This window comes from Scophthalmus maximus, chromosome 9 (assembly GCF_022379125.1).
Source record: "Scophthalmus maximus strain ysfricsl-2021 chromosome 9, ASM2237912v1, whole genome shotgun sequence".
Lineage (NCBI taxonomy): Eukaryota > Metazoa > Chordata > Actinopteri > Pleuronectiformes > Scophthalmidae > Scophthalmus > Scophthalmus maximus.
Window position 1 is genome coordinate 23,190,168 of NC_061523.1, and position 63,306 is coordinate 23,253,473.

Here is a 63,306-nt window from a genome sequence, read left to right on the forward strand (position 1 = left end):
CTAAGATAACTCAATATAATGTTGACTGTTAAAAAACAAGAAAACAGCATCTAACTACTATTATTCCAGAAATCTGCATTCTAAACTCTAAAATGTGACTTTCTGTACCTGGATTTAAACAGAAATATTATTGACATTTTTGGAGAAAAATTGTAAACCGTAGGGAAATAATTTCATTCAATTTGAACACTCAAATTGTGCCGTACAATAATTCACGTGGTCGGTTTAGACTTCGTGGTCAAACTGCAGTGGCTGGAAATAAAAAATCTACAACACCAAAACTTATGTCCAAACACTGATGAAATGTATGAACGCGCTGCCCCGGTGCATGCTGGGAGGTCTGCCGTTTGTTCGTTGACCCTGGTGTTTTAGTCTATCCATCTTTAGCGGGTTGGAGAAAATAAATAACGGATTAAGAAATTAGAAAAATGTAAAAAAAAAATGCAATAATTTGAAGCAGACTCTTTATTTTTCTACTCTTGAAGATGGGAAATACTGCTTGTTTTGTACCACACAAGCATATGATATATATAGATAATAATACAATATATAAGTGAGCATATAAGCCAGGTTGATCACAGACTGAAAAGCAGCGGGGCTCCGACACCTGAGGCCGGAGAGTTAAATGGACTCACCTGTATCCACTGGACAGAAAGCTTTCACCTTTGCCGACCTCTATGCACTGATCCCCAATCAGTTGTTCACCACCTCCTCTCGTCACTGAACCCTCTCTGATTTGTACCACCGTCCCCTCCTCTGTTTAGCATAAATGCCTCGGTTGAGGAGGCGGTCGAGAGATCCTAACGTCAATCGTGGTGGAACAGGGCAAGACGACACCTTGGGACTTCACGCGGTAACAGAGGCACAGGCTCATCTCTCGTTGATTGTTTCTTTTTTTACAGTGCTCATTGTTCACTTCCTATTGTAATCCCATTTGTAAGCAAAATACTCGTGTTGTTCTAGTAAATAAGGGCTAGAGAATAGAAAACCGTGTCATGTCAAGGGTCTGCGTCTGACTTGCGTTATGTTTTCCTTTATGTTTGTGTTCTCCTGTCTTATTTTTGTGTTACCCACCTCTCCTCTTGTTTCAGGTCTCCACTTCCTGCCTCTGTGATTGTCTGCCCCGCCCTAATGTGTCTCACCTGGTGCAACTATCTCCACCTTTGTGCGTAGTTTGTCCGTGTGCTCCCCCTGTCCTCGCAATTTCCGACCTCCAAATTGGAAATTGCAACTGGAACGCCCCTCCGAGTTGGAATTACGACTCTGGAGGTTGGAAAAAACCCGACATCCGGGTTCAGAGGAATACTGGACTGCGGCATGTTTTAAGATATTAAAACTGAAAAAACAAAAAAACAAGTAACTAGAATAAAACAAGATTACATTGGAAAAAAATGAAAATTACAATGGATTACTTAATTACAATTTGAAAATCTTAATTCAATTCAATTATTATTATCATTACTGTTTACATTACTCATCAGTGTACCACTGTGTACATTATTCCTCTAAGGTTGCCACATTTGTTCATGTTTTATTTTATTTTTCTATGCTTTATGGATAATGAAAATGCTTCTTTAGATTTTTTGGTTTTGTAAATACTGAATATGCTTAAATAATTTTATTTGCATTGAGAATGTTTTCGATCTTCGAGCAGGTCTTAACAATAATCAATATTTGCCCCAATGGAAAAACAAGTTGGTAATGAGAAAGTTAAAGGTGAGGCTGGGTATAGTACATGTAATCTGGATTATGTACTCAGATCACACAAATATAAATAACTATAATCCGACCAGATTATGTTTGAATTTTTTTTTTAATTAGATTAAAGTTACAATGTCAAGTTTTACTTAATATGGCAATTTTAATCGCGATTTAATTTCTTTTTATATTACTGTTTACATTACTCAACATATATTACTGTGTACATTACTTCTCTCAGGTTGCTAGATTTGTGAATGTTTTATTTTATATTTCTATGATTCTATTCTTTCTTAATTTTTTTTATAAATGCTGAAAAAATGCTAAATGCATTTTTTTTTGCATAGAGAATGTTTTTGATGTGTAAACAGTTTAGAAGATGAATTTGCGGAATTAAAAATGTTGCGGTTTCGTCCATTTTTTTGGTACAACGTGAAATATTTTTAACTCTGGATTTTTGAAGTAATCCAAAAGTATTAAGATTAAATTATACATTCTTTTTGTAATCCAATTAATTACATTACAGATTTTTTTTAAATTGCCGATACATTAAACAATTTAGTCTAGAGTAGATTTCACAAAGATAAAAACACCAGAGCTGTGTTAAACGTTGAACATGTATATTATTGTATAATATTGATTTTGGTCCGGGGGAACTAAGTACTCGGAGTCTCATCGACTCCTCGGTTGTACATTGCCCGGCGAGACGCGCGCTTCCGTTGTGAGCGGCCTTTCAACGAGACGCATGGCGTGGAGTCGATCATCGGGCGTGATGGAGTGGAGGTGGCGAACTCACAGCCCGGCACTCGGATTGCACGGGACTCGCCACGAGAGGGGTTTCCTCCTGCTCTGCGGAACTAGCTCTGTTTCACCGTGGGCGGGGGCCGGAGTGAGAAGGGGGCGGTTACATCAACGTTTTTCCCGCGGGAGGGGGGAAGCAACTTAGACACGTCCGACCGTTATGCTCATGTGACGGAAGATTGATTAAACTGCACGTGAGTGTTTGAGAGAGAGAGAGAGCTTGTACAGGAAAGCAGAAAAGAAAAAGATTTATTGCCTTACAAGAGAATAAAAGACCGGGGGGGGGGGGGGGATTAATCTGAGCAAAATGAGATGACCTTTAATATCAAGCTGAATCTGCTCTGATATATTGCTCTGATTGTGTTTGACATGTCTTCGCAGAGAGGCCCGACTTCAGGGGAATGAGTTTGATAGTTGATAAAAGAGGCGAGAAGACGAGCGCTCGTCGTCGCCGTCGTCGTCGTCGTCGTCGTCGTCGTCGTCGTCGTCGTCGTCGTCGTCGTCGTCGTCTCCTCAGATAAGATCTGCCGAAAGCCAAAGGAGGCGATCTGTCACCCACGTCTGCAGCTTGTATTTATTCATTTACACCTTTTGTTTTTCTGTTTCCAGAAGTGTGGTCTAATGACCTCGGTTTATTTTTTTCCACTGAACGTCATGTTTGGGGAGACTGAGTGACATGATGCTGCCGTGGCAACCAGGAACATGAGTTAAATCTCAATCCTCAGTTTAGAATTTTTTTGCAGAATCTCGAAAGGTTTTTCTTGCTACATTTGTGTTGTTGGTGTTTTTGTTTTTATTAATAACAACGATGCATTTAAAAAATGATGTAGCGGCGGTGAAGCCTACGTCTCCTGCATGGCGTCCCACAGGGGTCGGTATTGGGCCCGAAATTGTTTATCCCCTACCTGAATGGTATTTGTAAAGTATCTAATTTACTCAAATGTATTGTTTTTGCAGATGACACAAATATTTTTTTGTTACCGGGATGACTTACAGCAAAAAAGAAATGAACAAATTAAAACTTGGTTTGGTTCAAATGAGTTATCTTTCAACTTAAACAAAACTAAATTTGTGTTATTGGAAAGTCGCACAAAAAAATATATATGTTAAAATAGTAATTGATAATGAAATAATTGAAAGAGTGTTTTATCTTTGTATTCTTTATCTGATTTTATTTTGTTGTTTTTGTTTTCTAAAGGAATATATATGAATAAAAATAATAATATTTCCCAAGCATTTGAACATTTATTTTTGGCTATCTTAATAATAAATAATAATAACGATTAACGAAAAGCAGGCTCATCTGACTTCAGTTTGATTTCTGCTACATCCTCAGAAGACGATCAAGTTCATTTATCTGAGTGTGGCCCATTTTATAAATTATTGATTCATTCTGCGCAATGAAAGACCAGCTAACCCCCAAAAAAGTTTAAATGTGCTGGTGTTAATGTGAAATACACTTTGGAGAGAAGTGTCATACAGCAGAGGTCAGATTGATCATCAAGTGTGTGTGTGTGTGTGTGTGCGTGCTTCATTCTTCTGATTTATAGGCCACCCTAAAATCAAATTAAATTCCTTATGATCCATGGGGAAGCAGAGGCTGAAACTAATTCAGACTAATAAAACAAAACATGAGAATCATGAATAAATTCATTGTTCAATAATTCAGTTAAAAAGTTCTCTCTTATAATAACTTTCATGCACGTACGTGCAGAAACAGCGGGTCACTACAGGCGGACTTCCGTTTCAGGGAAGTGTTTAAAGCAAACAACCAAGATGGCTGCCGCCGATGAGCGAGCATTCGACCTAAAAGGACCCGATATTTTAACATTTCTCTCACAAAAAAAACGTCAACACCGGTTCACGGACGTCGTGCAATCGTCATCACAGACTCTCTGCTCTCGTCCGTCGCTCAACAGGCATCACGTGATTCCTTGTTCAAACTTCGTCTTTCATTACAGTCACGATAGTAAACGCAGAGGACTTGGAAAATCTTCGCAGATGTTTTTTTCTTTTGCGTCGGCAACCGCTAGAAATAGATCCGAATCACGTGGACAGCAGCCAGTGAACCCCCCGCAGAGATCTGATGCTGCGTCTGACGTTAATCTGCATCGAAGATTAGAAACGACCGCAATTAAAACTGGGCTCAGACGCACCACGCCGTCCCGCAGAAGAAGTGTATCGCCAGAAGGCCCTCAGAGCGAGGCGGACCAGCGCCGCGCTGCTCCGTGCAGGCCGACTGCGGCTCCATTAGGCCGCGTCCCGCTGCGGATTCATTTAACTGTGCGAGAGTCTGATCACATTAGCGATAAAGGAGGGAAAAAAGCACACTCGCTCCACTTTTCCCTTTGGAGAAATACGACGAGATAAGGTAAACTCCATAGACGCCCGAGGGGCGAGCGGCTCACAGCGGCAGCCGCCGTGAAGGAAACACACGTCAGTTCACCAAGGAATGATCTGAAGACGATAAGAACTGAAAAGACAATGAAGGATAGGATATGAAGGATGGCATTTTGTTTTAGGGTATAAATAAAGACGGCAATAGAGTGGAAAATATATTAAAGATCTTCCTGATATCTAATAACCAAGTGAATACACAGCGAGGGAGTTCATCTGAGGAGACAGAGAAAGTAACTGTTAGCGACTCGGGACTGGCAGGACCTTTTTTTCTTTTCTCTCCGGGACACCGACTCAGGTTTTCCTGACACTTAGTCAACAGGACACATCGTTTAGCCCCGAGGCACCGACTTCTGCTCATATTCTCACTGTCAGTGAGGCCGCGGGAACCGGAGTTCACACTGGGCACGGAAAGAATAATCTGCTTCTGTTTCCCAAATGTCCTTTTTTTATTTAAGAATTTATTTACAACCCATTAAGATGTAAGGGGGGGGGGGGGATATATATATATAGTTTTCATCCCTATATATATATGAACAGGACGTGTCTCCTATTTGTCACAGTGACTCATAAGTTCGGTTGAAGCCGAAGGGATCGATACGAGGATGTGAGGGATCATTGCAACGGGGGGACGAAGAGTGTGAAGCAACGGTAGAGCAAAACACTGTATAAAATTATTCAAATGCTTGAAATAAAGTGTCCTGGAGCCCGACCGATTATATCGGCCAACTGATTTGAGCCTGTAAATGTGCATTTATGTTTTACATTTTATGTAAAAATAAGTGTTTGTTAAAACTTCTATGTATTTAGTTGTATTTGTATTCCCAATTTATAGTTATTTAAGTTGTAAGTCATGGTTAAACTAAGATATCAAGCCTCGATTACATGTTGTTGTCATAAAGGTTTGATAACGTCTTAGGAATCATTGACAGATTAAAATAAATAAATAAATATATATATATCGGTCAAATGTATCGGTATCGGGAATCTTCTCCCAAATATTGGTGCAGGCATCGGCCCCCCAAAATCCATATCCGTCGGGCTCTAATAAGAACATGTATTAAACCCTTGTATAGATATCATGCATTAGGAGAAAAAATTATTGAAAAGACAACTGCGTCTAAGTGGAATGTTCTTAGTGTCTATGAAACTTAAACTTGGCAGCAGGTAAAGAAAAATGATGTGAAATTAGCATCACGGTTACATCGCTGTGGCGTGTTTTCAAATATCATATTTCAGGAGGAAAAGCACTTACTCAAGGTTCGCGACTGCACAGATTAAACAAGAAATCAGAAATGTCACCACTTCTTTTCTCTGTCCTCCTGCGGCTCTTTCACTTCTAGATGAAAAATGGCGTACTCCCACCGTACTCTGACTGAGTCTCATCAGCTCCCAGGCGTCGTCGGCCTCTTGTGAGGCATCATTCACTCCGTCCATTCTCTTCGGCCACTAAAGACAACACATTACATAAAGAAGCCTGCAGGTTTTTATTGTTTAACTTCTTACGCCTCTTCTCGGAATCACGAAAATGGGATTGATAATGATTTTCAGGATAAATATCGACTTGTAGGAAAGTAGGGAGCGGCCTGCAGCTCGTGCAGCCACTCTCTGTTTTCAATGCCTTCGCTAAAGGGTCTAAAAGCAGTTATCTGCAACCGTTTCATATCAATAAATGTCTGTTACATTGGACCTGTATGTAATTCATCTTGTGTGCATGTATTAGTATTCTGTATTCACTGTCTCGTTCCTCTTTCCTGTTTCCAATCTTTTGAAATAAATACGAGAATAAGCAGATATGAAGGTTAATCAACGATTGAAACAATTACCAATTAGCCCCATGTTATGATTATGTTCATGATATTAATGTTGGGTTATTACTTGAAAAGGTTCACATGCTCTTATGTTCATTGAACGCATCAGTATCCTGCAGCTCCTCTTTCACCGCCTCTTGGCCGGAACACTCGGTTTCAGCTCCTGGCTCTTTAAGGCCCCTCCCTCCCGATGAAGCCCCAGCCTGCTCTGATTGGCCGGCTGGCTGCACTCTGTTGTGATTGGTAGGAAGTCTCTCCGTCCACGCTACCGGGCCCCTAGGCGTGTAATATGGTGATGTCACCTTGTTGCGGAAGTATCGGCCGGGGGAGAGGAACTCCCTTCACCCTTCACCGTAGACTTTGGGTGTTTTAACTGAAGAATTAAAAAGCATAACACGTGTCCTTTAATCAACTGGGTCCAATAATAGAACATCTGGAAGAGTCTATTTCATCCCCTACGTGTGTGCAGGAAGTAAACCAGCTGGATTTTAGTAGGGAAGTCCACTTCTTTCTTTTATGTCCGTCCAGTCTTTCTCCTTCTTCATGTCTCGTCCCTGTGGGTTGATGAACTAAAACTGGGACCTATAAGTGAACATTTTTCTCTAAAGCAATGTTCGCCACTTTCCTGTGCCATTATCCATCCTCAGCTCCGGGGCCGCGTCTGTCTCTCGATCAATAATTAACGTTCACGCCGCACAAAGCTGGAAAACAACCGGAGCGCAGTCTGTTCCTCCCATTCGATTAGCCGCGAGCTAAATGTTTATGCATGAGAGAAAGATTTTGATGGAATGATTCTCGTGCTTCTCGTGACCTGGCCCACGTTTCACCCCCACCACCACACGACACACGGTAAACAAAAAAAAGTGAACACAGCATCCACCTGTGAGTTTTCATCTCATGAATCCATACATATCAATAAACACAGCACGGCACAATCTCTACACTACATCTTCTACAACCCAGAGTCACAAAGAAACAATCCTTGTTCCCAGTCTGGCCGGAAGACGGCTATTAGATTTAAAGTAATGTGGACGGTGTAGTGTGAGATCACATGGAACCAATCACTGTCTGCGGCCTCCCGGGCTGCGGCAGACAACTGTAGAAGATAACACCTCGCGACGCGGCGTGTTCGCTTTCTCCTCACGTCCTGCTGATTGGACGACGCGTTGAAGGTTCGGAGAGAGACCGACGGATGCTCACGCTCTGCTTCTTCCTCTTCTTCTTCTTCTTCCTCTTCTTCTTCTTCTTCACGCCGTACACAGTCTAGCCTGAGTGTGTGCGTGAGAGCGAGGGAAAACACTTGGATTCATGTGTCCACGCAATATCAAAATGATCCGTAAACCGCTATGAAGATGAGTTTTAAAGGTGCTGGTAGAGGAATGTTTTAATCTTTGTGTAGAGCAAAAGGATGGAGCTGTGTTTCCCTTCTTTCCTGTCTTTATGCTATGATAAACAAACAGGCTCTATCAGATTTACGGGTCAGATATTAATCTCCTCCTCTATCTTTTCTTTGGCAAGAAAACCAAGGACAAAATGTCAAACTATTCCTTTAAGCGGGCCAGTTAAGATGACAATCGTAACTTTCCAATTTAAAGCTACAGTTATATTTAGAGGAACTTATTCACAGAGATTGAATAAATTACTGTACGTGTTCATACATGTATAATCCACTGTGAATGAGTTAAATATAGTTCCATGAGGTGGACCCGACCTCCGTGCGAGTCTCCATGTTTCTACGTCGTGTTGAATATGGTTGTTGCACAAAACGGTCCAGAATACGTCCATAAAGCGTCCCCTGTCGGTTACTCGGTTGGTAGCGCTTTGCAACTTTACCACCAGATGCTGCCAGAAAAGTAGTCTTTCATCTATCATCACGTACATCCCTGGCAAATTATATATTCTATGAATAGATGATGCATAAAACATAATTTTTTCTTTTCCCACTGAAATTTAGGAAAGGAAAAACAGAAGATGCTATTTGTAATTACCTCTTCATTTTAGATTGCTGCTGTTAGTTACAGGTTAAACGCTGAAAGTCACTTCTCCACAAAGCAAAACTTCAAAGTTCTTCGGTGTCAAAAATAAGATCGCCAGTCATTCCACCTCGACAGACAGTAGTTATATATCTTATCACCGTCATGCGTCATGAATTTAAAAATGCAAATGCCGCCTGACTCCCATTATCAGACACTGACCTTTGCAATTACTTTCATTCCATTGTGGCACTCGGACACATTGCCACGGAGACAAAATGCCACCGAGAAAAAGTAATTTAAGACGGAGTGGGGCTATAGGACGGATGAGGACAGGCAGTGACATTTCAGACTTCTTGTTCCATTCCTGCAGTCGCCCACCCCCGTAGAGCTCACCAATGATTTCTGGCTCAATCCGACATTTGAAAAGGAACCGCATGCACGCCAGTCCTTTCGCCGTAGATGACAACGGCCCCGGGGCACATTGACAATCCGCGGACCATTATTTCAGCTTGAAGCCGTCTTCGTGCTGAGAGGTGCGACAGTGGAACAGTGAAAATAGCCTCAATCAGCAAAAAAAAGAATGAAATGTTGAGGACTCATTCATTTTCAAAGCCACCGGGGTCTCGGAGGCCAAGTGGACAGTTGACGTGTGCAGTATGCTGGCGTGATACAGAGAAGTCCAGGGTTCCTCGGGATGGTGGCGAGGGATATGAATTTGTACTGGAATATACAGTATTTAAGACCCCTCCACTCAAAAAAGTGTTGTTCTTCTGTTTCTGTTCTCTAAAGTGTCTGACATTGACTATAGCGGCTTATATCTGGTGTTTTCACATTCCTCTCCTGGAGGAGGAGATTTCTGTGTTTCACTTCTCTGCAATTTGAAATTCAAACGAATCCTGTTCAAGCTAGATTTGGCACGTCACAAATACAGAAAAAACAATCGCTGTCGAATATGCAAATGTGAGGCAAAGAAACCGGAAACTTCCGGAGTTGCAGAGGCATTGAATCATGAGAGGACGGCAGGTGTGTCAGCAGACAGATGGTGTTAGCATTAGCAGTTAGCATCCACGAGAGGACGGCAGCTGTGTCGACAGACAGGCCGCGTTAGCATTAGCAGTTAGCATCCACGAGAGGGCGGCAGGTGTGTCGACAGACAGATGGCTTTAGCATTAGGAGTTAGCATCCACGAGAGGGCGGCAGGTGTGTCGACAGACAGATGGCGTTAGCATTAGCAGTTAGCATCCACGAGAGGGCGGCAGGTGTGTCGACAGACAGATGGCATTAGCATTAGCAGTTAGCATCCACGAGAGGGCGGCAGGTGTGTCGACAGACAGGCGGCGTTAGCATTAGCAGTTAGCATCCGAGAGAGGGCGGCAGGTGTTTCAGCACAGTCGGTGTTAACATTAGCAGTTGGTGAAAGTTTTATTGCCGAATCTCAATGCCAATGTTGCCTCTAGCCATCTTGTCGCAACATTCTTCCTCCGTTCAACCTAGTGCAAGCAGCTGTGGTGGGCGGGGCCTCTGTTATTCGCATATAATGAATATTCATAGTCTCAGAATTCCTCAATGAGGGAGAGAGAGTGGAGCCACATTTCAGAGGATTTAAAAAAAAAGGTGACGGGGGGGGGGTGTTCTTTAAATAATTCAACATGTCTGTATTTTGCTTGAGACAGAACAAAACAGTACAAAACACTCATCCTCCTACGTATGTTGTTGAGGGTATCTGCCTCATGAAGTGTACTGTCATCATTGTTGGAGTCTTTATATTCCATCAACTAGCTTTGTTTCACTCCAATAGCAATATAATTAAACCACCACGGATGAATTTGCTCCTTTTATTGCTGAGTTCCCCCGTTTGCACTTGGCTGAAGCTCCGTTTGGTGCGCTGGGACCCCGCAGGGGAAGAACAACAAAAATGCCGAGGTAATCCTTAACAAAAGACCGACGGAGAAAATTGGACCTCCATATGTTGCCCCTCTCCCCCTCAAGAGCTCACCGCCCTTCTGCGGGGACCGGCAGAAGATGGATTTACTTATTATCGTGCCTGTGCATGCCAATAAGCGAGACTCGCGGGGAATCGATAACTCTCAAGGAGGAGGAGCGTGAGGGGCATACAGATGCACGGTCCAGCCAGGTTACAAGCGAGAGTATAAACAGAGAGAGAGAGACTTGAGTAGATATGTGCATTCCTTATGCTGTATAAATTACCAGACATTGCTAAGAAAATTACCACGTTAATTAACTGCAAATAGCGTTCCCTTTGTCTTCTGCGCTTTGCATAATAACCTCATTTCAACCTGCCAGAGTTTCCTACTGTGGGATTCTGGCGACAATTAGCTTCTAATTGTGAGCCCCAATACAATAATCAGAGCCTTTTATTTGTGGTTTCTGCCATTTCGGATTTCACAGTATCATATAAGGTAGCGTGCAGTTCAAGCAAGAAGGACAAACACGTCCACCTTCCACCAGCGGTCGAGCTGCTCAGTGACGGCTGAGATTGTTTTCTCGACCTTGTCTTCATGCCAAACATGCAATTGCGAATAGTCTCTGACGGATTTCATAGTTAAAATGTGATTGCTGCACTATTGTAGATGATACTCTTGAATCAATATGTCAATGACAAGTTTCTGCCTCAACACCGCCCCTAGCTGTCATGTGTGTGTATTGCATCTCGCTGACAAGGAGCGTTCAAGCTCGAAGATGGACGAAATACGAAATAGACGCAGGGTACGCAAGGCAGCCGTGCCTCGTACATGAACGCGTAGTCAAATGCAAGTATATCTCTGGCTCAAAGCTCTCGTTTTAATCCTTCACACATGTATTCAACTTTTTTCTGTAAAATAAAAATACATTGTCTTCGAGATGACACCGTCCTGAAGTTTGTGCGTTCTTCCCATTTGTTCGATTCACCTCCACAGGGACTAACACAAACCACGGTGTTCGTGTTGCTGTAGCCGGAGGAGGCTTGTGACCGGTCGGCCCCGAGGTTGACCGCTGGGAACTGTTACTTTGTTCTGAGGCCGAGAGGAGTTTCCTCAGCTTCCGCATGCGCGGTCGCCTCGAGAGGAGTCAGAAAACCTTTGGAACCATCGCTGCTCGTTCTCCCGCTTTGATTTCCAGTTCTACTTCTTTTAATGCGTCTTCAACAACTAAGCGCGGGCAGATATTTCACACCTCACAGCTTGCCATTGCCGCCAAAAGACTTTCTTTCACCCCCACTCCGTTTGAATAAAATCCTGGTATTTGGCCTGAATGTCCATTAAGCCCCTCCAGTGAAATATTTTGTTGGTTTTTTTTAAACCTGACACCTCAGATATCACGAGCGCTGGAGCGAGAAGAGATAGGCCGGTGTGAGGTGAGAAGAGAGAGTTGACCTCGCTGAAATCCATCCAGTCGTGTCAGCGCTTTGTGGTGGGTGTTTTTTTTTTCTTTCTTTTTCCGCCTCGGGAGCTTTTCAGCGAGGAGAGGCGGCAGCAGGGAAGTGATAGCTTCTATTTGCATTGTTGCAGGTATCGAATCGTGCCCCTGCCGCGTATCGCTCTCATCCAGACTTAGCGCACGTCGCTTTCGCGCGCGCGCTGCCTGGGTGCAGTCGCCTTTCACGGGCACGATTCCCCGTCTCCAGCTCGGCGCTTCGTCGCCCCGATGACCCCGCAATTCACGGAGCTCCGTTGCGAGCTGCGGCGGCGCGATAGAGCCCGACTCTGCGTCTTTGTGTGGGGTTCGTGTCGCCTCCTCTTCCTCTTCAGCGAACTGAATACAGTTCTTTAGAGACACAGTTGTTGGTCCTTATGGTCCCGTGTTTTTGTGTCAAGAAGGTTGAGGACATCAATGAAGGTTTCTCAACGAGTCCCCTTTGGCTTCTCTAATGCGTCCGTTCAGAATAATGGACGTGCCGATTGGACCGACTGCTCAGATCCGAGCTGCAAACAGCCTACAGGGGCAAATCCATCAAGATTTAATGCCTTACTACCACCAGCAGCACCACGATCACCAATACCTCTATCTCACCCTCACACACACACTCACACACACACACACACACACACACACACACGCCTTCCACCCACCGCCACTCGTTACTCGAGGGCCGGCTGACTGACTGACGGAGCAATCGGCCATTAGCGAGGAGCTGTGAGTAGCTCCTTAAATTAATGGGCCCTTGTTCACTGTGTTCAGCCGCCAGTCACACTCAAGGGCGAAGCTCTTAAAGAGACATAGACAAAGTGACGAGGCTCCGTCGTTTCGTTTGGCCGTTGTTTGGTCTGTGACGTATCCTGCCTCGCCTGGTTCCCGGAAACCTTGCGAAAAAAATGAGCAGTGTACGAAAAAGTGCGTAACCTTTAACCTTCCGGTGCGCCGTGTTGTTTAACAGATTTACCTGACGCACATTAAGGAAGCCAATCACGTTAAACCTACCTGGTATTTCTATTTCAGTGAAGCTGAGGACGCTCGGCTCCTCCAGGCTCGGCGAGAGACTCGCAACGGCGGCAGAAACGTTATGCTGTATTACTCCGAAATAATTTTATCTGAATATTTGCTCCCACTCTTGTGGCTTCAAGTAAACATTTTAATCCAAAATGATCAAACTATGATGATGTTGGAGTAATATGATAGTAATTCTGCAGGGTCGGGGGTACTCTCCAGATTTCCCTGTGCATGCATCGAAAGAGTCTGATGGATGTTTGAGTTTGTTTGCCTTCAAGTCCAACAATTCCCAGCTCTTGCTACAGTAACTCCCATCACCAGGAAACCATCACAACATGTGTGAAGCCCGGGGGGGAAACGGGGGTCATTGATTGGCCACGGAAAGTGTTTGACTTTGACACCAGAGACTGTGGTCTGTGGTGAAAACGGCTGCAGATTTGCGAAAGTGTCGTTTTTTCAGGGGGGTTTTTCTTCACTGACATGTGACATACTGTAGATCTGACACTTACAAACTCCACATCAATTAGCTGTTCCCTGTCACGATCTGGATCATGAATGAAGCTGTGGCACAGCATCTCGTCCGGAGTCGAGCCCTGACATGTGCTTTTATGTGTTTTCCTGTATCTGCGTCTCCGTGTTTGGGAACGAGCATCTCGGCAAATCTCAGGAAAGCCAGAGCATCTGATTCTAACAGCTCACCTGTAATCCCTTTATCCGACTAGACACCGCAAAGATGTTTTTATTACGTGTAACTTCTTCATATCTGGATTTATCCCGACTAAAATAAATAGTGACAACCAGGTTTATAAATAATGTGGGATTGTTGTCTAATGCCAGAACAGAAGTTGGAATCTTCCTCTTCTTCCTCTTCCACCTCCTCCTCGCCGCTTTGTCATCTATTGATTCATTTAATTTCCCATCGGCGCCGTGCTTTGATTTGTTATTATTGTCAGAGCTGCCTGTGAGTATTCAGAGTGGCCAAGTGGTCATTTCAGCTCAAGGCTTTTTAAACGGTTTCCATGAGAACACAAGAGAGTCGCGTGGTGGAGGTTGTGCCAGGACAGCAGAATTATCTGTAGTGCTTTGTGGAAATATGAAGCACATAAATGCCGTGGGTTATTGTTTTTTTTGCAGAATAATGGACAGGGCTCGGTTCATGAATGTCAGGGCTCTTTCTTTTTCTCATTTGTTTTTGCTCAAAACAACATTGCGGGAATCCAAAATGAGCATTAGTGATGTGACACCATGAATTCTAAAAATAGGTGGAAACACAATTGACGTGTGTCTGTTTCCCCTTCCAGAAAGAAAAGGCCAAGTTTCTTTGTGGTGGTAATGTGTTCTGATTATAATGGAAGGGGCTTTCGTTTATTACTGCCCACCATGACGGGCGTCTGGCATAAATTTTGAACTTTCTTTTGTTTTTCCTCAGCAAAAGGATGAAGTGATTATATTACAGCCTTTTGTGTCGCTGTCACTCTTCCAGCTTGGTGGTGGTGTCTCCCCTCGCTGGCCAACATTTCAGCCTCTGCTTTGTCCCGCCCGGAGACGGCGAAGTCATATTGACGTCTTTCTTTCTGCTCTTATGTTAATATATTCAGAACGACTGCGGCGTTATGGTATTGTATGAAATCACCGCCCCTCCCCTCCTCTCGTCCTCTCGTCCTCTCATCCTCTCGGATGCTCCCCCTCGTTGCTTCCCAGTGATTTTCTCCATCTGCACAGGCAAATGAAGCCAAGCGTCGTCTGCCAAATGCATTTCCAATGTGGACGGGGCTCAGAGTGGGGATTTGTGTCACGATTGCTGAAAAAGCAATCAAACCCCGGCCGTGGGACTGCCGACTGAAGTGGTGCTGCACCGAGCATCGTCATCATCATCGTAACCTTGAAAGACCTTCACTGGCAGAGAGCAAAAAGAGGGAGGGGAGTCAAGAGGGGGCTCTGAGCAATAGCTGTGCAGATAGCGCCCCCTGGTGATCGTCTTGGAGGACAACAAAAGAAAAAGAAAATCAGAGGAAATGGGGATTGCTGTGCAATTCCATATACTAATGAAAGATGAAAAGCTACACTATGCAAACATTTTGGGGGACAGACACCTGCTTGTGATTCAACCCTATAATAGGAGGCAAGAAAAAAATCTGTCTAATGAAACCTTTATTGACAAAATAGTTGTTCTAATGTATTTTCTTAGTGAACTAATTTCCAATTTGTCAATTTCAATCTTGGTGGTCCCTAGATTCAATTTTAAGAATAACTGATGCAATATTAACAGCAACAAAGCTGCACTCAATTACATCATTGCATGGGTGTTGCTTTTATGAATGTCCCCCTCAGTACATAATACATGTGTATATACAGTAATAAACTGCCCCCTGATTTGTCGTGGCATTTTCAGAGCTACAAACCTGTAACAAGAGATGAGATGCTGGGGGGGGGGGGGGGGGGTTCAGATTTAGTCGCCCATGTTGTTCAAAATACAGGTATGGTATTTGTTTATCAGACTTTATTTATACAGCACTTTTCATACAGAAAAATTGCAACACAAAGTGCTTCACATACAGTGAAAAGCAACACAAACAGATACCACCCTCCCTCCAATAGACACTGACACACACACACACACACACACACACGCTGACATTAACGCACAATCCAACATAAAATTCAAGGTTTAAAAGAGCAAAAACATAAAATAAAACATTTAATAAAAACATGAGAGGAATGTCAGGAAAACGCTGTCTCGCCTATTTGCAGTGAGGAAAACACTACAGGCAAAGAGTTAAACTCAGTAAAAAGCTCAGAAGTCTGAACTCTATATCATATGCAGACTATAATAATATCACCAACACATGCTCTGTCATCACTGCAAAAATAATGTTCTACCTTCACACAACAATGATTGTCAACCGAGTCTTTTATTTTGAAAATCCTCCGAATTCCCCCTCCCTCTACTTCCGTGTTTGCGTCGGTCCTGCGTGTCGCGGACTTTAGCTGCAGATTCGTCTCCTGGCCTGTGGTATAAAAAAAAGATAAATAATCATGTCTCTGGAGGTGGAATCCGCGGAGTGAGTAGCCCGGTTCATTGTTCTCGAAGCGGAGTCTGTTGTGGAATAAATTGTCAGATTACGAATCGCACGTTTTCTGTCCGCGGGGCCTACCTCATCCTGCGCTCGCGTTAGCCACCACAAGCTAAGTAGCGCTAAGCTAACGGACACTTGTCTCCGTCGCGATGTTGTTTTCTCTCTTTGTTTTTTTTGGGGGGGGGGGGGTTTGCCTCGCTTTGACTTTGAAATGTCGCTGCGTTATTAAAAATATTAATTTAGTTGTTGCCTCAGTGCTTCGCTGTGGATTAAACATAATTGATGAGAGTAGTCTGAGTAAGTTAGCATTAGCTAAGGATACGGCTATCAGTTGCTACGGATACTGGGTAGGGTCATATTTATTTTAAATAATGACTTAATTATTACTGACATACATTTGTTGTCATTCTACATGTGCCTCGTTCATTTCTTCAGTAGATCACACTGAACATAGCAAACTCTACTCATGTGCAGAGTTAATAAGGATGATTTCATTGTGTCATGAATAAAATTGAACTGTTAAAAAAGTGAATATTAAAGAGATTCCTCAACTAAAATTTCCTAGTTTTTAAAATGTTCCTCTGTGAAATATCCTCATTGCCGATGTGCCCTGGAGCAAGACTCTTCACTGACACAAGAACATCAGCAGGTTTATGAAGCTGATATCAATTCATATAAAACATAAATATACAGCAAACAATATATATGTAGAAGATTTGTACCGTGACTCTGTGATTCCCGGTTTGGAAAATTAACCTTTGTGAAGTTGGGTCAATAGTGACACGGTTTGTAAATCATAAAAAAAATTCTATAGTATATTTGTACTTTCTGCAGTTTTGTACTTCACGTGTAAAGGAAAAGTGAAGATGCTCTCAAAAATAATGCCACCATTGATTTTTTGTTTTTGTTTGTTTATAGAATAACTTGACTCAAAGTGCAGTAAACACTTTTAGAATAGCAAAACATTTTTTTATGTTTTTTGTTAGGAACCAAAGTTTGGCCGAAAATGGCAACAACAAAAAGGAGTTTAGTATTTTATTTTGTTCAAATATATTTATTTTAAGTAAAATTGTGCTTTGTCTGCTGGATGATGAATAAATAAATTCAGTGTAACATAAATTGTTCCCCTTGAAAATCATGACGAGAAAAAGTAAAAAGCACATTGGCAATTTATGCAATGGTGAAAAAATTCAGTCATTCAGTTTTCTTGAATGACTCTGGCTGAATGTTTGGGCTTGTTGTTCTGCTTCAGCATTAGTTAAGGACATTTTAAACACCTCCTCAGTGGAGCCATGGTGTAATAGAGAGGAAATCAGATAGTCTGAAAATCGACATTTTGTTTTAATATTTAAGACAAAACCATCTCTTGTGTTCCCCACACACAGCGTGATTCGTCTGATCATGCAGTACCTGAAGGAGAACAACCTGCACCGGACGCTGGTCACCCTGCAGGAGGAGACCACCGTGTCCCTGAACACCGTGGACAGCATCGAGAGCTTCGTGGCCGACATCAACAGCGGCCACTGGGACACGGTGCTGCAGGCCATCCAGTCTCTCAAGCTGCCGGACAAGACCCTGGTAGATCTGTACGAACAGGTGAGCGTTCGGTCCGCGGCGTGGTCTTCCTCGTCATGTCATGACTCATGTCAGCAGATCTTATTATTAAAAGAATGTAGTAGATCCCATCTGAAGTCTTTTTCATTTCTCCTAATCTGACTGTGTGTGTGTGTTTTCTTTCCATGACCAGGTTGTGTTGGAGCTGATAGAGCTGAGAGAGCTGGGCGCTGCTCGTTCGCTCCTCCGACAGACGGACCCCATGATCATGCTGAAACAAACCCAGCCAGAGAGATATATCCACCTGGAGAACCTGCTGGCTCGCTCCTACTTCGACCCCAGAGAGGTGAGAGTTTGAACCGACCAGTCCGTCAAGACCCTGCGGCTAGTTCATCATCATGGAGTCGTTTTGGGATTCTTTATCTTTTTATCAGAACAATAGGAAGAACCTCTGAAACATTGCATTGGTCTGGAGTAGAATTTTTATTAATGTTGTGTCTTTCTTGTGGTCCAGGCGTATCCAGACGGCAGCAGTAAGGAGAAGCGCCGGGCAGCCATCGCCCACGCCCTGGCTGGGGAGGTCAGCGTGGTGCCCCCCTCTCGTCTCATGGCTCTGCTGGGACAGGTCGGTGCAAGAGCCTCACTATAAAATAACTTAGTTATGTTACCATCCAGATGCCCTGATTTATTTTTCTCTCCCCCTCCACCTCCCTAAGTCACTGAAGTGGCAGCAGCATCAGGGTCTCCTGCCTCCTGGTATGACCATCGACTTGTTCAGGGGCAAAGCTGCGGTGAAGGACGTGGAGGAGGAGCGTTTCCCCACGCAGCTCAGCAGACACATCAAGGTACCGATGTCTTCCTCTAGTGTGGATGGTAGACTGTAACATAAATATAACTACGTACATTCTGTTTTCAATTACAAAAATGTCCTGTCAGTTTCATGCCTTAAACGCTTTCTCCCCCTCCGCAGTTCGGACAGAAGTCTCATGTGGAGTGTTCCCGCTTCTCCCCTGACGGTCAGTACCTGGTCACCGGCTCCGTGGACGGCTTCATCGAGGTCTGGAACTTCACCACGGGCAAAATCCGAAAGGTTAGCAGGACGCACAGGAAACGACAGACACAACACACACACACACACACACACACACACACACACACACACACACACACTTACTTCTGCTTCTGTCGACAGGATCTGAAGTACCAGGCTCAGGACAATTTCATGATGATGGACGATGCCGTGTTGTGTATGGGCTTCAGTCGGGACACGGAGATGTTGGCCACCGGAGCCCAGGACGGAAAGATCAAGGTAAGACAACAAATTCTACTTTACTCTCTCTCTCTCTCGTTGCTCTTTGGTGCTGTACGTACTTTTCAACTAGTGATGCACTAAATGTCCGGCAACCGAAATGATTCGGCCAAAAATAGACGAAAAAGTGAAAAGACTGAATATTTTTTACTGAACAATGTTTTTTGGTGACACGGATCAAATGGCAACCAGCATGGAATGATAAAAAAAATATTTATTTTAAGTTATTTTGTGCTCTGTTAGTATAATATCTGCTGGAAAGTTAAAAAATACAACGTTCTGTGTTAAATAAATATTTTTAAATTGTAGTTTTTTTAATTTGATTTTTCCTTGAATATCAAGACAAAAAAGTTCATTTAGGCCATTTGATTCTTGCAATGGTGAAAAATTTGGCTAAAATAATTTTGCTGCAGCTAACGATTATTTTCATAATCGAATAATCAGTCGATTATTTTCTCCATTAATCGATTAGTTGTTTGCTTCATAAATTGGTGAAAAATGTCGATCGTGTTTCCCAAAACCTCAACATGATGTTTTGTTTTGTCCACACACCAAAGATATTCAGTTTGCTGTCACAGAGAAGCAGAGAACCCAGAAAATATTCATATTTAAGAAGCTGAAATCAGAACAATTTGAATTTCTTCTTTCATAAAAACTTTTTGAACCGATTAATCGACTATCAAAATAGCTGGCGATTAATTAAGTAGTCGAATTCTAATCGATTAACTGTTGCATCAACTTAATGAACCAAAGTACTAATCGATTTATTAGAAAATAATCAAGGGATTAACCGATAATGGAAATAATTGTTAGGTGCCTCCCTACTTACAACCAGAAAAAAAAACGTATTTGTGCTCTGTTAGTTTGTCTTGCACCTGTTTCCAGTGCAGACATACGTTTTATTTTAGTCTTGAACATTGAAGTTCAATGTTTTTTGATTTTAGGTGTGGAAGATCCAGAGCGGTCAGTGTCTGAGGAGATTCGAACGTGCCCACAGTAAAGGTGTGACGTGCGTCAGCTTCTGTAAAGACAGCAGCCAGCTCCTCAGTGCCTCCTTCGACCAGACCATCAGGTAAGTTCCTGTCTCACCATGAAACCTTCAACCGCCTGGTTTCTTCAAGAAACAGAAATATACAAGTCCTGTGCTTCTGAGCATCGTCCCCTTGTGTGTGTGTGTGTGTTACCCGTCAAAAGAATCCACGGACTGAAGTCGGGCAAGACTCTGAAGGAGTTCCGAGGTCACTCGTCCTTCGTCAACGAGGCCACGTTCACTCCCGACGGCCACCACATCATCAGCGCCTCCTCTGACGGTACAGTGAAGGTAAGAGAAGCAGCTCCTGGGAAATAAATGATGTGTATGAGGTTTATGATCCATAACAACCTGTCTCCGTCTTTCTTTTCTCTCTGCCCGTGTTCCTTCCGCCCCATGCCTTCAGGTGTGGAACATGAAAACCACCGAGTGCTCGAACACCTTCAAACCTCTGGGCACGTCGGCCGGCACCGACATCACGGTCAACAACGTCATCCTGCTGCCCAAGAACCCCGAGCACTTTGTCGTGTGCAACCGCTCCAACACGGTGGTCATCATGAACATGCAGGGACAGGTCGGTGCACAGCGTCGTCACGGCTCGACTAGATTATAATATTTGGAGATTAAGTTGTTTTGTCACATTGTTTACATTTGATCCGGTTAGCTTTGGTTTCAACGTTGCCATTTTGCGAGACGCCCTGAAGAACATGACAAACCTACGTCCCGTCGTCATCACCTTCCCCTATTCCATTAACTTGACTCTGATTGGTTCGGTACTATCGAATATATATACTCTTAAAATCACATTTAAAAAATAATATACTATAATTAAATATTTACCGATCCAATATTATTTGCTTCAAACAACGTCACCTATGCCACATGCAGAAAGCCGTTTATTTTTTAGCTTTTTCAGTTCACACATTTGTTTCCTTGAAATTCTGCACAATGAAGTGCAAAAGGTAATGATTTCCAAATTGAATGTAGTTCTCAGTTTCTCAGTTGGTCTTTTGAAATTGTTTTTATTAGATGACCAGGATGTGTGTGTTTATGTGTGCGCAGATCGTGAGGAGCTTCAGCTCCGGTAAGAGGGAAGGCGGCGACTTCGTGTGCTGCACGCTGTCGCCCCGCGGCGAGTGGATCTACTGCGTGGGCGAGGACTTTGTGCTCTACTGCTTCAGCACAGTCACCGGAAAACTGGAGAGAACACTGACGGTATGTCACGGGAAACACCACGGCCGCGTTCGCTCCTCGGGCCTCTGCAACGAAAATAACACATCTCGCTGTCACGTTATGATCCGGGCGTTGAGCACCAGATAATAATTTGGCGAACATCAAATAGATACATAATATCGATAATAGAATGGCTGAGACAAAGCTGCGTGTTTTTCATGAGCAGCAAACAAACCTTATGGATTTTTGCTGTATTTTGTTTTCATCATTTAGCTTTTTATAAGTATAAATATGAAGTTTATAGATATTATATTGCAGTTTATGCATTTGTATATCCGTTTTTTTAATAGTTCACATGTTATTACAACCTTTATTCATATTTAATCTGTTTTTAAACCAGTGTGCATTTAAACGTTTTGTATATAAAAGTAGCTGTTAAATTAATTACCACGACCAGAAAATTATATTAACATATGAATTGTTTTAGTTTTGATGCCAAGCAGTTATTCATGTAGCGTAGTTTCTTCCTTTTTTTGCATTGATATGGTTCCATCCTGAATTTCAACATATCCTCGAACACGTTCTTGACCACATTATTTTGTTTTATTTTTACTATATATTATATATCACGTCTCGCCCCTCCTTCTCCAGGTGCACGAGAAGGACGTGATCGGCATCGGCCACCACCCGCACCAGAACCTCATCGGCACCTACAGCGAGGACGGCCTGCTGAAGCTCTGGAAGCCTTGACGTGTCGGGGAAAAAACCCCAACGGAGACCGGACGTTCTCACCGAGCAGCGGCTCTCCTCACTCGGGACGCTGACTTTCGTTTTAGTTTGTCTTTTTGCAGCTCTGGTGAATCACTCTCCCAGATCCACGTGGACTTACAGGTCTGGATGCACGCGTTGACGATCTCAACTCACGGCATCGGTTTCACACGTTTAGCTCCGTGTTTCAATGTGACACTAGTCGTGTGTGTGTGTGTAATGAATAAAAACTCAGTGTACAGGTATATTTTGTGTGAAAGTGTGTAGCTGAAGGTTTGACAGTTAAAGGTTTCACATCTACAAATTGTGTGCAAAATTTAATCAAAAAATTGACTGCGATTTTCTAAAATATTACACCTTCAGTCTATTTTTTATTTACTTCAGAAAGACTGGTGAGGAGTCCGATGTTCCGGGTTGAGATACCAAACAAATTCCATTTTTTTGTAAATATATTTTTTAATAACAATTTTTTTTTCAAGAAGACCTGGTTAAATAGTGGGTGTTGAGTCATTGAAGTCAAGGGGCCTCACTGCAAAAAAAAACAATATAGACATAAATGATCGTATTGTTACAAACAGCTGTTTCATCTGCAGAATACTACTTTTTTTTATAGACAGTCATCCTGTTTTTCTACTGTGTTAAATACATTTTATTTTGAAAGAGACTTTATACTTTTTCTTAATATTTTAATCCCCAAGGATTTTTTTTTAGAGCTGATATTCCCCTTCTGCAAAAAAATTTCAATTACTGTTAATTTCACATAAATCCCCGGTTCTGTAATTTACTGGATTTTCCAGATCTCCCGTGTGTTCATTTTTCTTGTCTGTGCCATTAAAGCTATTTAACCAGAACAATGAAACGAGCATGTTTTGTTTGTGGCGGAACCAGAATATTGAGTAAATCTCAATCATTGTGAGACTTTTGTGAGAAATAATGTCCAATTTAAAAAAGGTTTTGCAGGGAGTTTTAAATTAGACCTGTGTATGTCCAAAGTTCTCCAGCCACGCATGAGGCCTGGTGTGAGTTTATTTACTTCTGATTATGTGACTTGTTTTGCAAATTAAGTATAATTTCATTATACAATAAATACACAGAATTAATTATCTACTAGTATTTTAAAGAGTAATAGAGTTTTGTTTGTTTGTGTTGAACGTGAGTCAAAAAGCTGATGTCACAGATGATATTCTGACTGGAACCAACTTTTACTGAGCTATTTATTGTACGAAACAGTGGCTGTGAATTCTGACCCTTTGTTTCCTGACACACATCTGAAGACGATATGGCGAATATACACTGTGTTTTCTTTTAAGATATCTGAAAAGTTTTTTGTATTTGTTATTTAAATGTGAGATGATGAATCTGATGCCGGAGCTGCTCACAACCCGGAGACAAGTGAGTAATGAAACAGGTCCCGAGTCCTTTGAAAAATGCATTTTATTAATGTTTATGTTGTATGTAAATTCTTATCTAAAATGTAACCAGTAATTTCAGCTTTCAAAATAAACGCAGTGAGGTAAGTAAGTAAAATATATTTCTATCTGAAATTTAGTGAAGTATGAAGAGCAGAAAAAAGGAAATACTCAAGTAAGGTACAAGTATTTCTATTTTCTAAGTTAACCGTTAACGTACTTGTATTTAACCAAGTATTCTCCCTGCTACTTCCTGTCACTTTCTCATCAGCCTCACTACAGCCAATCGGCGCTCATTACCCTCTGACACCTCGACCAATCATCGCTGTCCACGAGGTTCAGCTCCGGGAGGGGGCGGGCACTGGCCGGTTCGACGGAGATTTCCCTCCGGCCAATCAGCACTTGACAGTCGACAGGAAACGTCAAAGATTCCCCTCTGCGGACCAATCGGCGACGTGGGGGCGGCGGTTTTCTGAACTCCCAATATCCCACGTGATCGTCCTCGGTAGTTCCCAGGCGGTCAGAGCGCAGAGCCGGAGGTGAGTGAAAAGGGCCGCCGCCAAATGTCACGTTATCCCGGGGAGATTCTGGGAGTTTTTCCCGGGCACCGATGCGTTATTAGTCGCTGACCACGGTGCGATTATTGCGACACTGTCAGATTATTTGCCGTTTTAACACAGAGCTCCGCGTCTGCGATCGGCTAACCGAGGCTAATTAAGCACAGGTGAACTCTGCTAGCATGTTAGCTCTGCGTTTGATTCACGCACACGTCAAATATGAGACTTTAATCTCCCGCCCACGTGAACGATGACAACAGAATAAACTGTTGGTCTCTCCTGTGTGGCGGCGGAGGAGGAGGAGGAGGAGGAGAAGTAGTGAACCGCTCTCAGCTTCTTCTCTGGCTGCTGTGTCGCAATAGCATCGCAGCTAAGCTAGGCTAGGCTAAGCTAGGCTATGCTAGGCTAGCTGATTCAGCCCCGTGTGTGTGACGGGGGGGGGGGGCTGGTGTCTCATCAGCTCACTGTAAAGAGATTAACGGCCTGATGAAGGAAATCAGTCACTGTTGAAATGTGGAGACGGTTCTTTGTGTTAATGATGTGTGTGCGTGTGTGTGCGCGTGTGTGTCTGAGACTTCAGCGTCCGTGACGTCTTCAAACGTCTCATCTCCTGCGATTGACAGTTAATAACTTGCAGATATGAAACAGAAGACCTCGGCGATTCAATTTTTTTCCTTTTTTTAACTTTTGAGTTTAATCTTTAACTGTAAATCGACAGATTGACTTGACTGTTTCCTTTGCAATGGAATAATTGTGGCCTTCTTCATTCACCAGGAACAAATTTGAATTCTAAAGTGGAGGCCCTTTAATTTAATTCATATTTCCTTGTTCACTCTCCATCAGTGTTTAATATAAGTTCAACGAATACGAGACCCAGTTCAGGTTGAAATATTCCAACTCCGAAGATTTAATGGGGATTTATTGAGATGTTTTTCCCATATTAAATTGTTTGTAATAAAGTAGTTACGAATGTTAATGTCTAATCTTAAATAAGTAAAATCTCCCGTTCAGAGGGAGACAGAGAAACGTCCGGAGGATTACGACCGGCAGCCAATCAATGATTTACTCATTGATCAGTGTGGGATTCAAACATTGCTGATATTAACCAGACTCAAGAGGTGATGTGTTCACTGACTCTGTCGTCCAGTCAGAGAAACGAGGGCAGAGAGTCGCACGAGACCCGTCGGCTCAGCTGATCATCGATCTTGTTCTGCCGGGGAACCTGGAGCGTTCTCTCGTTACCTGGAGAACATTTGGATGTTAAGGAAAGGTGCTTCAATGCTTCCTTTCCTATCTCATTTTAGCTTAGGGTACACTGGGGCTTCCTATGCGAAAGGAACGGGGGAATAGACCCAAAATTCATTGCGGCAGCCATATTTGACTTGATGGGCCGTGCACGAACGTAAACCATTACATCTGAAGTCAAATAGGGTGAGTTAATGTATGAATATGACCCAGAAGAGACGCAGGTCATCATGTAATTTACGGTTACATATGAATCATTTACATCTGATGCCACACGGTGGTAAAACACTGAAACATGCTGATGGCGTCGCTGAGGGTTTTTTGTAGTTCATATACAGAAATGTAGTTTCACCGCGGCAGACGCATCAATAACACCCACCGTCGCATAATGATGTAGTTTGGTGAAAGTGGAAAGTCTATCTCCTTCAAATCCTCCTTGACATCTTTACTAAGAAGGATTGCTAATGGTAGATAGGAAGGACGATTCAAATCCACCTCCCCCGGTCTCTCAGATGAAGCGCAGTGGCGACACGACCGGTTCAACCTGCTGGTTTCTGTCAGGATGACGCCGCCCGCTCTGATCTCTGCAGTCAGTCATCGCGCTCTTTAAAATTAATACGTTTAATTTCGCAATCACTGTGACGGCTGCAAAGTGAACACTGTCGTGATTAGGATCAATCATTATCAATAAGTCTGAAGAGGACATGGACATCAGCCTGATCGTGTATAAAAAAAAATAAACATTTTCTGCTTGAGTTGATCTAAATGCAAATAACACGAATCACACAGGATTTGTTCTGTTTCTCAACATTAAACGGTGAAATGCAGGAGTTCAATCAGTCAGTGTTAATATTAGACTCCTCCCACAGGAAGTGCTGTCCTGCCAGTTGGTGTCAGTTTGAACAGTAACCTGCTCGGTGACCAGTTAACTGACGTGAAGGCGTTTGCCCTCGTTAACTTATCTGATGAGACACAGTCGTGTCGCTCTGTTGGTTTAAGATCAGTCAGATTCTGTCGTCAAACAAAGTCTCAGATCAGTAATCGGATCAGAACCCGAACCAGTCGATCTATTAGACGACTGGGGGAAAACTATAAACAACATAAACTGACTGGACTCCGGCAACACCAGAAATTAGACAATGTTTCTGACATAGATTAAACACTGTTGACAGATCAGTGTTTTCATTTTTATTTTTTGAATGAATTTATTCACTTGGTAAATTTTAGATTTTAATCAGTAATTAATTTATTATTATAACTTTTAAATGAAAGTAATCAATTATTCACATTAAATTCTTAAATACTCATATTGTGTAACTTTAACTGTAAATGTCAGTTTCCAAAGATTCTGTTTATTAAAGAACGATTGATTATCAATACAGTTTGTTGATTGATCGATTAATAGTAGAGCACGGCCGTTATGGATCTTTGGGGACTGATAACGATATTAGGGAGTACAAGATTCCCAGTACCGATTTAAGCTTTGAATAAAATATATATGATTCAAACCTTTAAGACAAGGAAAATGTAATTGATGCTTGATATTTTAGTTTAACCATGAACTTTATCATAAAAAACAAATTAAAAAATGACAAATTCAACCAAATAAATAGAAGCTGAAAAAACATTTATTTAACCTAAAATGTAAAAACATAAATGCACAATTAAAGGCTCATGTCAGTTGACCGATAATATCAGGCTCTAATTTATAGATCGGTTTTCCTTTTGTCTCGCCCCCCTGCGGTTCTGTAGATAATTCCCTTAAACGCCACGTGGGCGCCGGGCGGACGGCTTCGATGCTAAGCTAATGGCTAATGTTGCTGGCTTGTCACTCTCATCAACACCCTGCGGGGCCTGTTAGCCAGGAAGGCTAATCCTGCTGCGGGTGTAATCTGATTATGGTGGCAGTCTGCTGCGAGAGAGGAGAACTGCAGCGTCAAGGTTTTGTGTTCACATGAAGTTTCTGTGAATCAGAAGAGAAGTGATGTACAGTACGAGTCATCACCAGGTTTAATCCACTGAGCATCTCAACCTGTTCTCTTCCAAAATCATTTTTCTTCAGATTAAAAAACGTATCGACAGATTTGCCTCCTGACCAGTTGCTGCTCGTCAAACTAAAAACATTTACTAAATGTTCTTGTCTTAGACTTGACAGATTCAGATTCTCATTATCAATTCATCTCTGTGATTTTCACCATCCGTTGATTTACTACATTACAAAGTCCACAACCAGAATATTTTCAGTTTATCATGTTTGACAAATGAAATCCTGGAGAAACATGAAGCTGCAGATTAGATTTCTGATCATGTGGATCTTTGTCTTTTCTTCTTCTGCCTGTTTTTAAACGTACATGTACAGTATCAGTCGTCATGCTGCCTCTTTTCTTAATTTACCTGTAAAGTGTGTGTGTGTGTGTGTGTGTGTGTGTGTGTGTGTGTGTGTGTGTGTGTGTGTGTGTGTGTGTGTGTGTGTGTGTGTGTGTGTGTGTGTGTGTGTGTGTGTGTGTGTGTGTGTGTGTGTGTGTGTGTGTGTGTGTGTGTGTGTGTGTGTGTGTGTGTGTGTGTGTGTGTGTGGCAGTAATCCTCTGGGATGTAATCTCATTAAGATGTGTGTGTGCGTCCTGTGGGTGCTGGTTGTGTTGGTCACCATGGTGATGGATGGATGCCAGGGACACAGGTCGTGTCTGTGTTTGCAGTTGTAGTTGTTTATAGAAAAATAAATGTTGAGATTTAAAATCTCTTTCACGCACAAAATGTTTTACACAAAATACAAGCGACGTGTGAAACGACGGAGAAAGACACAGAAACATGTCTTTAAGCTCATCGTCGTTCAGAAGCTGAACAGCTTTAATAACTAGTCCTGACTCAGGTATTGAATCAACTGTATTTCTAATTTTGTGTATGGCTGGGCAATATGGCCTATAAATAATATCGCAATATATTTGTTATATCGCTATGCACGATATATATCAAGATATTTTTTTTAAAATCTCCTCTAAAGCACAATATAACCCTTTGAAGCAGACAATCGCACCAGTTTGAGATTCTAGTCGTCCCTGTAATCTTAATTCTATTCATTAATGTTTCTATTGTCGTGTTGACGCTGCACGTTTTACCACGGCGCTCTCTTTTTGTGTGTTTGTGTGCGTGTGTGTCTGAGAGCGAGAGAACACAAATGCCGAAGCAAGCCTTATTCCGGCGGCTTAACAAAATTTTACGTGACAGAGTAGTCGGGGTATTCTCATCAGCTGATCGCAGCTCCTTTAACATGCGGAATCAGATCCTGGATCCGGACCTCCAGGTTCTGGATCTAGGGTTTGGATAAAAACGCAGATGTGTTCACACTCCTCCTCCTCCTCCTCCTCTCTACAGACTATGGATCAGAGGGTTGGGTTGTTGGTTCTTCTGGCGGCAGGCCTCCTCTGCCTCACTTTGGCCCCCGTCTCTCGGGCTCAGGACCTGGACGAGGCCGGTCTGGACGACGACGTGGACGTGGAGGACGATCTGGATCTGGGTTTGGCCGGAGCTGACGAGGGGGAGCTAGATGGCGAGGACGTGCAGGACGATGCTCCGTCCGCTCCCAAAACTCCTCCCACACCAAAGGTGAGAGGATTGGATGTAAAGAAAATAAATAAGTGTAGCAAACGTCAGGAAATATATTTTTGAATAATGTGTCTTTCCTGCTGGTGGCTGTTTCCCCTCAAATGTTTGTGTCTGAGAACTAAAAGTGGGATTGTTGTGACAGTCCCCCGTTTGCCTGATGATCTTGAACGCCCCTCAGCTGTTTTTAAATCACGGCTCAAATTAATTCATAAGACGATGTTGATCTAAAGAGTTTTACTGAGAAAGACGGAACAGAATAAACAATGAGTGATGATGATGAGACTAAAAACATTGATGATGAAGAGACACGGTCACTAAACTAACACGCGCGCACCTGCTGATTCTGCAGCTGAAATAACTCAGGAGTCAAGCTGTGGGAGGGCGAGCGTTTCAAAGACCTGGTCACGTGACACTCGGCCCTCGACACTGTGACCATTTGATGTGATGTAAGAAGAGCCGAGACCATTTGACACTAGTTAAAAAATCCATGTTCCGGGGCTCAGCCCTCTGTCCCTGTGTAAACTGTTAATTTATGCCCCGTTATAAAACAGCATCTTGGTATTTTTACGTTTCTGTCTCCGAGGGGCGGAAACACTGAAGCAGGTTTCTGTCACTGATTAACCAGCTGAAGGACGTGGGGTTTGATAACAAAGCAGTGAGGCGACCTGCTGATCCACTGACCCGCATTCAGACCAGAAAACTCAACAGACTCCAGCTTTAACACAAGCTGAGGCACATTTGTTGAAAATATTTATTACAGGAGCTCAACATACTGAGGAGATTTCTGGTTTGTCACACAGATCAACAAGTGGTCAGTGCATGGTCTCCCTGTGGGCGTATTTATCTCTCTTTAAGAATAATGTCGTCATCAAACAGACAGAATGCCTGTCTCCATGGTAACGCTCTGTCTCTGTCTTTACGACAAAACTCAACATTCGCAGTCAGGACAGAAACGTCCATAACAAATATTAGCCAACATATAAAAGTCACATTAACCAGAGTCATTAGTTCGTGAAGTTATAAATCAAGTAAGAAGTAGTCATTTTCTTGAGTCGCCCTCTGCTGGTCAGTACAGAGAATACAGGCTTCAGACACTTTGACCTGGTCACTACGTCCATCTTTATAAACAGTCTATGGATATGGAAATCTCTGACTTCACTTCTCTGTGTCCAGGTGACCTACAAGGCTCCTGAGGCGATGGGGGAACATTTCTTCGCTGAGTCTTTTGACCGTGGTACTCTTGACGGGTGAGCACACGTTTTTCCAGCCAACGACTGTTGTTTCTTGATGAATTGATTGATCACTTGGGCCTGTGAACTGTCAGATCTTATTGACCAGAGTCTTGTTTCTCTTGGATCTCCTCAGTTTGTTGTGGGTTTCTGACTTTATTAAATTGAGGTGTGTCTGTTGGTTTCAGCTGGGTCGTGTCCAACGCCAAGAAGGAGGACACCGATGAGGATATTGCCAAATACGACGGTAAGTTCAGAAACTGCTCCTCACTGACGTAGAGACTTACATCACACAGATCACCTCTTCACGTGAAGTCACGGAGCGGAGTGGACCGACTGCCTGATACTGTGTTTTACTGATACATACATATTCATTACACATTCAGGTCAAAGTGTTACTGTTTTTTCGTGCGTCCACAGGTAAATGGTCGGTGGAGGAGATGAAGGACAGTAAACTGCCCGGTGACCAAGGTCTGGTGCTGAAATCCAGAGCCAAGCATCACGCCATCTCCGCCCAGCTGCTGCGACCTTTCACCTTCGACACCCAGCCCCTTATCGTCCAGTAAGACCCGACCTAGCGCAACTTTGTTGACCCGTCGCCTTGTTTCTCCTCGTCCAGTTTCTGATGCCCCTTTTCTCTCCGTTCAGGTACGAGGTGAACTTCCAGTCGGGGATCGACTGTGGCGGCGCCTACGTCAAACTGCTGAGTCAGACTCCGGATCTCGACCTGGTCCGTGTGACACACACACGCGCACATAATCCTCTCAGCGATTAACAATTAGAACTTTGATGTAGCTAATCTGTTTGTGTTTGTTTCTTTCATCAGGACCAGTTTGTGGATAAAACTCCCTACACCATCATGTTTGGACCCGACAAATGCGGAGAAGATTACAAACTGCACTTCATCTTCAGACACAAAAACCCTAAGACAGGAGAGTACGAAGAGAAACACGCCAAGAAACCCGACTCCGACCTGAGGACGTACTACACCGACAAGAAGACACACCTCTACACACTGGGTACGACACACACACACACACACACCTCTACACACTGGGTACGACACACACACACACACACACACACCTCTACACACTCTCAGTCCAGGTATGAAACTCTCTCTATGCCCCGCCCCCTCAGTTTTGAACCCGGACAACACCTTTGAGGTTCTGGTGGATCAGACGCTCGTGAACAGCGGCAGTCTGCTGAAGGACATGACGCCCCCGGTGAACCCCGCCGCTGAGGTCGAGGACCCGGACGACTACAAGCCCGAGGACTGGGACGAGAGGCCCAAGATCCAGGACCCGGACGCCGTCAAGCCCGAGGACTGGTCAGTGCACGTCGTTGGTTACCATGGAAACACTGCACTTCATTGATGCGTATAAAAACGAGTGCTGACCCGTGAAGAGGAAATGACGACATAACTGAGTGCGTGTGTGTGTGTGCGCGCAGGGATGAGGACGCCCCCGCTCAGATGCCAGATGAAGATGCGGTGAAACCCGACGGCTGGTTGGACGACGAGGCCGAGTACATCGGCGATCCTGACGCCGTCAAGCCTGAGGACTGGTACGTTCACGTGCTCGCATGTCGTTTCTAAATCCCCCTGGGTTTGTTCCCCAGGTTCGTTCTGGTAACGGTCTCTTTTCCTCAGGGACGAGGACATGGATGGTGAATGGGAGGCTCCTCAGGTCCCTAACCCAGCCTGCGAGACGGCACCCGGCTGCGGCGCCTGGAAACGTCCGATGATCGATAACCCCAACTACAAGGGCAAGTGGAAGCCGCCAATGATCGACAACCCCAACTACCAGGTGAGTTTGTAAACCCCTCCCACACCTTGACCTCATCACTAGTTTATCGGTGATCCTGACATCTGACCCTTGACGTTCTCAGGGCGTCTGGAAGCCGAGGAAGATTCCCAACCCAGCGTTCTTCGAGGACCTGCACCCATTCAGGATGACGGCGTTCAGCGCCGTGGGTCTCGAGCTCTGGTCCATGACGTCCGACATATTCTTCGACAACTTCTTCATCACTAATGATCGCAACACGGCCGAACGCTGGGCCACCGATGGCTGGGGGCTGAAGAAGGCCGCAGAGGGCGCCGCTGACGTGAGTTCATGGTGACGGGTTTTCAGATTTTAAAAAACATCTGCGTGTTACTGGACAGAGATTCTGAAGGATGGACAAGTCGAGATGTTGCAGGAAAACAAATCCACTGGTTTAATACAAACTTTTTTTTAAACAAAATGAGTTTTGGTGAGAATAAAATAAGCTGAATTTTAGTGAAAAAATTGTCTGAAAGAATTAGACAAACTATATAAAGAATTTTAATAATATATATACAAAATATATATACAAAATAATAATATATATACAAAATATTTTGGACAAATTAAAATTTATCAAGATGAGAAATTCTTCTTTCTTATTTTATAGATATAAAAGTACAGTTGTAAAAAGTCTAAAATCATAAATTAATGAATTATAAATCAATAATACTCGCTAATTGTAATGATATATTACTGTCACTATGATCATGATTTTGTGCGTTCGTTGACATGTTTGTGTTGTTGCAGCCTGGTCTGGCCACTCAGATGATGAACGCTGCAGAGGAGCGACCCTGGCTCTGGGTTGTCTATGTCCTCACCGTGGCTCTGCCGCTCGTCCTCATCATCATCTTCTGCTGCACTGGCAAGGTAACGCACGCACGCTGCTGCAAGTCGCCGAGGAGACTTAGTCCTGTAAGTTCCACTGAATTTGTTTTGGTGAAACCCAGTTTACTCAAGTCCTGGAGGCAAACTAACTTTGGATGATCACAGCAGGAAGTCCTGTTTACTTCCTGTTTACACGATATGACACAACCCCAAGTTTCACCTTCCAGTCAACATGATAAATGTGACAATAACCCAAACACTTGTTCGGATCACCACCGTCTTCAGACCGTCTGTTCATCTGTTATCTGTCTTGAGCGTCGGACTCTGTGTTTGTCTGTGAAGTCAAACTGCACTGACCCATTGTTGTTGTTTGTTCTGCAGAAGAAGAGCGCAGCGACGCCGGCGGAGTACAAGAAGACAGACGAACCTCAGCCCGACGTGAAGGACGAGGAGGAAGAGGAGAAGGCAGAAGAGGCTGACGAGGCAGAGGAGAGCAGTCCAGGTTGGTGTGACGCTGATGTCAGAAAACATTCTCCAGTTGTCGGCCTCTGTTGGTCTGACTGATTTAACCTCCTTTCAGCTGCAGAGGAGAAGAGCGACCGAGACGAGAGTCCCGCGGAGAAAGATGAAGAGGAAGAGGACGAGGACGAAGAGCAGGAGGGCACAGCAGATGAGGTGTGGAGGGTTGATGAGCTGCAGTGACGAATGATCTTAGTTTTTATACTCGGAGTATGTGACGAGAGTATGTGACGAGAGTCTGTGACGAGAGTCTGTGAAGAAAGTTTGTCAGTCTGTGACCTGAGTTTTCTCTGAGGAAAGTAAACAACTGTTGTTGTTTCCTGTTCAGAAGTTGGAGGAGGACGTTCTGCGGAGATCTCCCAGGAACAAGAAGGTCAGAAGAGACTGATATCTCTGAATCCAAAGCCCTGACCTCCCCCTGCCTCCCCCCATCTCCCCTCAAACACCCCCACCCCCTCTCTGCTCCGAGGTGATGACGCCTGCATGGATCCAGTGGAAGCAGCCAAGCCGACAGGAACCTATTCAAGATATGGACACCTGATGATGAGTAGGAACAGGACTGAGTTAGTGATTAAAGAAGATTAACTGAGATTAACTAAAACTTCCTGCATCATTCCTTAACAACTACAGAGCAGACTCGAACCCCCGAGACCAACGTCTCACGTCCCATCTGCCGAGCCGCCGCCTGCCGCCACCCCAAGCTAGCAAATGCCCCGCCCACCCAACCGCCTGGTAAATACCCCGTGGACAGTTTCCTGGACCTCTGTTCAACGACCTGATCACAGCTAATTGATTAGCCAAACATCTATGGAAGTGCTAATGAAGCTAACGATAATCCGCCAACCAGGAGTCTTTGCATATTAGCCTTCAAGCTAATTAACCCACGTGAACTTGTCTTTTTAACTTGCCCACCACTGTTTAGCAGTTAGCTTGTTAGCAGCGCAGATGTAATCGGTGATATTCCTGACTTTTAGCCAACCAGCAGTCAGATTCTCCAACAGGAAGTAGCCATGAAGCCTGGTTGTGTTAGCCTGAGGGGCTAGTAAGTAGTGTTGGACATTGTGGCTACTTGTACCACAATTTAATGAAGCCTAGCATCAGGCTGCTAACTGCTAAAAAATAATTTAAATAATTTAAGTAACTTAACAACAACTAGCGACAGGCTAATCATACATTAGCCTGTTAGCATGCCACCCACTATTTTGTCAACTGGCTCCCGCATTCACATGCTAATGCTTCCTGAAGTGAAACGAGAACACTGGCTCACGTGAACTTTTCTTCCTCCTTCTTCGGTGGTGTTTCTGTTTTTATCGTGTGTTTTCTGTCCTGATGGCGGCAGAAAGAAAGGTCAAAGGTCGGTTTCTTGAGATGTTTGTGTTCAGGAAAAACTGATGTATCTCGTCCGACCGGTCCTCGCGCAGCAGATTAGCCTTCATACCCGCGTCTCCTCCTCCTCCTCCTCCTCCTCCACTCAGTCCAAACTAACACGACGGCAGATTCACTGCTCATGCCCTTCATGTTCGTCAAAACCTCTCGTCCTTTACCTCCGGGATCCGACTAATCAGGACGGTTTCAGACGACTGTCTTTTGAATTCTTTCACCTGGCGTCTTCAATGAGTCGCCTGTCGTGTTCGTTTGGGCTGAAGTCTGGTGTCGGCAGATGGACAGACTCCCCGTCGCTCGCTCACCAACCCCATATGAAAAAAAAAACTCAGGCGCTTAACCTAACACCCTATCCACCTGCTGCACCACATCACCTCCGCCGAAACCCAAAGTCCGAGTTCAGCCCCATGTTTAAAAGAGACGGCACTTGAGCGTGAAGTTTATTCGTAACCTTTGGTACATATGTGAGGTCAAGGTTCACTCACTCTTGCAGCCTCATCTCACTGCGTCTGTCGAAAGATTGCCAATTGTGCAAACTCCTCTGCGGATGAAGATGGTAAGATGAGGTTGAAGGCTCTTTAATAAAAACTAAGTGGACCTTGAGTTGAGAAATTTGAAAGGAAATAAATCATCTCAAATTATTATTATTTTTTATTTTTTTTTCCTGCTGTCGTTAAACGTGTCGCTAATCAGTTACGTTATTAAATGTCTATTGTTAACACACTTATAATCCGATTTTAAATGACACTATTTTTTCTCTTGGTCATAACTCTCGACAGGCGTTAATTGGAAATAAACAGCAGATTCATCGGTAGTGAAAATACTTGCGAGTTTGTCAATTCATCGGAATTCCTGCGTTGACTGCGAGAAACGGCTTCCTGACGGCCGCAGACGGAGAACCGGCTCGTGTTTGCTCGTCCAACATTTTGTCTTCAGCGTTTAGATATTTAGCAGCGTAATCGGTATTTAAACGTGTAATAAATGTCTTCAAAGTTTACAAATATGTAACATTCTAGTTTGTTCTCCGACCTCCTGACCTTTCCTCTAGCGCCACCATCAGGACATGAAGTAAAAACACATGAGTTTTTCTCGGGAGCTCAGACTCCTGAAGTGTGTTGTCGTTTGTTCGTGGTGAAATCAAAGGTTTGAAATGAAGGAGAAACCAGAAGAGCACACACAAGGTCACATGATCTCTGACCTTCTGACCTTCCGTGTGACCGAGGCAGAACTGAAGAATCTGGAATAAAATGTGTGGGGAAAAGAAAAGTCCGTTGTTCTCGTGTCTGTGACGTTTTTGTTCCTTCACTTCCACTTGTCTAATCGCGTCACGTCTTCCTTTCGGCTTCCTGTCGATTCGTCACGTTTGATTGGTTAAAGACGAGTGTGGCCGATGAGATTTAAAGAGTCTGTGGCGTTTTGCATTTCTGGTTGTTGCTCAGTTGGTGTTCGGGGCCTTGAGGTGAACCGTGTCCAGGTGACCTTTATTTGACCCCTACCTTCCTATTCCTCTGTGGGTGAACGTGCTGTAAACTCTGTTGCTCTGTTGTCTTTTTTTTTTTTAATTTTTCCCTCGACTGTGAATCCCGTGTTTTGGGGTTTTTAGGGATGAACCCGCTCCAGCGAGCAGCGTCGTCACATTCCCGTCAACAGCGTGGCGCATGTTCCAGCCTCACCATTCATCGTCCGCCCTCCTCCTACGCCTCCTCTTCTTCGTCCTGTAGTGTCTGACTCTTTGTTTTCTCTGCTCGTGTCCGGCTGAGGCTGCCTATAGCTAACAGACTGTATAGACTGAAACACTGTATCTGCTGGTGAGACTTAACGTGACTCTGTAACTATTAACTTTTTATTATTTTGGTGACTTTGTGTTAAACTAACTGTTCGGCCCAGCGACTCTGACGTGCACAGGAAGCTCCGGCCCCGGAATGGAAACGCTGTGGTGACGCCGGAGTGCGAGTGTGGACGTGCAGTCAACATTTGTTTTGATGAATAAAAAGGCCAAAATGGAAACAATGAAAAACTTGAGTGTCTTCTTCTTCAGTTTGTGTCTGCAGGTAGAAGCTGATCCGGACGGCTGAGTGGATTGTGATGGTTTCATTAATTTAATTTAATAATGAAAATAATTGATGCCAGTGTTCCGGCAAGATGTGTTTTAGCCTTTGAGGTGATAAAATGTAATTAAAAAGATTTGAAAAAACCCCACAAAAATCATTAATGGCAACTGCTCTGTGATTATCAAGATTAAAAATGTAAGATTTGGAAATCTGAGATTAATCCTATGACTATTAGTCCCACACTGGAGAAATTCACTTATTGCAGCAGAAAGAGTCAAAGGGCAGCAGGGAAGAGGTAGCTAATAGAATATAGGCAAAAATATACAACAATAAAAAAAATTGAGAAGAGCTACACAAAGGACAAAAAAAAGCTTTATATATTGTATACAAAGATCGCAAGTATTGTCTTGTGAATGGCTAAAATGTGCAGTGGTTTGGATTGAATATAAAGAAAAAGTGCAGTGTTGTGTGATGGTGCAGGTAAAATTTAAAAAAAAAAAAACCAATATAAGTATGTACATGTTTATACATGTATTGTACAGGATGTGAAAAAAAGAGTAGAGAAGTTTGTCACAATTTTCTGACATTTCATACAGTGAACAAAAGCAGTTTTTCAGATGATGCATTCAGAGTGGAGATATGACCTGACCACACAGTGACTGTACAGGATGCTGGACGGTTACTGTACCTGCTGCGGTATCCACCCAGAAAGCAGAACTTGACTGAGGAATCTTCAGGTTTCTTCCTTTTCCCCTCTGTCAGAGTGTGTCATTGGTCGTGGTCAAAACGGATAAATATACAAAACAAACAGCAGCTGCTGTGATCATGGTTCGGCAAACTTAATTCACCGAAATGGGAACAAAAATAGGCTTTAAAAAGAAAACCTTGAACGATACCCGGTGTAACTCTGTATCCATCGCAACAATATACAATATAATAATGATAATAATAATAATTTTATTTCTATAGCACCTTTGAGAAGTAGCTTCACAAAGTGCTTTCACAAAAACATGCAAATCACAGACAATTAAAATCAGCATTCCATCAATAATACGGTTTTCAGGTCACATATCGAAATAAAAAAAGATATAAAAAGACGATTTCAAATTAAAGCAAGTCTATAGAAATGGGTTTTTAAAAGTAACTTAAAAGAAGGATTGTAATATTAATATATATATATAGATATTAATGTTTCTTCATCTGTTACAGTCCGCGAAGACGTCCAAGTGTTCAATGTGACACAAACTCACGAGACTCCGTAGAAAGATAAATAATTAGAATGATATTTAAATGGAAACTGCAAATGTATGGCTACTTTCGTGACGTGTGGGCGGGTTTATAGGCTCCGATTGGTTCACTTTTTATGTGTCAACCGCTCGCGGCAGCTCTCTCATTGGCTGGTCACAGCTGTCGATCGTGAAGGGGGGCGGGCGCAGGGACATTCCTCCTGCCGCTGATGGAAAAAAGGAAGAAAAAAAGAAAAAGAGAAAGTTCCCAAGATGGCGGCGTGGACCTGCTCGTCCGCTGGAAAACAATAGAAGCGACTCAGAGGGACCGAGTTAGCTCCTCACGACCCCCGCCGCTCCGCAGCAGTACTCATCCCGACTCGGGCTCGGCCACGGGGGAGGGTAGAACCGCGCCGGCCGCCTCGGGAGAAATTAACTTAACAGTATGCTGCTGTGTTTAGATGTTTCACGCTAGCCTGCCTGCTAGTCGAGCTAGCGTTAGCAGCTAACAGCTAGCGGCTAACGGCTAACACGGAGGCGGAGGATCAGCTGTTAGACAGATGCTGTAGGAAGAGCGGACAGCTACGCTTTCACAGTAAGTGAATTTAAAAGAAAAACATCCCTGGGGCTCTGGTTGTGTGTGGGGAGTCCTGGTAGTTCCGATGTTCTCGTGTGGCGGTGAAACAAAAACAACGGATTGAAACGATGGTGTTTGTCGGCGAAGTGCCCGCTGCCAAGTTCGTGAAGAGGCGCTAGCCGCGTTAGCTCCTGCGGGCTAACCAGCAGCCGAGCTAAACGCCAGCGAACACTTGAGCCGGAAAAATAAAACAAAAAGTTTCAGACAAGTTGCGGAGGCTGACCGCGGAGGGCGAGAGCCGGGGGGAAGGCGAGGGGGCAGCCGGCCGCCAGACCGCCCGCCTGTCGCGGCAGCGCAGATCGCTCACTTGTTGTTGTTGTTCTTCTTCTTTTTCTTCCTAAATGGAAATTGTCGACGCTCCAACTTTGATTTGCGAGCGAGCGAGTGGAGGAATGTGCTAACTGAAGTGAGCCCGACGCGACGGAGCCGGACGATGGAGCGACAGTAACTCCGCCGCTCCATCGACGCACACCTTCAGAACTCGAATGTGATTGTTTTGTTTTAAACATTTGCACAGAAAGTCAGCGACTCTGGTGCTTTTCCCACCCCCGCGGCGTGGAACACGGGAGAGGTGTGTGTGTGTGTGTGTGTGTGTTCGGGGGGTTAAACTCAGGCGGACTGCGGCTCCTGGAGCTCCGCGCGGCGCGGCGCGGTCCAGTGATCGGCGGGGTTTTGAACTGGGGAGAGTCGGGAGGAACCGAATGGTCCTGCACCCGGGAACCTTCACTGCTCCTCCCCGGCGGCGAGCGAAGGCCATTAGCGAGACAAAGGTCGCCTCCATGGAGCCAGAGTCTTTGTAGAGGGCGAGGGAGGGGGTGGACAGACGCCCGCAGGCGCACCGAGCGAGAGGAACGAGCCCGAATTCAGCATTTTATGGACGAAACCTGAGTCGGGAAGTTCACCGCAGGTCTGTATTGATGATGGCGGATTTTGTTACACCGCGACACAGCGCGGTGATGGAGCGGCTCCGCCGGAGGATCGAGCTCTTCCGGCAGCATCACAACAGCTGCGAGAGCCGCTACGAGGGCGCGACGCTGGAGCGGCTGGAGCTGGAGCGGCAGCAGACCTTCGCCCTGCACCAGCGCTGCCTGCAGGCCAAGGCCAAGCGGTCCAACAAGCACCGGCAGAGCCAGCCCAGCGGCGAGCAGGCCGGCCAGAGGGCGGCGGGCGGAGGCGGCGGCGGCGGCGGCGGCGGCGCGGAGCCCGGGGATGGCGGAGGGGCGCCGGCGGCGGAGCAGAGCCGCAACAGCACGCTGATCGCGGTGAGTGAGCAGAGAGCACCGGCCGACAGCTGCAGGCCCTCACATGGTGTCTCACACAGACACACACACACACACACACACACACACACACACACACACACACACGACAACCACACACACACACACACACACACACACAACAACCACAACAAGTGTTCCTCGTGGTAGTGTAGCACAGAGATGATGGGCAACGTCAACAAATCATTGGTCCCAGCGTCTTAGTTGTCAGTGTCCTTCTCTGTCAACCTGTCGGACCTGGTGTCAACATCCGAGAGATCCAATAATCTCTGTTCACACCTGACATGTGATCACATCCCACCTCCCTCGTGTGTGTGTGTGTGTGTGTGTGTGTGTGTGTGTGTGTGTGTGTGTGTGTGTGTGTGTGTGTGTGTGTGTGTGTGTGTGTGTGTGTGTGTGTGTGTGTGTGTGTGTGTGTGTGTGTGTGTGTGTGTGTGTGTTAGAGATCACAACCATAAACTTGGATCGAGTCTGAGTTCACGTGTGTGTGTGTAGAGAGATAGAGATATACAAACAGTCAGCGAATCAGGAGGGAATCCATCAGTGTCGAGTTCACACACTTACACGATTTTAAGCCCGATTTTTTTTTTCCAGCTCGCCGACAAATCCTGTAGTTTCAGCAATTCGGAGGGAGTTTTCTGACTTGTCAACATCAGAGTATCCTGCAATATATTGATCTCAGTTTCTTTTTGGCGTCCATCGTGAAAGTGACAACAAACAATTCCTGTTTCGCTGCGAGTATCGCGTGTTTTCCCGTGTAACTTCTCGCGTGTGTTTTCGTGCTTTGGAGCCATTTTTTTGTCCTGGTGAAGGATCGTGTACTGTGTGAACTCCCCGTCGCTGATGAGTGATGTAGTGTGAACAACACAACGACTGAAAGCCTCCCGATTACAAGACAACACGTCCTGTAGTACGAATGCTACAGAGGTACGAGGACTTTGAAAATCGTGTAGTGTGTCCACGGCTTTGCTGTGGAGTAAAGGGAAAAAATGTGGCCTCGAAAAACAAATCACCGTACGGACGCTGGGAAGAGTAAACTCCCCTCTGGTTCATGATGAAACTGTAGCAAGTCAGAGGATGCCAGCTGAGTTGACCCGGGACACAGTCACCAAACACTGATGAAATAATGTGGCCACATGTAGGCGTCAGACAGATGACTTCATGTCGCGTCACGGTGGAACTCACCACTAGTTTATGGTTTGTTCCTCCGCGCGACAATGATGATCTGGGCCCAAAGCTTAAAATCCTCTTTCCGTCAGATCAGGTCGATCAAATCCCATCTGATCACAGTGTCACGTCCTAAGATCGTTTTTTAGTAGATGTGATCAGTTTACTTTGCGTGTGATCAAACACTGTAGGTGCAGTTTCAGTTCTAGTGTCCACTGTGTCCTCAGTGACTGACAGAGGAAGTGTTGTTTCCGCAGCGATGCCGTCGGGGGTCACATGATCTTCCCTTCCCTTCAGCCTCGAGTGGGAGTCGTCGCTAGGACAGACACAAACTAACTTGTTGGTCCAATCGAATCTTTCTGCTCAAGTGTCTCAGTCGGCTCTAGACTGACCTTTGACCTCCTCCCCCCTGGTTTCAGTGTTAATCGCTGTGTTCTGCTGCCGAAACAGAAAAAAACCCGATGTAAAGTTATTGATTTACAGGCGTCATATTCTACATTGATGAAAGTTGTGGCTTTTCTGTGTTTCGTCATTTTAAAGTTTAGGTTTTGTTCAAAGTGTTAAAAAATCAGAGTCACCAGAGTGAATCTATGGAATCTATCTAATAACAATTAATACAAGAAAACACACACCAGTTTTCAGTTTTTATTTTTTTAATTTAAAATCCCTAACCCTAATTTAATTCTTCAATTATGCTATTTCAGATTTTTTTTAAACTGCAGGAAAGCATCAAGTTGAAAGACCTGAAATCATAAAATAAAAATGTGAAAACTAAGTGGTACCTGCGGTTAAACGTCAATACTACAAATTGTACATCTCTAGACAGAGTTTGAGAAACGTAAAAGAAACTATAATTCACCTGATTCCTGGGCCAACACCGGCTGAGGGCATCAGGACTGTACGAACCTGTGCAGCTTGATTGTTTCACATGAAGGTAATCAGTCCAGCGAACCCACACCCAGACGTGGTTTACCGGGTTCTGTGGGACCTCTACCATGTTTAGAGGACGTCCAGGAGTTGCTGAGGTTCTCCTGACCGCTAAGGAGGTTCCGGTGGTTATTGTGTTTCTTTGGGTTCTTGAGAAGTTCTAGGGTTATTTTCCACAAGGTTCTAGTGTCCTATTAGGAGGTGCCGGGTCTTTCAAGCAAATCTGCTTGTGGCCTTTGAGGGCCTCTAAGAAGGATCCCGAGAACCTTTGAGCCTTAAGTAGTCGCTGAGGAGATTCTTTTGGTCCTTTTTAGGAGGTTCTGATGACCACTGAGAGGTTCTGCTAGTCACAGGAGGATTTGTGCTACTCGTCAAGAAGTTCTAGGGGTTCTTTTAAAAGGGTTGTGTCTCTTTAGAGGTCTCTTCTGAGAATCTGTTGGTCATTGAGTGTCCATTAGGGGTTTTGGTCTCACTTAAGAGGTTCTAGTGAAGGGCATTGCTGGGTCCTTACTGAGAATCCAAAGGTCAGCGTTGAATTCTGACCTAAGTGGACCTGCACCAACATCAGCCGGTTCCAACTTCTTTAGATATGCAGAGTTGTTGCTTTTTCCTTGTCGTGTAGTAAGGTGATGAAACCTGGGACGTGTTTTTGACAATTCACAAACCAAATGAATCAGGTAAATCAGGGAGTGAGGACAATAATCCGCATACTTTTATTGAATATCAAATATGTGGTGATGGAGAATTAAATCAGTATATCACCACCTCCACCAGTTATTTGGCTCATTTTCACTTTGTACACATATTTAACGCAAAAAATTGACATTTCATGAAAGCTTCACAATAAACTGTCAACTATGAAAGAAAATTCCAACTGATTGAAAGTCAGAAGACGATGCCAATAAGAAGGTAGATATCAAACCTGACATGTGACATCAGGAAACTAACTTGCTGATGAACCTGCTGCTTCCAGAGCCTGGTTGGTGGTCGCAGGCACAGAGAACGTCAATCACATGAAATGTTAAATATGTCGGTGCTGCACAGTCAGAATCTCGGTGGCCGTCGGACGGAGATAAACTGACATCAACACATGAGATGGTTGGGATTTTTGTGGCAGAGCTGGAGCCACACCAGGATGAGTCACTGAGAAGAAATCCAGGGGCCTTCGTTTGTCTGACTGGGCCTGAAAAGTTCAGATATGCGGAGAGTAAAACGTTCAGCGTCATCTGCACAGTCTCACCTTCACTCTGTTTTAATTCTGTCCTGTTGTTTCAGAGCGAAGGAGAAGAAACTCTGGGTCAGAGCTCAAACCGGCATTAACTGCACTGTGATATGAACTTATATAGTCATTATTTGTCATCATAGATTTTAAAATTGTTCAGATGTGGAGTGAAAAAAAAGTGTGTTTTTGTTCGTTCATCGATTTAAAAGTAACTTCATTTTACAAACTGTTCCTTTTAAAGTGGCGCCAAATCATCATCATCGCCCCCTGGTGTCTGGCTTCAGTATATGTCATAAGCCCCGCCCTCTCAATGTTAGCAGAAGGGACATGTGAGGTAGTTCTTATCACAACGATGTTTGTGCACGTGTTCTTGTTTCTGATCACTTTGCTTTTCGTTCGTTATTTGATGATATAAAAACTGGGGCTGAGACGTGATGATTGACAGCTGACACTGACTCGTGATAGGTCAAGAGCGTATGTGGGTGAGGCCTCGATACACTCCAAGATCACCACTGCACAGACTCTGACTCCACACATGTGCAAAGAGGAAGCGATGACGCGTCGTCCATCTTTATATACAGTCTATGGGTAGTCATAACAGCAATAGAAGTCATGGTGACAGTAGTACGTACTAGTAGAAATGGTAGTATTGTCTTACAGTGGTAAGAGTGAGTTACTGTTGTTGTTGTTGTTGTAGTAGTAGTATTAGTATTAGCAGTAGTTTAAGTTTAGTAGAAGTGGTAGTGGTATAAGTAATCGTAGTGACAGTAGTACCAGTATCAGTACTCTGACTACAGTCTCACCCTGATCTCTGAAGACTCAAATACCCAGAATCCCACTTGTCTGTTTGTTGGTGCAGAGGCTTTGTGGCTGTGGACACCCCCCCCCCCCCCCCCCCCCCAAAACAGATGGCAGTAGATCTTTTGTTGTAACCCCCTTGCTCCCACCCTGGGTCTGTAACCGCGGTAACCAGTGGGAGGAGTTGGACCAGTTTTTCAGGTTTGAGTTCAGTGAGTCACGTTTCCTTTTCCTTCAGGGCAAACACCCTGCTCTCTCTCTCTCTCTCTGTCCACCAGTGTCTCTTCGCCATCTTCTTTATTTCTTTATTTGCACCAAGCTCCAGAATATGCATTGATTTGATGATCAACTAGGCGATTGATTGATGAATCTTTGCAGGTTGTAGATCAGCGAGACACTGGAGTCACATCAGCCCCCTGACAGTTATTATACTGAACATATAGAAGAAAATCATTGAAGCAAACACAGAGCTGTTGTTCAGGGAGAGACATACACAGTCGGGACTAAAGGGTTCCGGCTGCTCGGAGAAAAACAAGTTTTGTTTCTCTGACGAGACTCTGAGCTGGAGCATAGTTCACTTCATGTTACTATGACTGTCCCCTGAGGGGAAACAGGCCCGACTCACCTGACGCTCAGTGACTGACAAACATCCGACTGTACTGAGTGAAATATGTAGCATGTCCCGTCTTTAATGTGCTGCTGGCTGGTGCCAAACACTGTAAATGAAAACGATCAGTGACTATATATGCAGACGATCAGCGACTGTATATGAAGACGATCAGCGACTGTACATGAAGTTGGACAATACATCTCCGCCTTCTCTCGTTGTAGAAAAATGAAGCTAAAATATCTGGGATACGCTCGTTGTCATCTTGTGCCAGTGACGTCATTTGGAGCCAGAGTCTCAAGGCTCTCGACCAATCACGAGTCAGTCTCAGCCCTTGATATTGGAATTTTCCTATTCCCCAATATCAATATTTTGTATCTACTGAAGTTGTTACTGGAGCACAAATTTCTTGACGTACTTGAGTAGATGTGATGATATTTATTCTCATATGTTTTAACACGAGGTCGACTTGACGTCACTGAGCTCTGTCAATGAACCTCTCAAACTAACGTGTGCGACAGGCTCTGACTCAGGAGGTTAAAGGCAGTGAAGCTGCCGACTGAACAGTCTGACCAAACGTGTTGATGCTGCCATTTTGGCTCCTAGTCAGGCTAATCAGGAAATTCTCAGCATATTTGTGGGAGGACGTCACGTTTGTCCAAACTGTGACGCCGCTCTGAAACCTTCTCTAACATTTTTCGTCTCTGGTGCTTTTCTCTGAGGAGCAGGATCAGTTTTTTCTCCTGCTGTCTGATTGATCTGATCAGATTCTGACCACTTGGAGGTTTATTATTGATCAGCTCTCTCTCACAGCAGAACGACGTTAGTTACAGATGTTCAATCTGACTTTGTAATCAGAGTCTGATATGGATCGTCATTGATTCCAGTTTTCAACCGAACAGACAAACTGACACGTTTCCAAAATATTCCCCTTACTCCTGTTTCCAGCCGAACAATCAGGATAATCTGGGGCAGATGATTAATCCAATATTAGGAATAGAGCCCGACCCATATAGATTTTTGTATAGATGTATGTATGTATGTACGTATGTATGTATGCATGATTCTAAGATGTCGTTATTAAACATTTATGTCAAATAAAGGCTTGATATTTTAGTTTAACTATAAACTTTATCATAAAAAAACAATAAAAACAACAATTACAATCAATACATAGAACTTGAATTAAGATAAAAACACTAAAATGTAAAACAAACGCAAAGGCTCATATCAATTGGCTGATAACATCGGTGGTGCTCTGAACATATCGGCTGATATTAGCCAAATTTGTATCGGCCGATATTATCGGTCGGGCTCTAATTAGGAAGTAAGACATTTCCAATGTGGTTATATTAGCTGATATGTAAAGATATTTTTAAAAATTGGCAACGACTACCAAGATGTTTGTCAAACCCTAATATCAAAAAACATAATTGAGTCATGATATTTCACAGTTTAACCATAAACCTTATGTAAATGACTATAAATAAAAAGAAAACTCAGTTACAACTATATATATATAACTTAAATTAAACTGTTCATTCTGTCCAATAAAATACAGACATTAATGGCCAAACAATAAATTAATCATGGCTCTAGTCCTGTTCACATTTTGATGATAACCTAGAAATAACAGAGATTTGTCCAAACCTTTAGATATTCAGTTCGTTTTCACGTTGGATAAATAAGAACAGGATGAAACGGCAGCTGCGTTCTAACAGTAGTAGTAGATGATGTTTCTGTTGCGTGACTATGATCGATTCGTCGCTGAAAACACAGTCGTGTCTGTTTTTGTTCTGAGAACTCTGGGTTTTTTTAAACTGGGAGGAGCGGCGGTTCTGCAGATGAAAACTTCCACATAGGGGATGTTTGTTTTTAAAAATTTGTTCCACTTTATTTTAAGGCTGAAAAAAAACCTTGGAAAATTAAATGGTTTATTTTGAGGGTGCGAAAGTTCCAATTATTCTATTTACTCGAGAGATAAACTTAGTTTGTTATCGAGACTGATATGGATTTCTGGGGTCTGATATCCGATCAGAGGTATCGGGTATCAACGACTGTATATAAAGACGATCAATGACTGTAAATAAAAATTATCAGTGAGTGTATATAAAAATGATAAGCGACTAAAGACGATCAGCGACTGTGTATAAAGACCGTCGGCGACTGTATATGAAGAAGATCGGCGACTGTATATAAAGACGATCAGAGACTGTATATGAATACGATCGGCGACTGTATATGAAGACGATCAATGACTGTGTGTGAAGACGATCAATGACTGTATGAAGACGATCACCGACTGTATATGAAGAAGATCAATGACTGTGTGTGAAGACGATCAATGACTGTGTGTAAAGACGAACAGCGACTGTATATGAAGACAATCAATGACTGTATGAAGACGATCACCGACTGTATATGAAGACAATCAATGACTGTGTATGAAGACGATCAGAGACTGTATATGAAGACGATCACCGACTGTATATGAAGACGATCAATGACTGCATAAAGACAATCAGCGCTTTGACTCTTGACCTCGGCATCTCTGACCTCATGGCTCTGGTCTGATTCACCTGGCGGCTCCAGGTGAGCAGTTGCCACGGTCACGCCGTGTGACGATCAGCCGATGCGCCGTGAGTCGGACAGCGGAGGAAGTTCGGCGTGTTCCCATCAGATCTGATCTGCTGACCGTTTCTGAGGAAGGTCTTTGTTATCTGCGTTATGTAAGACGGCCTGCAGCTGATTCTATTAACGGCAGCAGCTTCTCACCCCGACTACTGCCCCGCCCCCCCCAGCTCCCACAGCTCCAGCGCCCCCTGCAGCCGAACAGCCTCCTCCGCACACACTGAAATAGACGTTAGGTCATAATTCAACAGCTGACGTTGTTGGTCAGTGTCTCCGAATAACCTCATGACACCATGAGAAAATCTAAATCAAGTCACTGAACCACATTTGGAATTGATGCTCGATAAATTAATTGATTGATTGATTGGCTGAAAATGCAACTACTTTGAGATTCGGTTTTGTTTAAAACAGAAAGTGCCAAACAGTTTTTTGAGCTTCAATGGAAACTGAATTATTTTTTGAAGATGACAATATTATTAAGGGAAATGACTAACGATCGATGGAAAACCCATCCGCCTACTTATTGGTATTGAAGATAATTCAAAAAATTCCTGTAAATTTCTTTCTATTCTGCTATTTCTCCTATATTCTGTCCACTGTGCTGCTGTAACAACCAAATTTCCTCATTGTGGGACGAATAAAGGAATATCTCATCTTATCTTAATTGTTGATAAAACCCAAAAACCCAAACGGTTAAGTAAATTAAATCCTGAAACCTAAATTTGAACTGATGAAGTTTTTGCTGAAGTCCAGTGGTTAATCATGTCACTTCTTTTTTTAAATTAAAAAAAAAAAAAATTTTTGTGTTCGAATGCTTGTCGTCCCACAGTGTTTGTGTTTGTTCTGCTGATGATGTGATCTTTTTTATAAGTTCTGGTTGGTTCTGTTTGTTCCTCCAGCTGCAGGAGACGGTGAAGAGGAAGCTGGTGAGCGCCGGTTCTCCGCTGGGCAGAGACCAAGTCAACGGCTTCAGCGACGGTTTCCCGCCCAAAAAGAAGGCGTGTCTGGACAACGGCAACAGCAACGGCTCCCCGCTCGACTCCAAGCTGGGCATCTGCGACGCTCTGAACTCTAACGGGAACCACAGGTCGGCGGGGGAGTCGACGGACAGCGGCGCGGAGCCGGGTTTGGACTTCCACCGGAAGGAGATGAAGCAGGAGCCGGACGACATCCTGCCCATCATGCCGCCGTCGGGAGGAGGCAACAACAGCCTGTTCCCCGACCTCAACCTGAACGAGCAGGAGTGGACGGAGCTGATGGAGGAGCTGAACTGCGCCGTGGCCGACGAGGACATCCAGGACATTCTCAACGACGGCTTCGAGGATCGCAAGGACCCTCTGGAGCTGGCGCCGACTCCCAGTGGTGGGGGGACGGTGGGAGGGGGAGCAGGAGGTGGTGTGGGAGGCCAGTCGTCCCAGGGACTACTGCCTCCAGATCTGGCCAACGTCAAGTCGGAGTTCTCTCCGGCCTCGGCAGCTTTCGATCATCAGGACTCTCGCACCGGCTCCCCCCACGTCAGGTCCACCTCCTCTGGGCCGCCTCCTCACCCTAACAGCTCCCCCATCGCCGCCTCCTCCGCCTCTTCTCCGGCTCTGCCCCCATCCCAGCCTGCTCCAGCCCCCAGGCAGCTTCAGCCTCCCCCCAACCACCTCCTCCCTCCAGGGCCCCCAGTGCCTAAAGACCTGTCCCCCGCACAGCAGCTCCAGCAGCTGGCTGCCCAGCAGCAGAGGGCTCAGCACCTCCACGGCCAGATGCAGCACAAACAGCCACAGCCAGGGGCCAAGTTCCACAACCAGGGGCCTCATGCCCACCCCCCGCCTTGGCCGCAGATGGCCAACACCTCTCAGAGTCCACTAGGGGGCGCTTTTGGTATGGACAAGCCCACAAGCCCCTCATTGTACCCACAAGACTTCAACCCCAACGCCCAGAAGCAGCTGCTGATGCCCAACAAAGGCTCTCCCAAGGCGGGGCCAGGCAGCTACATGCCGGGGCCCGGCGGGCACCCCAATATGATGGGCCACTCGACTTCGGGACCTCCCCTCAGTCATCCACCGGCACCCGGAGCACAGGCCACTGCCGCCATGCTGAACTACAACAACACCAAACCCCTGACACACTTTGAGGCGGGACCCGGGCCCCCGCGGCCCCCCAACACCCAGAGCCAGAACAAGGCGGCACTGCTGGCGCTGCTCAGACAACAGCAGCAGATCAAACAGAAGAACAGCATGAACTTCCGCCAGCATATACCACACACACAGGTGAGAAACACACGCACACACGCACAACGCACACACGATAGTGACGTAAAATTGTTTACAACCAATGGGTGAGCTCTTTCCAGAACCAAACAGGAAGCAGAAAAAGCGTGTAGGGGAACACTACAGAACTGTCAGTCAACAGGTGTGTGTGTGTGTGTGTGTGTGTGTGTGTGTGTGTGTGTGTGTGTGTGTGTGTGTGTGTGTGTGTGTGTGTGTGTGTGTGTGTGTGTGTGTGTGTGTGTGTGTGTGTGTGTGTGTGTGTGTGTGTGTGTGTGTGTGTGTGTGTGTGTGTGTGTGCGCGCGCGTGCATCCTTGTCTCCATGTGTGTGTCTCTCTCTCTCTCTGTGCGTGCGTGCGTCTGACTGTGTGTGCTTGTGTGTGTGGCAGCTGGTTGCTAAGGCTCTCAGGGGGGTGGAGGGAGGCGATGACAAAGCAGCCTTTCATATTCTCTCTCTCTCTCCCTCTGAGTATTTAAATAAAGCTGTTGCTCTCGTGTGACTGTTCACTCTGCTCCTGTTGCTCTTCTCTCTCCTGTTGCTCTTCATTCTCCTGTTGCTCTTCTCTCTCCTGTTGCTCTTCTCTCTCCTGTTGCTCTTCTCTCTCCTGTTGCTCTTCTCTCTCCTGTTGCTCTTCTCTCTCCTGTTGCTCTTCTCTCTCCTGCTGCAGAACGTCCATCACTCTGCTCGACTCGCCAGCCTCAAACTTTACACTTTGACTTTCTGACATTATATAAGTTTGTCTGTTCTTTTGTGTTGCGGCTGTAAAGCTGCTCTCTGTCCTGTAGGAGGCACTACAATGTTTGATTCACAGTCTCCCTCCTATGACCGACTCTGGCTATATGAGGCACATACCAATATTTACTCACAGTTTTAATAAAGATATCAGAGAAATGAACATTTGCGATAAGCCATGACATGTTCTGAGCATGAATAAAAGTTATGCAATTGAAAAAAAGGTATATTTTTCACATTTTTTCAGTAGTTTCTTGTTACTTAAAATAATAAGTTTCACAAAGAAAGAGTAAAGAAACATGCTTTTTATAAAAAAAAATCTTGATTTGTTAGATTAATTAATTGTTTTAATCTTTTAATTTTTCTATATACTGGAGTCTGCATCTGTAACATAAAGATATGCTTTGTTTTCCTTTTATCTTTAAAACTAATATATTTAAGTCATGTACCAACATTTTCAAAACCTTAAATTCCTTAGAAAGCTGTAAATTAACAGTTTAATAATAAAAAACTACCTGACTATGAAGAAGCAGTAGTTGGTGTCAGCTTCACTGGACGTCAGTCACTTTTCTCACTGACACGTTTCTTTTCCTGGACTTGGACTTGAGAATGAAAAACATTTCCAGGAAAACAAATTCCACGATTCAAAAAGTTTTTTCCAGTTACATTTGGCCAAAGTGAGAGAAAGTAAATTCATCTCCTACAGCAGACAGACATGAATAATAATGAGTGTCTGACTTCAGGTCTGAAACCAATATTTTGACTTACAAAATGTCTGTGAGCTGTAAATAATATCTTGACCGTCCTGCAGCGCCCCCTGGTGGACACACTTAGATCCTCACCTTCTTTATTTCCTCCTCTCGCAGGACCAGAACAACTACCCCGCTCCCCCACACGGCCCGGGCCCTGCCAACACCATGGCGCCTGTGCCCGGAAACAACGGCATGGCGGCCCAGCCGGGGGCAAACTCAATGGCGGGTGGCCACGGTAACGCAGCGTACCTGAGCAACCAGGCGGCGGTGGCGGCCGTGCTGAAGCAGCAGCAGCAGCAGCAGCAGCAGCAGCAGCAGCAGCAGCAGCAGCATCAGCAGCAGATGCTGGAGCAGCAGCAGAAGCAGCAGCAGCAGCAGCAGCAGTACCTGCAGCGGCAGCAGCTCATGGCTGAACAGGTGTGTGCGTGCGTGCGTGCGTGCGTGCGTGTGCGTGAACGCATCACGCTGCCTCCACCTGAGATTAATCTGTGGTTGTTATTATTATTATTCAGTCTCTGTTCACTGTAACTGCTCATGAAACATAAACCAAGAAGAAACAGGGGAATCTGCTGTTGTGTTCAAAGTAGAGCTGCAGACATTTTTAGAGCTCCACAGATACTGGGGAGTAAAACATATTTAATTACATGTCCTTATCAAATATAATGACCAGGAAATGTATTTGAGTCTTCATATTTTACAGTTATAACCATAAATAACTACAATTAAAAATAACACAAATGTAACCCAACATATAGAAGTTGAATTTTCTGCATTCTTTATCCTGTAAAATAAGCTTTCATGTCGTCAGATGTTATCGGATCAACTGATAAATAGTTGAGGCTCGAGTTATTAATCAAAGTGACGGAAAATCAACAGGCAACTGTTTTAAAAATCTTTTTGCTGTCATTTTATTTTATTTGTTTTAAGCAAAAGCACAAAAAATATTTTTCTGCCCCGCTGTAACTATAATGTTGCCGCTGCAAGGGATTGTGGGAAGGCCTTGGCTCCTTCCCTTTCATAAAGGATGCTCCAGTGTTTCCTTTGCTGAAGGAGATGAGACAGGAAGCTCAGAAGCTCTTCTCCTCTCAGGCACCAGGAGGTGCTGTTGGCTCATGTCAAACGAAAGTGATTGATCTGTGATCGATTGTGTCTCCACTGTTGCAAAGTTGTCATGGAAACTGTTTCCAAGAATAAAACGTGTGGTCGTCCACAGGAGAAGCAGCGGCAGCAGGACCAGCAGCTCCAGAGACGTCTGACCCGACCGCCACCGCAGTACCAGGACCAGCCGGGGCAACCGGCCAATCAGAACCCTTTCCCCCAGCAGCCAGTCAACCAGTTTACAGGTCCGACACACACACACACACACACACACACACACACACACACACACACACACGCACACGCACACACGCGCCTAACAAAGTGACCATTTAAGATTTTTGAAAAGATTGATCTGTTAATTCGATTTTAAATAAGATTTGAAGTTTGTCTGGTTCTCAAATCAGTTTTCAATGAAGCTGTGATAAAAGTGATTTAATCAAGGATTTTTATTGATAATTAAAAACTCTTTCATCTGAAATAAATTTTCCCTTTAGAAAAATAAAAAAATTATCTTCACAGCCCAAGTTTTATTTAAGTTTCAACTTTTAATTTAACTTAAATCGTGAAAAAATCAATCATAGATATATGAAAATATTCAGATAATACAATAAAAAACAGATACAGTTCATAAAGTATGTTTATAAAATAAGATTTTATATGAAGTTGACATCCTGAAATCGCTTTTAGTAAAAAAAAACTATAAAATTATTTAAAAAAAATTCCTGTCACTACAAACTGAACATGTTGTGCATTAATAATTAAGTATTTCTCAATCCTCTCTGCATGTAATTTTTGTTTTAACATGAACTCAATGAAGTAATAGTAACATTAAAATAAAATAATAATAAGATGAGTGATAAAATACTTTAACTTGAAACAGTGAATCTGTTAAATGTCGTTTTTAATTATAGAACATTAGTTTTTTTTCCTTCATGTTGTTTTGAATAAATTATATTAAACAAATGAGTGAAACGAGTCTGCAGTTTTATCAGATCAGATCATCAGCGTGTCTGTGTGCGTGAGTGCGTGCGTGCGCCGCTGATTTGAATGTAAAATAACTAGAGATGCTCAGATGAGGTGAACTGTTGAGGCTGACGTTGTCAGCTGATGCACGAAACTGTCACCTGTGTTTATTCATGTAAAATATCGACGATAAAGAACGAGAACATCAGAGAGCCGAGTTCAGACAAACAACACACAATCATCAAATCTCTCTCATCATAGAATCAGTCAGTAAATGTGTCTGATAGTTTTCATGAATTATTCTCTGTGAAATCAGTGAACACGTTAAAAAAAGCTTCTGTCTCACAATGTTAAAGAAAGAGAGCAATACATCACTGGCTCCGCCCCCTTTGTCCTGATTCATGTTCAGACAGACAAACAGACAGACAGGAACAGGTCTCACATTACAGAAACACAAGTAACGTGAGTAAACACGATATTCTCCTGTTCTCAACACTGATTTATCCTTTTGCTACATCACGAATCATTTGCTCCGGTTCAATTGTTTCCACTCTAGTGGCTTAAGTGATCCACACGAAATTCACGTCTCCGCATTGACCCTGTAGGTGATGTCGTCACACACTGGCCTGAACGCAGCGTCGCAAACAGATGCAAAACAACTTCAAAAATATTGAAGATTTAAAATCTGAAAAGCCCCCCAAAAAGATAAATAACGTGATTTATTTTTAAGTTTAAAATGAGTCAGAAGTGAAGATGACATCAAAAATGTCGTCAGCTTTTTGTTTTGACATTAATCAACTGACTTTGTCTTCACAGCTTCCTCTCAGCCAATGGGCGGCGTCAGCTCCATGGGAGGCCCCGCCCCCGGGTCCCAGCGCATGTTCCCTCAGAACCAAGGCATGATGGGTATGAACATGGGTCAGGGCGGCGGGCCGGCAGGTGGTGTAGCTCCGCCCTCGACGGTGAGCCAGCCTGACAGGAACCTTCAGTCCTGCGGGGGCGGAGGAGGCGGGGCTGGCGTGGACGTCCAGCAGGTCCTGTACAACAACATGAGCCTTCACACGGCCCACCCGGGCCACCCGCCCCAGCAGGCCGGCCTGCAGCGCCAGCCTCTGGGCCCCATGAGCGCTTCCTACAGGCAGAACCTTCTGGCGCAGCAGCAGCAGCACCTGAAGACGCAACCTAATGCTGCCTTGCTGAAGCAGCAGCAACTCGCTGCCGCCGCCGGCCGCATGCCAGGCTCCATGCAGAACAGTATGGGGGCCGGCCTTAGCAGCTCGATGCCCGGGGGAATCCAGGGTGCACAGAGCGCCGCCTGGCAGCAGCAGCTCGCCAACCAGGCGCCCCCCGGTAACGCTGGCCTGCCCCCCAACGCCTTCAGCAACACGCCCAACGCCTTCCACATGCAGCAGCAGCAGCAGCCTCGCATTCCCAAGATGCCACCGGGCGCCGCGCCCTTCGGCGCAAACCCCGGCGGTCGCCCGATGGGAGGCCTGAACCCCGCGCAGCAGATGATGCAGGCAAACATGGCTGTAGCCCAGCAGAGAGCGCCGCCCAACCCACAGGGCCTGAGCCAGGCGATGGCCAATCAGCAGACTCAACAACAACAACAACAACAACAACAACAGGCCAGTCAGAACCAGGCCGTCCTCTCTGAACTTGCGGCGTTCGGGCCGCCGCAGGGAAATGGCCGCCAGGGCCTGCAGTGTAACCAAGGTTACCAGGTGAGCAGGACAGCCAATCAGCAGCAGCAGCAACAAGTGTCGTTTGGATACAACATGGCGTCGGGCAGCTTCGCTGCAGAGAGCGAGCTGGTGGACTCGCTGCTGAAGGGTCAGAGTCCTCAGGAGTGGATGGCCGACCTGGACGAGCTGCTTGCCAGCCACCATTAGACCCCCCGTCTGCACCTGGAGCAGCTGGACCTGCCGGGCCGGAGGCGCCACCGCCACGACACGACTCACTCCTTTCACACCAACAGAAAAACGTGTGTTAGCGTTAGCCACCTAGCTGACGCCGTCCATCAGAGTGTGTGAATGTCTCACGCTGGTTTTTAATCACGTGAGAGTCAATATCACAACTCGAGTGTGAGTGAATCCGCCGCCGCGAAAAGGAAACACGGGGACGGGTTCTTTTACTGACGCCAGAGGTCGGAGGTCGCTGACGTCCACGACGAGGGGTCGTTCAGCGGCAGCAGGTTGCGTTCACGGTCTGAGCGCGTTAACCTTGACGACTCGCTCGTGACGCTGCGCTGCAGTAAGAACAGAACTGACAACAGATATAATGATATAAATTCTATATCGACATTCATGGAGATGTTTATCACACAATGTGATACAGTAATGTTCAAATTCAGTTGAGCAGCAGTTTAAAGATTGAAATATTTTAAAAATTCGGTGCAGTGACTCGTTAAAAACCAGTTTCATAATCATAACACAGAGACTTTATGATATGAACCATCTGCAGAGCTTCATTCAAACATCCAGTGGTTTCACTTCCACTTCTGTAAACCAGCTGCTGACCTTTGACCTCAGACTGAAGTAGAGAGTGTGTGAGTGTGCGTGTGCGAGTGTGAGTGTGTGTGTTACAGACTGAACAGAGACGATGAACTTAAGAAAACTACTGAACCCGCAGCTCGGTGTTAAACCACTGTACCGTGCTCCACAGCGCCACCTACAGACAAGCAGCTGCTGCTGCGGCGGCTTCACAAAACCTGTTTATTCTTTTAAACATGCGGATGGATATTTCAGTTTCCTCCGAAGACTTACAGCACCAAGTGTCCGCTGCAGTTTAAAGGACCAGTCCAGAGGGTTTTCTGCCTGTTTTACTCTATTAACTACAGATAGTTTCAAAGCCTGAGCTCATATTTTCACGTGAGTTGTGATGTCACAGTTTCTTTCTTTTTTTTGTCTGTTACTCTTGTCTGTAAGGGTTTTTTTTTTTGTTTTTATTTCAAACTCAAGATTTTACTTCTGTCAGGAAATATGTGGAAACGTGAGGCGAAGGTGTAAAAACTCTTTGTCTCGCTCTGTTCAGGGAAGCGAATGAATCTTTTTCCTTTAGACTGAAACAATGCTGCGGCGATAAAGTTCCCGGTTTTTCCATCGACTTTTCCCGCAGGTGAACGAAGGAGAGAAGCGTTTCCTCCTGCTTCTTTATTTCCATCTCGTCACGTCGTCCACTCGACTGAATCGATCAGCTGGGCAGATTCAGTTGTTTGACTTTATTGATTATTGGTCAATACATAATAAGTTTGTGTAAAACATGCAAAAAAAAATGGTCCTTTAAATGAGTTTAAAGAGAAAGACCCCCGCCCCCCCGCAGCTGACGAGTGACGGGAAGAAGAACCACCATTTTGTAAACCTTCTCGTCACTTCCTCCCGCAGCAGCGACACCAGCAAATGTTTGGGTGCGCAAGCGACACGTGACACGTGAACCTCCTCCTCCGATTGGCCGTCAGCCAAAAGAGCGCCGGAGCGAGCGCTCCCGTCGCACCGTCTCTAGGTGTTTAGACTCGGACGTCGCCTAGATGAAGTCACGCTGCATGAAATTCCCGATATTCCCTGAATGAATCACAGAAACAGTCAAACTGATCCAAACGTTCTGTTAACTCGTACGACAGCAGATAAACGAAGAAAAGAAGAGAATCCGATCAGGCAGCTGATCAAATATGGACGCAGCTTAGAGTTGTGTCCTCATGGTTCTCATCATAGGAATCAGTCAATGTCACTTCACGACCAAATCCATCGTTACTCTTCTGCGGATGATTATTTATCATCTGCTCTCAGATCTTTTCCAACGTGCGACTCCGCGACGTCTCCTCCGATCACAGACCGTCGCCCGGGTCGTCCCGTTCGAGGCGCTTCTGTCACCGGGTCGTTCTCGTCCCGTCGGAGGCCGTCCCTCGCCACCCGGCCGTTCTATCTACTGTACTGTTTTGATTCTTCAAAGAAATGTATGCAGTTTGTTCTTGCAGACACGTTGTAATATTATTTTTTGCTTGGGGCTGGTTGCACGTGTTCCGATCCTCCTGCCCCACCTCCAGCGTCTGGCCCCGCTCGGCCTCCCGGGCTCTTCTGGGTTCAACTGTTGATGTAAATGTCTATAAATATATTTTTTTGTATGTATGCCTTTCCTAATGATCTGGAGAAGATAGATGTTATTTTTATATATTGCTGCGGATTTTTTGTAAGTATTTTATACTTTTGATATGGTTCTCTGTAAAACAAGAGTATTATGTAAATATAGTTCTTTAGAAACACGTCCGCTTCTGTGTGTTTGTGTCTGTGCATCAAGTCTCAGCGTTGACAAGAAACAAACTGAACAAACATTAATCAGAGGAAAATACATCTAATTTAAACATCACTGAACTTGATTCTTACCTTGTAATTAATTTATGTCACGTTTGACATGTTCACAAAAATCTCTAATACGAATACTGTGAATTTACTTTATTAAACATATTTAAACAGTTAACCATGTTAATAACTGACCTTGTTAACTGATTTAACTGACAGCAGGTCAGTTGTTAACTGATCAAACCTATTAAACTGACATCAGGTCAGTTATTAACCTCGTTAAGTCATTAAACTGACATCAGATCAGTTATTAACCTGGGTAACTGATCAAACTGACATCAGGTCAGTTATTAACCTCGTTAAGTCATTAAACTGACATCAGGTCAGTTATTAACCTTGTTAGCTGATTTAACTGACGTCAGGTCAGTTATTAACCTGAAAACAGGTCAGTTATTAACCTGGTTAACTGATCAAACTGACATCAGGTCAGTTATTAACCTCGTTAAGTCATTAAACTGACAACAGGTCAGTCATTAAACTGACATCAGGTCAGTTATTAACCTGGTTAACTGATCAAACTGACATCAGGTCAGTTATTAACCTCGTTAAGTCATTAAACTGACATCAGGTCAGTTATTAACCTGGGTAACTGATCAAACTGACATCAGGTCAGTTATTAACCTCGTTAAGTCATTAAACTGACATCAGGTCAGTTATTAACCTGGTTAACTGATCAAACTGATATCAGGTCAGTTATTAACCTCGTTAAGTCATTAAACTGACAACAGGTCAGTTATTAACCTGACAACAGGTCAGTTATTAACCTTGTTAGCTGATTTAACTGACGTCAGGTCAGTTATTAACCTGACAACAGGTCAGTTATTAACCTTGTTAGCTGATTTAACTGACGTCAGGTCAGTTATTAACCTGACAACAGGTCAGTTATTAACCTGGTCAGCAGCTGGTTGGTGTGGTCTGGCCCCGCCCCCCTGCAGGAGTGAGCTGTGGATCTACTTCCTGCCTGTGGGTCTGTTGTGTTTCTGTTTGTGGCTCGTCCTCGTCCTCCTCGTCCTCGTCCTCCTCGTCGTCTCTCTGCAGACATGTCGGAGGAGCCCGTCACCCTCGCCGCCGTCACCGTGCTGGCCGTCCTGGAGCAAGGTGAGAGGGCATGCTGGGAAATATGAGAGGAGGCCGAGGGAACTTTAGTGAGTTTTCAGAAAAGTGAATGAAGTCTATATTATATAATAATGTCATTCAACTTGAAGTAAGATTCTAGATCTTCTAGAGTTTAGGTCTTTTTCTTTTCTCCATGAATCAATGAGTGAATGAATGTTGATTATTGGTTAGTTATTAAATTAAAATAAACCAGAACCAGACTGTCGTAGATTAACAAACACATTTTAAATATTCATGTCATAAATGTGTGTGCGGGGGGGGGGGGGAATTTTACTTAATAATAAGTAAAATCTTATTATTTATTCATAATTCATTTTTTATTTGCTTTGTTTTAATATTTCCTCATGTCAGCTCAGTCTTCACTTTTTATTATTGGTGCTGTTTTTTTATGAATCAATCAACTTTGTATTTTCTACAAACACAGAATGAACTTTGATCTCGATCTTTTATTTATCATATATTCAAACTTTTGATTTGAATACATGAGTCTATAAAAGAGCAGAGTGACTTTGGTTGACCAGTGTGTGTGTGTGTGTGTGTGTGTGCGTGCGCGTGAATGCGTGTGCGTGTTTCTGTGTGTGTGTGTTTGTGCGTGTGTATGTGTGTGTGTTTCTGTGTGTGTATGTGTTTGTGCATGTGCGTGTGTATGTGTGTGTGTTTCTGTGTATGTGTGTGTGTTTTTGTGTTTGTGTTTGTGCATGTGTGTGTGTATGTGTGTGTGTTTCTGTGTGTGTGTATGTGTGTGTGTGTTTCTGTGTATGTGTTTGTGCATGTGCGTGTGTATGTGTGTGTGTTTCTGTGTATGTGTGTGTGTAGCTTATTTCTCTCTCCAGGTGATTTACGCCCGGAGGAAGTTCTCCGTGTCGGCGCCCTCCACAACCGGACCGCCGGAGTTTGAGAGAGTCTTCAGAGCTCAGTGAGTTTGACCTTTCACCTCCGGACCGGCGCCCCCTGCAGGCTGCAGTGAGCAGCAGCTTAACTCTGAACACTTCTAACTGTCGTAACCTGTGTCCAGAACAAACTGCTCCGAGTATTTCCCCATCTTCATCACCGTCCTGTGGACGGCCGGAGTCTTCTTCAGCCCAGGTGATCACACGTACACACACACACACACACACATAACCACACACACAAACATACACAGTGTATTAGTAATCCACATACAATGTGTGTGTGTGTGTGTATTGTAGGTGTGTCCTCAATGTGTGGGCTGCTTTATCTTTACGGACGCTTCCGTTACTTTCATGGATATTCACAGTCGTCACAGGGACGGTAGGAGACACAATCTGTCTGTCTGTCTTTCTTACTGTCTGTCTGTCTAACTAACTGTCTGTCTGTCCCCCCCCAGTCTGGCTCCGATGTATTTCAGCGCTCGGGTTCTCTGGGCTCTGATTGGCTTCTCCTCTGTGGGCGTCGTCCTCTCGTTCTTCCGAGTTTTCCTGGGCGTGGATCTTCTGCAGCAGCTTCGCTCCGCCCTCGGCCTGCTGTGACGGGGGTCAGAGGTCACCTTGGCTCCGCCCTCCTCTGATGATGGGGGTTCAGAGGTCAGGGAGAAGGAGGACATAATCTCATTTTCTCCAGGTGTTGAAAATTCTGCTTTTCAATTTAAAGTTTTTCTGATAATCTCACAAAACCAAAGAGACGATCTAATTAAATAATCTAAATTAATGACACAAACATTTTCTCTGTTTATTTTATAGTACTCTGTGTGAGATATATTAATATTTAAAAGAACCTGTTCTTCTTTATCAACGTGTGAATTTCTGAATTCCTGAAATAAAGTCACTCGTCTTCGTTGTGTGTTCGTCTCATCTTCGTTGTCAGGGGTTTTTAACTAATAAAACAAATGAATCCATAAAACAATCACAGTGTCTCTGAAGAAGAGAACCTCAGTACGATGAAAATGATTTTCAGATTTTTTTTTTACAGTGTCGTGAAGCTTCTTCATCTGCGTCAGTGTTTCTGTGATGTGGTGGTTTCACCAGCAGGCGGCGCTGCAGCAGCAGCAGCTGAGCCTCGGTCTTTATTTCTGTTTGTCGACTTCAGAAGCTTCATGGTTCTGATCAGACTCATGGGTCCGGGTCCAGGTCCTGGTCTCATTCAATACAGAAAAACTTTATTTATACTGACCTGAATACACCATCTTTAGCACACACACACACACACACACACACACACTCACACACACACGTGTTGTATTTAAGCAGATTGAACATATCAGGTCACACTGATCTGTAATCTGACAACTATTTATAGAAGCAGCACGGCCTCAGTTTATATTAAGATCTACACACACACACACACACACACGGACACACTTCACTCAGGTATGTACTGTATGCTCACACACCCGTCCATGTACACACACACACACCCATTCTATTATTAACACACACAGGAACAAGTCTGTCTATTCATACACACCGAACATAAAGACCTACACACACACACGCACATGGACCAGTTCATATGGAGTGTGTGTGTGTGTGTGTGTGTGTGTGTATTCTTGGTGTGTTGTCGTCTCTCACAGCAGCAGTTGTTGTTTCCAGCGTCAGAATAAGTTTCCATCCAACAGCAGCTGCTTCGCTTCCTGTAACTGTCCAGCTACGACACCGGAGCCTCCACCTGAGCCTCCACCTGAGCCTCCACCCCTGCTCCACCTGACCACGTCCACCTGATCACCTTCACCTGACCATCTCCACCCGTTCCACCTGACCACCTTCACCTGACCATCTCCACCCGTTCCACCTGATCACCTTCACCTGACCACCTCCACCCCTGCTCCACCTGACCACCTCCACCTGGGCCCTTGAGGTATGTCACAGTCGGATCACATGGCTCATTGACAGATTTAAGGTGGAGGTGATGATGTAACCGTCGGAGCGCAGAGTGTCTCTCTGTCTGAATGTTTGTGTTGCAACTCATCAGTAAACATCACCACATCATCATCATCATCATCATCATCATCATCCTCCTCTTCTTCCTCCGTGACTCTCAACGCTCTGTCCAGCTGATCCACTTCAGAGCTTCGTGCTGATTGGCTGATCACAGCTCACCTGTCGGCGTGAGTCACTGATAATCTCGTCAGATTTACACACACACACACACACACACACACACACACATACACATACACACAGACAGGAACAAACAGATTAGGGGAAAGGTAGATCACCATGGTAACCTGCGACCCCTGACCAATCAGATGGGACATCTGAGTCATCGCTCACACAGGACCCGAGGCAGTGACGCGGTCGAGTCCAAGTCGAGTGTCAGACGCGACGTCACCTTTGTCACCATGGTTACATCTGCAACTGCAAACCAAAGTTGGTTTCTTCTCTTTTTATTTCTGAATTCCTAAAGTTCTATTAAAGCAGTTTATTTCCTCTCTTCAGGCCAGTGAGCAGCTGGTTGGTGAGGATGGATCATGACTGTGGGCTGATGGGAAAAGTAGTCCACATCAAAGTGGAGGCGGAACTCACTCAAGGTGTGAAACTGGTTCACAGGAATAAAACCCGGTTTGTGACAATGTCGAGCAGCTTTAATCTGAAAGTCTCCCGTTAATCTTCATCGTGCTGACGAGGAGGTTTCACATCCTGCTCATTAACTCTGTGTGTGTGTGTGTGTGTGTGTGTGTGTGTCATGTTCTTTGTTGTGTGTTCTCAGATCCGGCTCATGTACTTATTTATTTGTGCATCTCTCCGTGTGTGTGTGTGTGTGTGTGTGTGTGTGTGTGTGTCTCGTACAGCCTGTAAAAGCCTCTGCATCCTTGCAAAAACATAAAGATCACAACCCTCCTCTACAGCAGATGAAAGTCTGCAGTGGAAAGTGTGTGTGTGTGTGTGTGTGTGTGTGTGTGTGTGTGTTTTTACGAGCTCGGAGTTTGGCTCATATAAACGTCCATAAAACAGAAGCAGCAGGAGAAAAAGCTCAACAGGCAATAAACAATAAATGTGCTGCTTTGTCCTTAAACTACAGACAAAACTTCAGACGCCATTTTGAATTTTGACCTCACGTAAACGGACGTCGTCGATGGTGAAATCCACAAGTTACTCAGCGGTGAATTAAAGATGATAATAACTTTACCAGCGGCAACATTAAAGTGATTCATGTGAATTAATCTGTGAAGGACTTTGCACAAAGAGTTCATGGTTAAACTAAAATATCAAGCCTCAATTACATGTGTTTGTCATAAAGGTTTTGACAACGACATATTTGGAATCATTGACAGATTTAAAAAATATATGTATCGGGCCGATGTTTCGGTATCGGGAATCTTGTACTCCCAAATATCGATATCGGCATTGGCCCCCAATAATGCATATCGGTTGGGCTCTAGTCAACAACACATTCCTACAAGTTTCTTTTAAAGTCAAGAAGAAAAAATAACTGCATCAACGTGGAGATAAAAATCACCTCCAGCAGCAGAAATTATCTTTAACGATCAATCAACCAATCAGGACGAGTCTCTGGATCGATCAGCTGTTACTGGTCAAAAAACATTGTGACAGTTAAAGTTAACAAACCGAACAGAACGGCTTCTCTCAACATTACGGTAAAAGGTTTAAATCACAGACAATAGAGCCGCTCACTGCGCATGTCAAGGTTTGATTTGCTGCTGCCTTCATGGGCTGTAGGGAAAATACAGAGTTTCACTTGCAGCGAGGAATTTTATGACGATCCATAAACGTTACACTCTGACTGGTTAGTGAATTATTACATGAACAGACAATATTGTTCAATATATGTGTTACAATTTTCATGTCATTTCATGTTTCATGTTATTAACTTTTCATGTTTTATGTTTAGTCCTTCTTGTCTTTCAGCATCGCTGATCAATTGGTCCTTTTTTCTACAACATTTTTA

At 44.4% G+C, this 63,306-nt stretch overlaps 4 protein-coding genes across 8 annotated transcripts; all 4 read left to right on the forward strand.

Annotated features, from left to right (window-relative positions):
- The first annotated feature begins 16,020 nt into the window (after positions 1 to 16,020).
- Positions 16,021 to 22,013, forward strand: smu1a (SMU1 DNA replication regulator and spliceosomal factor a). The gene is made up of 12 exons (XM_035650512.2): positions 16,021 to 16,173; positions 17,574 to 17,784; positions 17,936 to 18,088; positions 18,257 to 18,367; positions 18,459 to 18,587; positions 18,713 to 18,832; positions 18,935 to 19,051; positions 19,996 to 20,123; positions 20,246 to 20,372; positions 20,488 to 20,655; positions 21,144 to 21,296; positions 21,906 to 22,013. Exons 1-12 carry the CDS (start codon positions 16,148 to 16,150, stop codon positions 22,002 to 22,004), a joined length of 1,542 nt encoding a protein of 513 aa, XP_035506405.1. The 5' UTR covers positions 16,021 to 16,147; the 3' UTR covers positions 22,005 to 22,013.
- A 1,803-nt stretch (positions 22,014 to 23,816) lies between these two features.
- On the forward strand, positions 23,817 to 36,635 carry canx (calnexin). 4 transcript variants are annotated; one of them, XM_035650511.2, is made up of 15 exons: positions 23,817 to 23,970; positions 28,606 to 28,836; positions 30,010 to 30,083; positions 30,254 to 30,312; positions 30,486 to 30,627; positions 30,714 to 30,795; positions 30,892 to 31,084; positions 31,206 to 31,395; positions 31,518 to 31,631; positions 31,717 to 31,873; positions 31,956 to 32,171; positions 32,639 to 32,758; positions 33,098 to 33,218; positions 33,297 to 33,391; positions 33,564 to 36,635. In XM_035650511.2, exons 2-15 carry the CDS (start codon positions 28,609 to 28,611, stop codon positions 33,621 to 33,623), a joined length of 1,851 nt encoding a protein of 616 aa, XP_035506404.2. In that variant the 5' UTR covers positions 23,817 to 23,970; positions 28,606 to 28,608; the 3' UTR covers positions 33,624 to 36,635. The 4 variants fall into 4 exon arrangements, with proteins under 4 accessions (XP_035506404.2, XP_047190244.1, XP_047190245.1 ...); XM_047334288.1 differs by having other exon boundaries at positions 33,567 to 36,635; XM_047334287.1 differs by lacking the exon at positions 23,817 to 23,970 and adding an exon at positions 24,044 to 24,065.
- Positions 36,636 to 38,133: 1,498 nt separating this feature from the next.
- Positions 38,134 to 57,227, forward strand: maml1 (mastermind-like transcriptional coactivator 1). 2 transcript variants are annotated; one of them, XM_035650510.2, is made up of 6 exons: positions 38,134 to 38,490; positions 39,482 to 39,794; positions 48,064 to 49,422; positions 51,020 to 51,322; positions 52,119 to 52,248; positions 53,786 to 57,227. In XM_035650510.2, the coding sequence occupies exons 2-6, from the start codon at positions 39,489 to 39,491 to the stop codon at positions 54,859 to 54,861; spliced, it is 3,174 nt and encodes a 1,057-aa protein (XP_035506403.2). In that variant the 5' UTR covers positions 38,134 to 38,490; positions 39,482 to 39,488; the 3' UTR covers positions 54,862 to 57,227. The 2 variants fall into 2 exon arrangements, with proteins under 2 accessions (XP_035506403.2, XP_035506402.2); XM_035650509.2 differs by having other exon boundaries at positions 38,134 to 39,794.
- Positions 57,228 to 58,213: 986 nt separating this feature from the next.
- On the forward strand, positions 58,214 to 60,234 carry ltc4s (leukotriene C4 synthase). The gene is made up of 5 exons (XM_035649808.2): positions 58,214 to 58,422; positions 59,257 to 59,356; positions 59,456 to 59,526; positions 59,631 to 59,712; positions 59,789 to 60,234. The coding sequence occupies exons 1-5, from the start codon at positions 58,365 to 58,367 to the stop codon at positions 59,928 to 59,930; spliced, it is 453 nt and encodes a 150-aa protein (XP_035505701.1). The 5' UTR covers positions 58,214 to 58,364; the 3' UTR covers positions 59,931 to 60,234.
- The last annotated feature ends 3,072 nt before the right edge of the window (positions 60,235 to 63,306 follow it).

Coding starts and splice junctions, on each gene's coding strand:
- smu1a (XM_035650512.2), top strand. CDS start 16,148: ATGTCTCTGGAGGTGGAATCCGCGGA. Junction 18,368..18,458: donor TCATGGCTCTGCTGGGACAG/GTCGGTGCAAGA, acceptor CACCTCCCTAAG/TCACTGAAGTGGCAGCAGCA. Junction 18,833..18,934: donor CCACGGGCAAAATCCGAAAG/GTTAGCAGGACG, acceptor TTCTGTCGACAG/GATCTGAAGTACCAGGCTCA.
- canx (XM_035650511.2), top strand. CDS start 28,609: ATGGATCAGAGGGTTGGGTTGTTGGTTCTTCTGGCGGCAGGCCTCCTC. Junction 31,396..31,517: donor GCCGTCAAGCCCGAGGACTG/GTCAGTGCACGT, acceptor GTGTGCGCGCAG/GGATGAGGACGCCCCCGCTC. Junction 33,219..33,296: donor GGCAGAGGAGAGCAGTCCAG/GTTGGTGTGACG, acceptor ACCTCCTTTCAG/CTGCAGAGGAGAAGAGCGAC.
- maml1 (XM_035650509.2), top strand. CDS start 39,450: ATGATGGCGGATTTTGTTACACCGCGACACAGCGCGGTGATGGAGCGG. Junction 51,323..52,118: donor AGCAGCTCATGGCTGAACAG/GTGTGTGCGTGC, acceptor GGTCGTCCACAG/GAGAAGCAGCGGCAGCAGGA. Junction 52,249..53,785: donor GCCAGTCAACCAGTTTACAG/GTCCGACACACA, acceptor TTGTCTTCACAG/CTTCCTCTCAGCCAATGGGC.
- ltc4s (XM_035649808.2), top strand. CDS start 58,365: ATGTCGGAGGAGCCCGTCACCCTCGCCGCCGTCACCGTGCTGGCCGTC. Junction 59,357..59,455: donor GAGAGAGTCTTCAGAGCTCA/GTGAGTTTGACC, acceptor ACCTGTGTCCAG/AACAAACTGCTCCGAGTATT. Junction 59,713..59,788: donor TCACAGTCGTCACAGGGACG/GTAGGAGACACA, acceptor GTCCCCCCCCAG/TCTGGCTCCGATGTATTTCA.